The following is a 71,533-nucleotide window of genomic DNA, read 5'->3' as shown; positions in this document are numbered from 1 at the left end:
CAACATAGCGATGCAGACTGCCTCTCCCGAGCTCCTCTTCCGTGCCCACCAGATGAGTCCGACGACGATTCTGCTTTCCTCGGCGCTGTCACCACATCCGACCTTGCTCACCACCAGAGGGCCGACTGCGAACTGCTGCCTCTAATCGAGTACCTCGAAGGAATCGCTCCGTCTCCGCCCAGACTCTTCTCGCGCGGACTTTCGTCGTTTTGCTTAATAGATGGAGTCCTCTACAAGAAAAACTACGGTCCGACCGACACTGCGTATCTCCTCGTTGTCCCAACCGTGCTTCGTAAGGAAGTTCGCGCTGCATGCCACGACGACCTTTCTTCTGGCCACCTCGGTTTTTCCAGAACATTGGGACGCCTCCGCCACAAGTACTACTGGCCACGGCTTGCTGCGGTCGTCCAACGCTGCGTTCGAACCTGCCGTGAGTGTCACCGACGGAAGGTACCACCGACAAAACCGGCCGGCCTTCTGAAGCCAATTGATCCACCGCACATCCCATTCCAACAAGTCGGCATGGACTTGCTGGGCCCATTCCCGGTGTCCTCCATGGGAAACCGGTATATTGTTGTTGCCACGGACTACCTAAGCCGCTGTTGTGAAACCAAGGCTCTTCCCCGTGGCACCGCGGCTGAAATTGCACAGTTCTTTGTTCACCACATCGTGCTTCGCCACGGCGCCCCCGTGGTTGTATTAACTGACCGGGGAACCGCGTTTACGTCGGCTCTTACACACCAGGTCCTCCGTCTTATTGGCACCAGTCATAGACAAACGACTGCTTACCATCCTCAAACGAATGGACTTACTGAGAGGCTGAACAAGACCATCACAGATATGATGTCTATGTATGTCGACGCTGACCATCGCAACTGGGACGAAATACTTCCCTCCATCACGTTTGCGTACAACACCGCCCTCCAAGAAACGACGCGCTTCACCCCCTTCCGTTTGGTGTATGGCCGAGATGCCCTGACCATGCTTGACGCCATGCTGCTCCCGGATTGTACCCCCTCGTCTGTCCCTGGCGCTGACCAATTCGTTCGCGATGCAGAAGCCGCTCGCCACCTTACTCGACAACGCATTCGCCACCACCAGACAACTGACGCCCGGCGTTACAACCTCCGCCACAGGGAGGTGATTTATCAACCCGGCGAGCACGTCTGGGTATGGAGCCCTATACGTGTGCGCGGTCACTCTGAAAAGCTTCTGCGGCGCTACTTCGGTCCCTACGAGGTGTTACGTCAACTCAGCGATGTGAACTATGAAGTGTACCCGCAAGGAGTTGTCCGGTCTTTCGCCCGCCCAAGTCTGAAGTCGTCCACGTGTCCCGCATGAAACCGTATTACGACAGTTAGCCCCTCCCGGAGTTCACATTCAGTGCTGCCACCACACGCCATCGCACTTTCGGTGTCTCCGCACTCTTTATCCCCCTTGCCGGAGGCATCGAGGCGATGTCTCTTGAAAGGAGGGGGGCAATGCCACACTACTCACATTCTGCGAGCGCCGCCATGCGGCCGAGCGGCATTACTGGGCTCGTGTGGGAGCGAAGAAGAGGACGTTCCCGTTCGCACGCGCGCTGCTGGGTTTCTGGCCTTCGGATTAAAAAAAACCTTTTTTTCTTGCCGCCCTACGTTTGTCGGCGACAATATGGTATAGGGTGGGTGTTGCACGGCACCATGGGCAGATGTCCCTGTATTGGTTCGGGAACATTTTGCTAAGGATGTGTAAATTGGGGAAGGTTTCATTTTGCAGCTTCCTCCAGTAACTGCTGCTTGTTGATTTAATTTGTTGTGAGGAGGAGGATAATTTAGTCTCGTCCCTCTGTAATAATTTAGAATGTCGGAGTACGTCGGGATTACCCTCAAGACCTCCGGGTCTTCGTTCAAGAGTGCTCGGTTAGTGCACTCGCAAGCGACTCTATCGACACTTTGGTTGCCTTCTAACTCATTGTGTCCCGGTATCCAGAAAATGGTGTGTCGAATGTGATCTTTGGGTAGGCTTGCGCGAAGGAGCATTTGGAGCGCTTTATGAACTAATCTGACGTTAATGTAGTTTGTGGGGACCTGCCCTGCAGCACCCTGTGTTTGCTTTCCCGTGAGGCACCGTGCAGCCGACCGTCCGATACGGTGGCGCCGACCGCTCAGAAGCTGCTTTGTGCAGTGAGCGGGGTAGGACCGCCCCAAAAAGCTGATGTCTCCTCGCGGCTGCGCGCACATAACCCGTTTTGGGTCTTTGTGGCGGTCACGGTCGTTGTCAGTGGTAGTCATGCCTGAGTCTTTTCGCAGCTGCCTGCACCACGCCAGAAGAGACACGACCACCGGACCGTGGTGTTGAGAGGGGGCACACTTTGCTGCCCGCCCGTTTTTTTTTTGTAACCTCGCACGAACTGAGCAGTCTCGTTCAACTCAAGAAAGGGCTTTGTTCACTCGAATTTTGCGTTTGCACAGCCGCCGACACTTTTTGCTAGCGAGTTAGGCATTGTGCCACGAGGCCCTTGCCGATGCCGTTTCCCTTCCCGTGACCTACGTTAAAGGCACGCCGAGAGCGTTTTGGCAATTTTGCATATCCGGTGGAGCCACCCAGGCTTGCTGTCCGGTGCACACCGTCTCGCCGCCACCTGCTGCGACAGTGCGGCTTGTATCCTGTTCGCCGCATCCATCCGGGACAGCTGTGGCGAGACCAGTCAGCAGTCACCTCCGGCTGCTGCTGCCCTGGCGACTACTGCAGAACCCTGGCCTGCAGTTTTCCCACCGGCCTTCTATTCGTGGGCCTGCGGACACGGTTCTCCGCGGGCCATGCGAGTCGTCAAAGCGTAGTGTTCCTGTATATGCTCCCGCTCCCTGCGGGAGCGCCGCCTGCGGAGCACCGCGGAAGTCTGCGTGGACGCTGCCGGCGTGACTTCCGCTACAAGACGTAACTCAAGGCCATGAAGGCCAGGAGACTCCTCCATAGCGTGTACTTTCAGGCGCGTGGGCCTATTTAAGGGGTATTCACACGGGGGATGGAATCCCTCCCGAACTGACGGCGGCTGCGTACACGTCACGCCTTCGAGAGTGCTCGCGGCGACGCAGTTTCCGGTTTTGGTCCGGCGGCCGCCGCCGACGGGGGAGGGGACCGTTCGCTCGGCCGCTACGTTCAGTCCCCGCGTCCCCGGGAGATTAGGCGGCACTTGGCAGGGCGCGCGTTGGGGTCGCTGTGAGTGGCGCTCCGCTGTCGACGGAGCTGTATTACTTCTTGCCGTGGATTTTGCGCACGTTGGACGAAGAGGAATGCGTGCACTAATAAAAACATTTTTGAAGTCCAATATTTATGAACTGGTTAGAGCAAGATGCGTTTTGTGGCATACGTCGTGTTTGTGTTTGTCTGCATCTTCTCAGAGTTTCTTCTCTTCTATATTTCACGCATCTCTTTTTTTTCGTCTAATTTTTTCCCCCTCGACTGTCGGCATTTTCCCTCCTCAGATCAGCACAGCCCCGCTCATTGAGCATGGTAAACCCAGATGGCGGCTTTTGTTGTAAAAAAAAAAATAATAATCCGGTGTCTGATGCGTTCCAGCATCCACAAGAAAACTTCATGCGGCACACGAAGCAGTTTCTGGTATTCGTCCGGGTCATCTTCACGGAGCGTGTTATACAGACTGTGCTGCACACCAAGGGACTTTTCTTGCATCCATGGCTTCACCCAGCACCGCCGCTTTTTCTTGAAAAGATCGTCGTCATCCTCGGTTTCAAGTAGAGCCGCCAACAACACGTACTTGCGCCTTTTTGCGACGTCCATTTCCTGCTCTGGATCCTCTAGCGCCAGAAAGTTCGACGTGTATTCAGCTCCGGTGCTGGGAACTGTCTGTTTGTTTCCCTGTTTCGGTTTCTTTTCCCACTTATCTCCCTTCAATCTTTATTATTTTTTTTAGCCTTCGCTGTCTTCAAAGAACAGCAAAACCGGCCGTCCGGCCCTTTCTTTAACCCCTCCCACGCCGCCCGGCCGCTTCGCGCATCTAGATCCCCCGCGGCGGCTCCCCGCTGCCCGTGTGAATACTAAATTTGGGAGCGGGGGAGGGGTTTGGCCGGCCGGTGACGTAGCGCGCCTCGTCTCCCCGTCCCTCCGCGCCGAGGTCCCCCGTGTGAATACCGCTTTAAGGTTGGGGGGGATGTGGGGACCTGCCCTGTAGCCCCTCTTCGCTTTCCCGCAAGGCACCGCGCAGCGGCAGTCTCACCTCGAGGATGAGCGCATTCCCTTGTCAGTTACATTAACTGGAAAGAGAGGGCGCCAGCGCCGCTGCGCGGGAGACTGCCAAAGCCCGCGCGCGGGAGAGGATCGTCGGCGCGATCGTCGTGATCGTCGGCGCGAGCGGACGTGTCGCGCGCGGCTCCGCTCTTCGCCGCCGGGGCGAGGAAGCGACGGGGAGACAGGCTCCCGTACTCGTACCGTCCGGCCTTCGGAGTATATATCCCTTGCCCTAGCGCGGGCGAACATTCGCTCGGAACCTTGCTGGTGAGTCGGACGACCTTGATTCATTAGCGTACCTTGTTGCTAGCAGGCGTTATTGTTGCTGTAGCAATAAATGCCTGTTTGTGTCAGCCAATGTGTCGTTCCTTTGTTCCCTCAGAGCAAGGCCCGCCGCGGTCGGCGGTCACGGGGTGGGGTCCGGGCGGCTTTGAACCTTGTCAGCCGCGATTGAGTGTGGAGAATGTATACTTATCTCCCCGAATCAAACCCCACAAGTTACCGCATGCCTCTTTCGAATCTGTGAGGATTGTTAAGGAATTATTCGCGCGATTACCCTCCGAGGCCGCTAGAGCAACAGCCATTTCCTCTCCCTCGGTTACCGTGCAGTCCTGTGCCGACGCCTATTAGTCTGAGCCTATTACTGTCGCGACGACTTTTTGCTCATTTGTTCCCCGTCTCCGGGGGTACATCGCGGCGTCCGTGTAGACCGTGTTCGCCTTGACTGTTAAATATTTTTCTACATATTTCGCTCGGGCGTTTCGCCTAGCTGCGTGTCAATATGGATCCATATTTTTGAGGAGCCAGCCTATTCTGATGGTGCTGCGGAAATTATCAGGCTGACTCGCTGTTCTCTGCTCTGCTCTCAGCGTTGCTTGATGCCCCAGTCTTATGAGGAGCGCTCTGCCAGTGGTTGTCTGCTGGAGCCTGGCTCGATGTGACTCTAGTTGCGCTTCTTTGAGTTCATCCAACGAGTTGTCAAGTCCGAGGGCGAGCAGCTTCTCTGTTGATGGGGTGGCTGGTAGGTGGAGAGCTGTTTTGTAGGCTTTCCTCACGATGGCGTCGGCTTGGTCCCTTTCGGTCTTGTTGGTGTTGTGGTACGAGAGGGAGTACGTGACTCGGCTGATCACGAGGCTTCTGACCAGCTTTATCGTGTCCCCCTCCCTCACCCCGCTTCTTCTTTGTGATACTCGGGTGATCATTCGGGTGACTTGTGTTGTTGCTTGTTTGAGGAGGCCGATTGCGTTTGTGCATCGCTGGTTGCTTTGCACCCATATTCCGAACACCATAATTAGTTCTTTCTCCGTTATTTTTTGCCCTTCGAGAATTACGTTGAGATCTTCCTCCGATCGCCTTCCTCACCTGAATCTCAGAAGCTCAGATTTCGCCGTTGAACTGGCGAGGCCTCTTTTCTTGACGTATTCTTCTACGCACGTTGCTGCTGCTTGTAGGCGTTCTTGTTTTTGGCTGAGCGAGCCTTCGTTGGTCGAGACCGTGATATCGTCGGCATATATGGTGTGTTGAATGCCTTCGATGTTTTCTAATTTGCGGGCTAATCCTATCATTGCTATGTTAAACAAAATGCATAGGTTTGGGTGCTCTGGCCTTCCAGCGTGCGGAACGGAACGCACTAAAAGCAGGTTTCTGCAGTTGGACACCAACTACACCTACATGACAGCGAGATTGAGGTCTCCACTGACCCAGGGAGCCATTCCCCTCCAACAATGAAGCGACCAGAGGGAGCCAGTTGTGCACCTTGCCATTGGTGAAAATAAACGGCTTCAACAACGTTGTCAACACCAATGATCGCCGGCGGCTAACTCGTTTTGTTTGGTTATTTTGGAAAGGAAATGGCGCAGTAACTGTCTCGCATATGTCGGTGGTCACTCGAAACGCGCCGTAAAAGAAGCGATAGGAGGCAGGGAATGAAGACAGGAAGATTGAGGACTGAAAACTAGAATTTGAGCAAAGGCGCAGTGCGGTACAGCGGTGTAACACTTGTGGCTCGGTGCAACTAGTTTTATATGCCCAGTGCACTAGTGACGTTTAACTGAAATGCGCCGCTGGCTAGCCTAATGCAGCTTTCGCTAAAAAACTTTATTTACACACGCGCACTTGAAACATCAACACGATACATGGGCATTCACACTAGGACAGCGGATTAGCATAAAATTCACAGGTACTCTTTGCTGACCTAAATAGCGGATAGACGAAAGCTTTTAGCGCGTTGTTGCTGCTTCTGTGGCTGATGTGTGGTTAAGATGTTAAGTGCACAATTGTTTGTGAATCTTGAATGCTGGAGACACTGGACGGCGTTTGGGAGGCATCCCTCTGATTCCACGCCTTCCCGCACTCTTCAGCGTCCTAGCCAGAGAAAACTAAAGACTCGGAGCTTTGCGGTTTCTGCAATTGCACGACTATACTGTTCAAGAGCAGACCCTGTGGCCTGGGAACTTTTTATCACCCCTGTACGTATAAATGAATAAAGCGAAATGGTTAAATATAGCGTGACTACGAACAGCAAGGTCTGAAGTGCAAGAAGAATTCTTTATTTGCTCTTACTGCTTGTTTCCATTTCAGAGGCACTGTTTCCAGGTGCTGTACTTTCAATGATGGCGTCCATGTCATGATAGCACCGCTTGTTAACTTGTGAAAGCGAACAGAAAAGGCACGCGAATATATCGGCAGAGAACGCTGCTCGTATGCAATGTGCAGCATCAGTTAGATATTGAAAGATAAACGTATTGTCTTCAGGTTAACTGAAATGTGCCAGAAGCTCAAACTTCTCATTTGATTGAAAGCACCCTATGGTTTTCCATGGAGGAGAGGTTCGTTAGGATCCAAACACCTCTTATGCTAACCAGTAACCATCGGCAAGGTACCAATATATATATATACTTTTAAACTCGCACAGATTAAACTTAACGTTTGTAACATAAAGCGATAGTGCATTGTACGCTATGTGCACACATTTAAATCCCCTCTCTTAGAAATATTCGAGCATGTATTTTTTTTATAAAACTGGACACGCGGGCTGAAACTGTTTCAATTCGACAATTGTTATGTTTCCCACGTACACCTCGGTATAAATTGCTCGCTTGTGCCACATAAAAGAAATTCCTGCAATATGCTTATTTTTTTTCCTTCTGCACTTTATCCCTTCAATCACGGCGCGGTTCAGGTGTCCAAAGTTATATGAGACAGATACTGCGCCATTTCCTTTCCCCCCCAAAACCAATTATTATTATTATTATTATTATTTACTTCATTACCAGTTGTAAGAAGTGGGGTATATAAGTTGGTTTAACGCTTCTGAATTCCTTACGATATCTTCATTTTATTCTCAGACAAATCGTATACATTCAACGTCACTGCCTTAAAAACCGGCTGATTTAGAAGACTAACACAAGACTAAATTTTCATGGCTAACACTCTTAGATAAACTTTATCACCCCCATCCATCGCTTCACCATAATTTCTTCCAGTCATTGTCCGCCTTCCTTCGGCGTCCCGACAGCGCACGAAAAAACTTGGCGCAGCGCGTGTCGGTCATTAGAATTTGCGAAATCATTTATACCACGGACAATCATCCACTTAAACAGCACATAGGCGCACATAACCACTGGACCTACTGCATTCAAATTTCATAGATTGATACAGAATAGCGTTGGCATTTAAATATTTTTCAATTTTACTTCAGTTTTTTGTACCTTTACAATAGTTTTGTGTGTGCGTCAGTGCGTGCATGCGTGCATGCGTGTGTGCGTGTGTGTGTGTGTGTGTGCGCGCGCCTGCCTTTCAACGTACTCCTCTATATCCTGTGTATTTTACTGCCTTGCGAAGATGTGTATAATAATGTTCTCATGCGCGTATTTTTATAGCTAGCTTGTTGACTACCTCTCTCTACCTCTTGATGTCCATAGTATTGCCCTGTACAGTACACCTAAATTATATTGGTTTATTCAAAATAAACTAGGATATTCGGGGAATTTCTAATTAAACTAAATTAATAACCATGAGACCAGATACCCAGGCCAAGACGTTAGTTGTAAGGTGCATTTCCTTGAATCAGCTGTATGCTGTTGTGCACATTTAAGGCATCGCCTAATCACAGAAGCTTTTACTTGTGAACCCACATTGTTATGTGAAAACGAGCAAGATACGAGAGGCGGACTTATTCCTGATAATCATGCTCTACATTAAGACTAATCTGCTCTCTTATTGCCTTTTTTGCAGATCTGTAAAAATTTCTCTGCACGTGCATCCTCCTGAAGAAATGTACCCGCCTATAGTGGTCGTCCGTGTATTACGAAAGTTCACTACGATACCTGCAACACAAAAATTTTGCGCGCAGAATTTTAAAAATGTAAAATTAGGCAACTGTAACAAAAACGATTCCTCACTCTCGAACAAGTGGCATCGGTTCCAATTTTGAAGGAGACGGTGCTCTATTCCGGACGAAAAAAAACCGACTTCCAGTTTCTGTGGGGACCGGGATGTTAAGAGGGATGGGTAGAAAAATGTTTGACCTCGCTTATAAGCTATATTTTGGGTCATTATCGCCTAGTCCTTAATGAGATATACGGCTATATGTTCATGGATATCTTGCGTATATCGCTGCGTAATTTCATGTGTGCGGTTGCAGAATTACTGGAATAGCGCGCAAGAAGTTCATCCTCTGAAGCGGGAACTTCTATGCCGTATCACCACGGCTTTGATATAAGAAAAGAACCCGCAGCCACAGGTGAGTGCCTCAGTGCACTCGTGGCTTCCTCACCCCCTATGGACCTCCTGCATGTTTGTAAACAAACGAGGTGGCGCTGCAGTCGCTAGCGAGCTCGTGGTATGCAAAAGGTCGGGGAGTGGCGTCGCGGATATGTGTTGTGCGCGGGTTTTCAAGGCCTGTAGGCGCGTTTCCAGTTTCTGCGAATCACAGCAATGGTCGATGCTTCCAACTTAATAATTTGTCGAAGTACACGAGCTCGCGTTGTCCACGTGCGGCCTATAAAGAGAAATAGTTTGCCACTGTGTATTGTATATATGGTTAGTAGTAAACATGTAGAAAGCGTTCCTGCCGTTTATTTATGCGCTAGGCATTGAATAAAACAAGTTTTGACACTCTGCACTAGCCGGAACGATTTTACTTCGGGACACTAGTGAGGGGAAGTGCTGGCGTTGTTTCGCCGGAGCAGACATGCGCTCATCGTCTGCTGACATACGTACGTGTCGCGCTGCGCGAAAAGTGGGGACAGAGTCGTGTCCCCGATCTCCTGTCTCGCTTAGCGCTGTTTTTAGCCGCATGACCACGCATCAGCCAGGCCGACTTGTCCTCTTGTTAAGCTGGTCGATTTGGTGAAAATTTTTGATTTCTAGAATTATTTCCTTTCCTAGCTCTGAAGTCTAGTTTCGTGTCGAAAAATTATAGCAAAATATTGAGTACAAATTTATAAATTACGCTTTTTAGAAGTGTGGTCGTCAAAAATTGTGAGGTAATTTCTTTGATTTCAGTGCCGCCTTTCTTTGACCAAAGCGAAAGCGAAGATGCCATAAACGAGGGAATAAACTTTAAGGCTCGTTTTCTGACCTCTCACATTTTCTGCGACTGGATCACTCACCTTCGTAATTCGCATGAAAATCAAATGATTCCATTTGTCGCAAACTATTCCTGAGACGTTGAGGAGCGTAATAAATCTCTCGATTTTTTCCCTACACGTGCAGTATTGTGTTAGTTATTTATTGTAAGAAACGTTTTCATGTAACTATGCATGCATAAGTACTGATCATATAGAAAAGCAACTAATCGCGTCATCATACAGAACAGGGCTTTATGCACATGCTGGCATAAAAAAAAAACTGCGCACTATCTACTCAATAAAAGACCTAGCTTGGGGGGACTTGACGACGGTGTTAATTATAATTACCCAGAACTGCGCCAGGTATAGCTATAAATAAAAGGAATGACTGAAACTAGCGTAGGAATTTCATATTTACACCAAGTTTAGTTACAACGAAAACACTTTTCATGCCGCGTCCCCTCTCAATCTCGCCACGTGTCTGTTAGTAGCACGCCTGCGGCTGCTTCTTTCCAAACAAGCTTCGCGATCATGTATTACCTCATGAAACATGACACATGCATGATGCAATGAAAAAGCATATGGCGTTTAGCACACTTAAGGTACGCTATTCTAAGCACACCAACGCGACCGCGCAAGATTGACACAACTTACCAGACTTCTTTCTACTCGAATGAAATAATTACGTCGTCATATCAAGAAACAGTTTCAAATAACTATTAAATGTCACAAAACGCGCCATTTAAACATGGTGTGCTATTAACAAAAAAACGCATTCCTTGGGGGCGAGTGAACCTGTCGGCGCCCCGTGCATTCCGGCTCAAGGTGATAAGTACGTGTGCAGCTACATGTCTTTTTTTTCCTTGAGCAATTATCAGCCTACTATCCTGAAGTTCAGGTGAATGAACGCAGTAACTTTCATGCATTAAGTGCATTGAGTGGCAGTGCCTATCGACTCCCAGACTTCGCGCTTTACTACCGTGGCCCAATGCCTGTTAGCCAGTTTCCAAATGCGGCATTTATGCGCGAGAAACCTATCGAGGCTAATTTAATATTTTTTATGCTACTACGCGGATCCAGCAGTGACGCAGCTGGTCAATATATGCTGCTTCTGCAGTGCACAGGCTTGAAGCAGCCGCCGGTAACTGCGGCAGCTGCGGTAGGCACGGGCAAGCGGAACCTGTTTTGCCTACCATGCGAAAGTCGCTGGTAACATCAGCGCCACCGCATCTTCGTGACGTCGCGGGGTGAAGGAGGTCCATAACGAAAATAAACTGCCTCCTGCTGTGGCGGACGCCAGAAGTGCAGAAATATATTTGTATGATTCACCACAAAGTTTTCGTCTCGGTGGACAGGGAAGTGCATAAGTACATTTAGCAGAGCGCGAGTTGCGCCCCTCAGTACCCACAGGGTGATTGGTCCCGACGCGGCATGCTTGCACGCGGTTGATGGAAACATCGCGCCATGCAGCTTCCTAGGGCGTGTTGCGCGTGCGCAGTAGCGGGGCGCGGTAAGCGAGAGCGCTAGCGCTATGCTAAAGGTATCTAATAAAATCAAGGTGGCTATCTCAAATCCGGAGGAAGCAATCTGCACTTTGCATTTTCAGAGAAATGAAAAAAAGTACACGCTCTAAGGAAACGCCAGTCAGTGGCACTGAACCGACGAATAAGTCCATTCTCCAGCTGAGCATAAGTTGTGGCCACTAGGAGTTGGTTCATGCCACACAATGGATGTGCGCGGCATGATCAAGGGGATGAGGCCGGCATAGAGGACTAGGTGCAGCTGAATGAGGAAGAATGCCAGCACACAGACGACGAATTTAGAGGTGGAAGTTGCACCACGGTCGAGGAGACACATCAAGGGGCGGCCACCTTTCGATAATTATCGAAACTCAAAAGGAACCCGTGTATTGTGCGATGTAAGTACACAGTAAAGATCACCAAAATAATGTAAAGCAATAATATCGCAGCCCTTGCAAGGGGGACTGTTTTTTTTCCAGTTCTGGAGTTGAGAGTCTCACTGAATACGCTGGCTCGGAAAACCCGGAACTCGACAGTCCCATCACTGTCGGGAATTTTAGGGCTGAACTCAACCGCCTAAGAACCAAAACGGCGGCCGGGCTGGACAAAATCATCACATGATGCTCAGGAATCTTGACGGCTGTTCCATTCGGAATCTTACAACCAATATTCAAGAATGCTGGGATGAGGGAGAGATACAGCAATCATGGAAAGCTGCGAACCTGCTCTTCATTTCGAAGCAAGAGAAGAAGCTCAAATTTGAGCATCTTAGACTCATTTCCATCACATCTTGCGTTGTAAAATTGATGGAACATGCAATTCAAACTTGAACGAATAGATACAGGGAAGATCACTATTTTTATCTTGATTCCATGATAGGCTTCAGATCAAACCTATCGGAATGCGATGTCATGCTACAGCTGAAGGAGCAAGTGATCGATAAATAGACTATTCATACTAGGGTGAATGTGGGACTGGACATCTCCAAAGATTTTGATAGTGTCAAACACATGGCCATACTTGAGACCCTTAGCGCGCTAAATGTTGGAGTCAAGGCATATAACTACGTAAGGGACTTACTCTCAAATTGGACTGCCACCATCAAGGTGGACGGAATGTCACTCGGAAACATTAGGCTGGGCAATAGAGGGGCGCCACAAGGGTCCGTTCTCTCTCCGACCGTGTTTAATGTAGCGAAGATTGGGCTTTCAGGGAAGCTGGACGGAACCACAAATCTGCTTCACACCATATATGCGGATGATTTGACGCTGGGGGTGAGCTGGGGCAGCAATGGACAGATTGACAGCACAATTCAGAGAGCCACAGATGTTATAGAGAAGTACCCTTAGCGGTTGGGTTGAAATGCTCGGCACATAAGGCTCTTTTTCTGTCAATTCAAAAAAGAAAAATTTCACCATAACCTCAGTAAACGCGCTCGAGATGCGATTTGTGCGCAACCGAACTCTCGGTCACATCAATCACGTATGGGTTCCGGCTCACGCGGGTAACTCCAGAAACGAGGGGGTCGACCGTGTAGCTCTATTTTTAACCAACCGTGGGATAGGAGACCTCTCGGGAACAGACGCCCCCGCCGAGGCGCCTGGCTCGTACGCGGAGATTACAAACTATTTTGTGAGCTAAGATGCACTATCCCACCCCTCCCCGCGACCTCGACAGGGTGCAAGCCAAAACACTGAGGCGCCTACAAACAAAGGCCATTCTTAGTCCCTACCGATGATTCAATGGCAAACGGTGAATACGACCCTGCATGCCCGCACTATGGTGACGGGACGCATGCCCCGCAACACCATATAATATGTGAATGCGCTATCAAACAAGCTCACCGCGACGACACTCTTGCCAGGTCACTCAGCAGAGGAATGGGAATGGGACAAGGTCTTGCCAGTTCGAGAAAAACAACGCAGTTGGCCCTCATCACGCGAGCTCAACAGGTCGCCCCCGACTGGGGCCACCCTGGACTCGCCCCAGCCCCAACTAATCCCTTTTATTTCGTGGCAACAAAGTTGTAACCACCACAGCCCCCCATCCCCGCTGCGGCGTCTAGGCTGTTGTGACGACTTCTGGAAGAATAGAAAGGAAAGTGCACGGGACTGCCCAGTGGCTCAAGCTGAGCCACAATTGCTGCCACGTGCAGACAGCAGGAGAAATAAAAGAGATGTGAGAGCTCAGAAGAACCAGCGCAATAAAGGACAACGGACAAGAAAGGACGACGACTGGTTGGCGCTGGTTCATCTGAGATCATGGCTGACCAACTAGCTCAACAAGTTTTGCTGATATGTGAGAGGAAATATTGAAAAAAACGACGGGCGTCACAACAACCGCGCCATCTGAAGCGACGATGACGGTTTAGCAACAGATACCCCCGTGGACAAGGAGCCCTTGCCACATGGCGGTAGCTTCCTGGCCTTAAAGGGCTGGGAGTTAGAGGCTCCCGCGGTGCCTACCTGTTGTTGTATTGTGACTGAAGGAAGAATGGAGAGGAAAGTGCACGGGACTGCCCACTGGCACAAGCTGAGCCACAATCGCTGCCACTTGCAGACAGCAGGAGAGTTGAAAGAGATAGGGGAAAAAAAATGGCAGTGGCTTAGCTCGGCTATTACAAGATATATGTAACGAAAGCAAGTGTGAAACTCCCCGGTTGGCCTTGTCCACATATTCCACAACGTATGAAGCACAGGCATAAACATCCAGTATCACCTGGTCCACGTTCGGTTTCAGCACCGTGGCTGTCCAAGAATTTAAGGGGTCGCGTCGCTCTTACGCCTAGTCCCTAGGCTAACGGCACGTTGTTCTTCGGTTTCGTGAGCCCGCCGCTGAAGTCTCTTGGTCGCATTCCACCGTTCATCACGGGCCGTCTTCAGTGAAGCAGGACTGAGGTCTCTCCACCGGCTGCTGTCGCTGCTGCTAGCGGTCGGGACACCGGGCGTTAAACGTGCCTGTCTCGCGGCGGCATATTGACGGCGGCGTTTAGCCAGTCGTTCGGAGCGCTGTTCGGCTGTTTCCTACGCGATTCGTTTCCTCTTCATCTCGTTCCGCTGTCGATTACAGGCCTCCTCCTGCTTAACAGAATTGTCGCCGTCCATACTGTCGCCTCAACTGTGGTTGCGGCGCACGCCAGCTCTCCTTTTCAATCTTTGCCATCTTATCACGCATGCGACGCAGCTGTCGAAGCAAGCGGAGGCGAGCGCAACGACGAGGAACGCGGTGTCACGTCCTACCAAACGGCGGCGGCGGCGAGCGGCGCTGTGTGACGTCATGCCAGAGGCGCGGTGAGCGCGCGAAGCACAGTAACCTTCCGCGGCGAGGCCGCGTGGTGACGTCACGTGTCTCGATGGGGTACCGCCACGGCGAAATCGCTAGTTTGCCGCCAATAAAGCTTTCGCTTTTAAACTTAAAAGACAATACGCTCGTCGCAACAACCGCGTCTTCCAAAACGATAACGACGGTATAAAAAGAGATACACACGGTGACAAGGAGCCCTCGCCTGATTGGTGAGAGCTCCTATAGATCCCGTTCCCCTAGGGCCATGAAGCCACCTCTCCTTCTGTGGTGTTTGTTGTTCAGACTGAAGGAAGACTATAAATGAAAGTGCTGACTTTACGGGCTCTCACACATGTGGTTTGGGGGGGGGGGGTTTAGGCGGTGAGCTCTAGCCTTTAATCAGCAAGAGCGAATTACGTGGTTAGTCACGTGGCGCAACTTGTGAGAGCGAGCGGTCCGAACCGCGGTCAGCGCAGCTGCGGAAAGAGCGGTACCAGTGCGACAAGTCAGGTGTTATGACGTCTCACCCACACGTGCGGCGAGCCAGAACTCAAATCCATGCGTCATTTGACCTCCAGTTTTGCAATCGAGAAGTGGAGCTTTTCGCTCCTAAATGTTCGCTGTGGTTCAATCCGGTTAAACCTAGCAACACGGGCGAAAGCTCAGTTAAGGCAATCACACGTCACACGTTTTTATATAGCAAATGGCGCGTCACGTTATTTCCGGCACTTGGGAGAGTGCTGTCGGCTCCGCAACGCAGCGTCACGTGATTCGATACCTGCGAGGCGAGCGAGTGCCCCCGGCTCAACGCGCAGCTGCGGCAATGCGCGGATAGTCGCGTGGCATAACGTCCCAGAGAAGATTTTAAGGCGAAAGCCTTTCTTGGCTCGAGAGTGGCGTGGACGAAAGTTGTAGACGGAAGTTGTCCGCACGAACTGTCTATCATAAGCTGTGCGGTAATTAAAACAAAAATGTAAAAGTTGATTCAGCCGCTGTTCTTAAGCAAAGTATATGAATGAAATAAACCAGAATTGAAAAATTAAAAACAAAAAGTGAAAACGAAAATAAAAACGGGAGAATGAAAAGAAAATATAAATAAGCAATAGATAAAAATAAAACTGGAAAAAAGATTATAGAATTAACAGAAAATGAAAAATTAAGGTAGACTGAGGACAGGGAAAGCCTTTCTCATTTGCGCTCTTAGGCAGAGTTATTTTTTTTTTTGCGGGAGGGTCACGGACGCCTGAACCAACAAGCGACTGCGTCCTTTTTCAGCGCCTCACGGGAAAATAAGCATTGCTTCATTTTGTTGTGGAAGCATCAATGAGAGCAATGGTGTGCTTTCTTTCGCATGTCAGGATGACAAACAAGCGGTTTATGTTATTTAGCCATCTGAGACGCGATGACCATCCGCGGAGATTTTAGATGCCTTTTCCATGCCGCGTACCGTGCTGTATACAATTACCAGAGTATCGTTAGTCCGCGCGTCGCCAGTGCACATGCGCAGATCGCTTGTAGGGCGCCAGATGGCGCCAGTTAACCTGCAGCTGCGTGCGCGCCTGCCGCCGCATCGGGACCAATCGGGACAAATCAAAGGTGTCCAATAGTTTGCGAGTTCGAGTCTTGCTCGAGCCGCTGCGGAGACGTTGAGTACCCCTATTACGCCGATAACGCGAGGAAGACAAAATGCCCAGGATTTGTCAGTCTAGTTGGTGTTTGCTGATGTGGTTCTTAAAAGGACTTTTTATAGGGCTCACTTTCAGCACAGATACCTGAACAACCAGGCAGCGTAGATCGCAAGGAATGCGTTGGGCGGACCACGAAAGACAGGATTTCCGCTTCTCTCGGCCGCGGTGGAATTTTGGCCAAGAAACCCCGATTGAGCCTCAAAGGTAACTGCGCAATCTCGAGCAATGAAAATTTTCGAACGTGGCTGCAGTCATTCTACGTAAAACTAGCCATCTGTCACAGCAGAAAGTATTAAAGTCGCGCAAGAGCGGCTTTGAGCAAGAACAAAGATTAGGAGCCTTCGCGGCATGCCTCTATTGAAGAGGAATCCATCACATACTCATCAACGAAAAACAGGCGGGAAAACAAATTCGCCACAGATACTTAAGAGTGGTTCTGAGTATGAATTAGAAAACTCTATAGCTCCGCGAGTGAAATGTTTCAGTCCAGTGGGGCCGTGCTGGGGCCAAGGACCTACGTGTCCTAAACTCCCCTGTGTCCATTTAAACTTTTCACAACCAGCACATACCTGAGCCTCCTGTTAATGCCTCTGCTTGATTGCTTCCGCTTCACCTTGCCGCATCTCGACGTTGGCAGCGCGCTTCTTTCGCTTCATGTCCGCTTCTGACTTGCGTACTTAAACGCCTCTTCAACCGGTTGAGACTATCTTCGTCCGCTCTTACCGTAGCGGTGATTATCGATGTTGCAGCCCGCCTGAGCAGCCGTCGTATAGCATTGATCGGCTACCGTGCTTTGGAGCCGGTAGCGTTCCTTTGGGGGCGCCCTCGTCTCCCTGTTCACGTAGACGCGGTCGCCTCGCAGGCCACAGACAATGATGTCGTCGACGTTCCATCACACTGCATCCAGTGTTGCAGGCGTTACCGAAACAATTACTAAATACGTTACTATTTACGCTAAAAAACGGAACGCGTTACTGCCCTATTTTAGCTACAAAAAATGCAACGCCTTACCGTTACCGTTACCCAAAAAAAATACCGCACGTTACTTTTTCGTTACTGCATCGCCATAAATTTTATTCACTGAGTCTTCACTGCAAGGACTAACGATAGCAGTTTTATAAAGGTTATATTTCATATAAAACATAAAAAAACAGCGATTTTACCCGAAATCTTGATTTAACGAGAATATTTTACACAAATGTGCAGGAGCTTAGCTACGCTAGAATGGCCTAAAGTAACCTGCAGAGTTATATGGGATGGCTTCAGACACTGTGGCATATGTAGCAGTCATTTTCTGAACGCGACATTAAACACAAAATGGCACTTAATCACCAATTACAACTTTCCGAAGAAAACATCGCTGAACTCTCAGCAAATTTACATTAATTTTGAACACTGTGATGTTCCAAAATGCCGGGCATGCTTCCACTGTTTAGAGATTTGTGTGTGTACAGTGGTTTGGGAAAGGGAGTTATGTGAAGGCAGTTGTGTGAATGCGTGTTCGTGCACGTGTTTCGTGCTTTATGGTTATTGTGTCTTTTTCCTTCACTTGGGTGAGTCTTCAAGAGCAGCTGTTTCTGGCATGCACGCGAGCCGCAGCAAGGATTGTCGAGAACACCTGTGCATTTTGTTTACCTGCAAGATCACTTTAGGCACTTCGCGCTTTCCCTTTTAAAAAAAAAGGAGGCGGAGGGAGGACAACTGGCATAAAAAAGTAACTAGTAACGTGACCCCTCGAGTTACCGAAAATTGTTAACGTAAGCACGTTAGCCGTTACAGATTCGAAATGGTAACGGGTACGTTACTAAGTTAGCCAAAAAAATAAAGCGTTGCGGTAACGCCGTTACTTGTAACCCGTTAGCGCCAACACTGACTGCAATGCACACACACCGTCGGCATGGGAGTCTGAAGAGACAGTGACGCGCGCAGCCGCGATGCCCTTCGCAAAGACACTTATGACTACTACTGCGTGAGCACTGGCGCGACTAAGTCATGCAGCAAGTGGTCTGATGCTCGCACCTGCTGCCTCCTACGCTGCGCCGCCTTCCGCCATCTGAAGTCCAATTTCGACTGCGACGTTCTCACCAGTAATGCTTCCTCGCTCCGAAGCTGCTCCAGTCGCTTCCCTCTCCTCTTCGTGCAATTTGTATTACATTGCCGTCTTTTTGTTAAACCGCTACAGAAGAAGCGGCTACCTCACCGACACGACGCGCGCCTTTAGCACAAAGCCCGAGAGCTGTCTGATTTCTATCATGCCGATGAACACACTACACACATGGACGCGGCAAGGCAAGGTGCAACCTACGTGGTCCGTGCAACCACACCGCGATCTACCCTTATCTCCACCACCGCGGTGTGCGCCCCCTCCCCCGCCGCAGCAGACGAGACAGCGATAGCGCTGGGCATCGCTGACAGCCGTATGCGCACAGTCCTCAGTGACTCAAAACGAGGAATCTTAAAACTACTCGGCAGGCTGCATCTGCATTCCCACTGCACGCATCCTGCGTGGCAGAACTCCCGACCGCAAAATTAACCTTATCTGGGTACCCGCCCACGAGGGCAACTGTGGTGACGAAATGAAATATATAAAGTTCGGGCAACCTAAAAAGATTGAAAAATAATAAGTCCCTGCCTACACCACTCACGTATAAAAGTAAGGTAAAGAAGGGGCCGGCCGACTTGTCCGAGGATTAACAATCCCGGCGCCCAGCCCCACGGATCCAGGCGCCCTCGCTGAATCCCCCTGACTTTTACCGACATCACCAATGTTCATAAAAAGTCGTGACGCCCTTTCCAGCCTCTCCAACCCGACCTCGACAAAGCATAAGCCACCCTGCTTCGAAGATGGCCGATGCACTCAATGCTTCGCCAATCCAGGCTATCATTGATAACCAATGAGGAATACGACCCCACATGCCCAAATTGAAACCACGGATAGTCCGCACCCGCTGCGGTGACTCAGTGGTTAGGGCGCTTGGCTACTGATCCGGAGTTCCCGGGTTCGAACCCGACCACGGCGGCTGCGTTTTTATGGAGGCAAAACGCTAAAGGCGCCCGTGTGCTGTGCGATGTCAGTGGACGTTAAGATCCCCAGGTGGTCAAAATTACTCCGGAGCCCTCCACTACGGTACCTCTTTCTTTCTTCTTTCACTCCCTCTTTTATCCCTTCCCTTACGGCGCGGCTCAGGTGTCCAACGATAAGTGAGACAGGTACTGCGCCATTTCTTTTCCCCAAAAACCAATTATGTATATAATAGTCCGCCACTCATTTCACATCCTCTGCGGGTGCGAAAAAATCCCTCCCCCACGGGTCCTTCTGCCAGCTCCCTCATCGGAATGCTGGTGCCAACTCCTCACCCAGCCAGATAAGACCACGCAACTTGCACTCATTTTATGGGACTAGTACGTCGCCCCCACCGGGGGACCGCACGGGACCCACCTGCTCTAATTCCCCTCTCCGGTGGCATATAAAGTTCTGTCTGTTTCTTCTCTCCCATTATTTGTGCCTCGACTCCAACTACGTGCTTTGAAGTAAACGCACATATAAAGCTTTCGCCTTTAAGTAAAGTGCAGGAGCACGAACACATGGTTATATTAGCGTTCATAAAATGGCTTTCGACCCCCAACACGCACTACTTTTCTTCGGGTTCGGCGTCGCTCGCATCTTGTCACTCCACCAAGGACAACTTCAGAGTTCCGCTGACATAGCAGCCGAATCATCTTGTACGGCCCGCAGTAGCAGCGAAAACGTTTTCACTGTGTCCACGGACAAATGCATGTCCAAACTCTGACTCGGTCAGCTGGCTTGTATTCTGCGTGGCGCCGACGAAGATTGTAATGTCAACGGTCGGTGCTCTACTCGTCTTGAGTGCGCAACCAGTCATGACGTCGGTGTTCTTCTGCGGACTGCACGATATAAACATAACGGTGCTGAAATGCAGTCTGGTGTCCTCTAGCACACTCCCTTAATAAAAGGGAGTGCTCTAGAGGGCAGCTTCGTCATCATCGTGACTATACCTAGTGCAGGGCAAAGGCCTCTCCCAAGTCTCCCCAATTAATCCTCCCCATTCCCAGCAGCGCCAACCATATGCCTGCAAGCCTCCTAATTTCATCCGCTCACCTAACTTTCTGCCTTCCCCTGCTACTCTTCCCTCCTCTTGGAATCCACTTCTTTACCTTTAATGACCAGCCGTTATCTTGCCTTCGCATTACATGCCCTCCCCATTTCTATCGCCTGATTTCGACAAGGATGTCATTAACCCGCGTTTGTACCCTTACCCAGTTTGCCCGCTTCCGGTCACTTAACGTAACACCTGTCATTTTGCTTTCGATGGCTCGCTGTGTCGTCCTTAACTAAAGCTGTACCATTTACATTACCTTCCACGTTTATGCCCCGTAGGAGAATACCGGTAAATTAAAGCTGTTGCACGCTTTTCTCTTAAGGGACATTGGTATCCTACTCTTCATGATCTGAGAGAACCTGCCATATGCGCTGCACCCCGTTCTTACCCTTCTAGTTATTTCCCTCTCTTGATCCGGATCTGCTGCAACTACCTGCCCTAAGTAGATGAATTCTTTTACCACTTCGGGCACCTCGCTGCCGGTTGTGAACTGCTGTTCCCTTGCTAGACTGTTGACCATTACTTTGGTTTTCTGCATGTTAATTTTAGACCCACCGTTCTGATCTGTCTAACTCATTGACTTTGATTTGCAGTTCATCTCCTCTGTGACTGAGCAAGGCAATGTCTTAAGCCAATCGAAGATTATTTAGTTATTCTCCATTCACTCTTATCCCCAACTGTTCCCAATTCAGGCATCGGAATACCTCCTGTAAACAGGGGTGAATAGCTTTGCCAAGATTGTGTCTTCTCGCCTGACGCCTTCCTTATGGGATTTTTATTCCTGACTTTATGGAGGGCTACGGCAGTTGTACAGTTCATATATACGTCTTCCGGAATTTTGACATAAGGCTCATCTACACTGATTACGCAGTACCTGTATGACAACTGAGGTTTCCACTTGTCAAATGCTTTCTCATAACCAATGAAGGTTATATAATGGGGTTGTTTATATTCTGTACATTTCTCTGTCCCCTTATTTATAGTGTGAATATTATCTATTGTTGAATATCCTTTACGAAAGCCTGCCAGATCATTTGGTTGATTTAAGTCTAAGGTTGCCCTGACTCATACACGGTGGCTAGGTTTGTAACAGAGTCTGCCCTCCATCTTTCAACAGATCTGCGGTTACCTGAACCTCACCGGCTACTTTTTCCCTTTGCACTGTTCCTAATGGTTTCTTTACTTCCTCTTTCGTTACTGGCGGGATGCCGCAATGTTGTGTGCTACTGTCTCTATCATTAACGTTCTGATTACATTGGATACTATATAAATTTGTGTAGAACTATTTGTCTATATTAACAATCCTATCCATATTGCTAATGTCATTGCCCTCCTTATCCCTCAACGCACACATCTGGTTTTTCCTATGCCTACTTTCCTACCAAGCCTACTCTCATTCCTACCCTCATATAGGCATATACGTGCTTACACTGGAGTGCAGCTAGGCGGCGACGTCGAGGTTGTCCTCATCGGCGACATCCTGCAACATGGCGTCGAGCGTTGTCATGTGGCCTCACTGCCGTTTACGAGGTAATGGTTCCACGGGGTTGCCTCCTTAAGTTTGGTTTGTAGGCGAAGGGAACGTGGAGCAAGATCGCGTCCAATGATATGTGTTGTGAAAGTAGTCGGAGGGTACTTACATGCAGCTCTTCTCCACTTTACCCCCTACACGGTGTCATTGAGATATCTACAGCAACCGAGAGGTACAGCCGTCTAATTTGGTTTAATGGAGTCAGCGTAAGTTCTCTCACAAAGCGGATTGCAAGCGGAGTTAGTTACAACTAGTAAGCAGCATTAAGAAAACAAACGAAATACATTTACGCCCTTGAACTGCCATGAAATATGACCGATATTAATCTTTCTTGATTTTAGAAGACATCAAGGCGCTGACTAACAACGCATTACCCATTAAAGCAAAAGTGTTATTGGTCCCGTTCGGCGGAAAACCCCGCATTGGCGCCACTGGTAAATTCGGAATCGAGGAATGTGTGTATTGACGTAGAAAAACAGGTTCGCTGCAAAGAAAAAAAAATGGGTCGGCTTAGCTCAGCTAACCCTAGCTATGCAAGCGAAATCGCGGATCAAATGTGAGGTCTCTTTCTAAGGTTCTTGGGGCCGAAGCACAGTCTGACAGACAGACGGACCACGTGGGTCGTTGCGGGTTCCGCGCTTCGAGAACTCACTTCCAGCGGCTCGCCAGTCTCCGCCGCGGCTACTTAAAAGGCTCTTCGCTGTCTTCATTCGGTATCTTTCGCTCGCCGTCGAGCCAGGCGAAGCTCCCGCCCACAGTTGATTTCTGCTGGCCGTTTAGCGCGTTTACGCTCCCTATCGATTGCTAAATCCCTCGCACAGTTGGCCATGTCGACCGGGTGATCAGACTGGGCCCGTCCTCTCTGAGTACCCACTCTCGAGGACGTCGGCTCCGGCTGACCTGCTTCGTCCATAGCAAGAGGGCGGCTAAGCAGCACGCAGTCACCACGACGACGGCGGAGCGCGTGACTGCAGCTGCTGCGAGTCACGTGGTACGTCACGTGGTTACTTACGCAGCTCCGCTCCTCCTATTCAAGCTCATTCGTACAGACGCACTGAAATGAGAGCCGCGTGGATAGTAAAGCCACGGCCGCTCAATGACACCAAGTGCGTTGCAACTGAGTGGCCGTGGTAATGCTTTCGCTTTAAAAGGTTCTCAAGCGGAAGTGAAATGGAGTCCCTTTGGTCGGGAGCCGGGCACTACTTCTTCACCAATGAGGATGTTCGCTCAGGAAGATAAACAGAGGATTTGTACAAGCACGTCACGCAGCAGTGTGCGCAAGTGACATTAAAGTAATAATAATAATTGGTGTTTTGGGGAAAGGAAATGGCGCAATATCTCTCTCATATATCGTTGGACACCTGAACCGCGCCGTAAGGAAATGGGTAAAGGAGGGAGTGAAAGAAGAAAGGAAGAGAGAGGTGCCGTAGTGGAGGGCTCCGGAATAATTTCGACCACCTGGGGATCTTTAACGTGCACTGACATCGCACAGCACACGGGCGCCTTAGCGTTTTTCCTCCATAAAAACGCAGCCGCCGCGGTCAGGTTCGACCCCGGGAACTCCGGATAAGTAGTCGAGCGCCCTAACCACTGAGCCACCGCGGCGGGCTGTCATTAAAGGAAAACTTAGTTTTAAGGGCCACTAATTAAAGGCAATGATTATGCGTGACGACGTGTATTACAGCAGGATGTGATGTCACGTGAAAAGCTCCCGATATCTGGGCACTGGTGCTCCAAGAAATCCCAAGCGACCGCAAGGACACCTTAAAACTATAGCGTCATATTTGCAAGGTGAACTTCAAGAATGAAGTTTGTGAAGGCGGGCTGGCTAGCTGTAGTTATGTACACTTATTAAATACAATACAGGGAAGTTTGACCGCCAGACCAGCAATCAATGTCTACAATCAAGGGTACATGGGAGCAAATATTAGAGACTTTTATTATGGCGTATGAGCGCTTGCGTACGCTATACGCAAGCATTTAGCGTGAGGTAACAGAGGAGGTCGCACGACCACTTTTAGTTTATCGTATGCCAACCTGAACTCAACGATAGCGTAGTTTGCAGTGGCGCCCTCTGGTGTTAAGTTGTGAAAATATGTTGCGACAAAGTTTTTTCTATTTAGCCAAGGCATGGCCAAGGTAATCCAAGCCGCACCACCAAGATAGCCGGTTCCGTGGCCAAATGGTTCGTGCTCTGCACAGTGGAGGTAGGGCCCGGCTTTTTTTAGGTAACCGAACCGAGCCAGGTTCTTAATAACGTTATGGTGCGTACTAGCATCCTTTCGGACCCCTACTGCCTAGCGTTTTTAAGCTGGGACGACACCGAAGCCGTGATGATGCGCGAGCGTGAGCAGCAACGCAGACTTTATGCATCCAGGCGCGGCCTGCTGAATCTGGACACCATGCCCGACAGCACGTTCCGAAGTCACTTTAGGATCGAGAAAGCAGACTTTCGGACGCTTGTGAACGCTTTAGATGTGCCCGAATACATAACAAGCGCTCAGGGAGTGCGAGTGTCTGGGCGAGAAGCCCTGTGCATCTGTTTGCGGCAACTGGCCTACCCGAACAGACTGTGCGATCTGTAGGAATTCTTTCGCCGCCACTAATAAGTGATATCGAGCATTTCAAACAAAACAATGCTGCACTTCGAGTAAGAGATATGGATCACTGTTTGACAACCTGCTGTGTCACAAGTGGGTGAGCACGTCTTATTTGAAGGAAATGAGCAACGTAAGTTTTTCATTTTGCTCTTTTATTCTTCATGTCGCATGACATTCACAGCAGAAAGAAAAAAGAAGGAATTTACATAGCACTGTGAATAGAAGTCTTAGTATGTAATGAATGAGTTGCAGAAATCTAGACGCCAGATTCGTTGCTGTGAAAAGTGCTTGATTGTTGTGGCGTCAAGTACACTCAGCCTGAAACTGCGCAGGTCTCCCTTTTTGCTGTGCTATTTCCTTAAGAGATGACCCTGCGGAAGCATGGTGAGTGCTCTCATTATGTGTGTCATTTTCGTTGCATTATGTAAAACTAGATGCCTGTGTGCTGCGCGATGTCAGGGCATGGTAAAGAAATCCAGGTGCTCGAAATTAATTGGAGCCCTCCGCTACGGAGTCTCTCATAACCTGAGTCGCTTTGAGACGTTAAACCCCCATAAAACCAAAACCAAATGAGTCATGTAAGAGACACAATATGCAGAGTTGTCCATGTGAAGTCTTAAGATGTGGTTGTGTGTCAACACTTGAGCAGTTCCGATATCTCAGTTGCGTCTCATGTGATGTGGTTGATGAAAAGGGCAAGAAAAATTCTCAGACGATGGGAGCGCTCGCCAAGCAGTGTGTGATATCACTGCATGCCACTTGACTAAATCACGTCTTACTTGCAGTACTTGCAGTTTTTCTTTCCATATTCTATCACCATAATATTTTGTACACTGGTTACCACGGCTTAAACTATAACATGTGACTCCTTGAAGTCTGTAAACGTGAGATTAAGCTTAATCACATCTCATTGTTTCTCATTTCAGGCAGTTCACTTAAAAGGCGCCCCCCTGGACAACTGCTGGGCATTTATTGATGGAACGGCACGTCCCATATGTCGCCCATCAGAAGGTCAAAAAGTGTACTTCCCTGGGCACAAGAGAGTCCACGCACTGAAGTATCAAGACCTCATGTGCCCCAATGGGCTCATCTGTCAGATTGACGGGCCAGATCCAGGCAGCAGGCATGATGCTGGTAAGTTTCATTATGGTAACAGAATAACTGTCGGCATTATCTGTTGTATTTCAGTTTTGCACTTGTCTGTTGTGTCATTATTTCCTATTCTTCTTTCTTTCCTTTCTCTGCCTTTGTTCCCATTCCTGCGTGTCTGGTTGCATACTGGGCATCACCAAGTTAACCTGCCTGCCTTCCTGTTTTTCTCTCTCTGTATGGTACCCTATCACACATAAATCATAAAGAAAGCACGGAGTGTGTATAACGCAATATTAATTTTGCTGTGATTTAATACGCAATGATATTATTATATATAGAGTGTTCTATTCAGTGTCTGCTTACCAGATGTGCTGCTGTGAGCATTGTTCCGGTAATATTACAGAACATGGTATGCACCGAATTTTTTTCTCATTTCAGGAATCCTCAGAGAAAGCAAACTTTATCAGACACTTGAGGGGCTGGTACCTGGAAATGATGCAGTGAAATATGGGGACCCTGCATATCCCCTGCGGCCGCTTCTCATGAAACCATGTGGAGGTGAACGGCTCAAAACTGCTCAAGAAAACTTCAATGCTGCCATGAGTACAGTAAGGCAGGCTGTAGAATGGGGATTCGGGAGAGTAATTTCCCAGTTTGCTTTTCTTGATTTCGAAAAAAATCAAAGGCTGCTTTTGCAGGCTGTGCCTAGAATGTACAGGGTAGCCGTCATTCTCACCAACTGCCATGCTTGCATGTATGGTAACCTAGTCTTTAACTACTTTGACCTGGAGCCACCATGCCTCTTTGATTACCTCCACCCAAACCAGGAGCCACCATGCCTCTTTGATTACCTCCACCCAAACCAGTCATAGACAAAAATGCTCAGGATTGGTTCAGTGTTTATTATTTGAACTTTTATCGTGCGCAGTACTTGCTTCACTTTAAAACCTTCTTCGTCTTACATGAACTAAATGAGCTGTCCTAGTATTAATAATGCGTTTCATATTGTTTGTGGGGTGCAACTTCTCGAAGCCGCTTGAGCTTTGAGGGACGCTGAAGTGGTAAATTCAGTTTCTACGGGGTTCCTTAACATTCGTGGGCATTGTACAATACAGTGCTTGCATTCTAGGAATCAGCCACTGAGCTCTATTACCAATAAGCAGCCACTGTGGGCCACCATAATATGAAAGCAGCAGCTTTGGCTGGTGTTGGCGGCAGAAAGTGCTGTGAGCTTGCAGTGAAAGAATTTTTTGCATTTAGTTTGTAAAAATCCGTTATAATGGAGGCAATTAAAAGCACATAGTTCTGTCAGATAATAATTTTATTCTCTTGTCAATTTTGTCTTTGCATAATTTCCGTGCAAACGCATTCAACATATTTACTAGTGCTTGCTGGCTTGCGCTGTTCGCCTCATTTTGTTGCCTTCTTGCTTGTACTTCGTTGGCACGAGCCTCCAATTCCAGCTCACGCAGCTTGAATTCATTTTCCATTTTTATGGACTTCATCTGCTGTCTTTTTTTCCAGCGCCTCTGTTTCATCTCGATGCGCACCTTTTCAAGTGCGGCACGCTCCATCTCGAGCTGCACGTCTTTCTCCTTCATTTCCCTTTCATGGCTCCACCTTTTTTCCAAAAATTCGTGATTTTCATCGCCCGCTGTTTTTGGTTTCCTTTTACGGGCAAAAGTATGTTTTCCAAATCGAATTAATCCATGACAATGCACCAAAAGAACAAAATCAAGACAGGAGAGCAAGACAGATCCACATTTGCCTGTTGGCAAAAAAATTTAGCACGTCTGTGTCGCACAAACTGATTGACTAATGAAACAGTTTGAATATGCAACTTGGTATGATACAGCTCAAATGAAAAGTTGCTTACTTCGCTTCATTTCAGCTGTAGGTGGGGCTCATGTTCTTCAGTTTCTTCTTGTACGTCTGTTGTAACCTTTGAGCTAGGCGTTTGCTGCGCACTCTGAAAGTTTTCAGCGTCAGTCGTGAAATAATCATCGTCGACATCTCTGTCGTCGCACATCTGCTGCAGCACACAAGATGCTGTTTCGGGAGTGTCGGCGGCAGTCCCAGACGATGTTGGGTCTGAAAAATAAGGAGAAAATGTGGACATTCTGTTACAACACCTAATGGGTGATTTCCAATAATAATAATAATAATATTAATTGGTTTTGGGGTAAAGGAAATGGCGCAGTATCTGTCTCATATATCGTTGGACACCTGAACCACGCCGTAAGAGAAGGAACAAAGGAGGGAGTGAAAGAAGAAAGGAAGAGAGAGGTGCCGTAGTGGAGGGCTCCGGAATAATTTCGACCACCTGGGGATCTTTAACCTGCCCTGACATCGCACAGCACACGGGCGCCTTAGCGTTTTTCCTCCATAAAAACGCAGCCGCCGCGGTCGGGTTCGAACCCGGGAACTCCGGATCAGTAGTCGAGCGCCCTAACCACTGAGCCACCACGGCGGGGCAACGGCAGCAATACCGCCCTGAAGGCTTTCGCCTCACCGCGCTTTAGGTCAACAAAGTGCCCCCCTGAATTTTTTTTTCTCTTTGTGAAACGGCAAAGATTGTTCTTCCAGCAGGAGTGCAAATGGATACAACAAACAGAGAATAAAAAAAGGTTTATTCAAAAAGTCCAACGTTAAAATTTAAAATCGCATTACAGCCGTGGCAGAGGTGAGAACTGATTCACTGCAATCGCATTTGGAGTCCTATCGCGGCCTTGGCAGTAACGGCACAGGCATTTTCAAAAATATTATCTGTACATGTGCTCCAATGACAATTTACAGTGCATGTCAGCAAGAAAAAAATGCCTTAAAGATTGAATGAAAATAAAAGCTCTCTAAATCTTGTGTTGTGCAAATAAAACATCGGTTACAATAACAAAAGCAGAAAAAGAAAAAATCTGGAACTGCTCAAGCACTAATTACGTGCAGCCGTTCCCGTGTGGGCCTTTTCAATGGGACACGCTGTCCGATTCAGCTCAACCTTCGTTTTTCTCCGACTCATGTCTCCGGTCGGTTGAGTCCTGGGCGGTGCCGAGAGCCTCCACGTGAGGCAGGCAGGTGGGGAGGAAGCAGCCCGGGAAGGAGAGGGCGAAAAGCATTCAGGGGCTGTGGGGATATATCAATGCCATAAACTAGTCTGGGTGATTACCGCTTCTGGAAAAAAGATGTCGAGGACCTGTCGCGATACGCAAGTTGCTGCTCGTACTCAAAGAAGAGAACGATGTAAACAATAGGTACGAGTGTAAAAAAATCAAGGAAGCTTGGCAATGTGTGCGCTTGTAGAACAGTCTTCCACGCGAACCAATAGCTGATGATTCTCAACAATGAGAGTTCTGTTCCACAGGGCCAAGTGCAAAGAAGTTGTACACATGCATGAAAGGCCACATCGATGCATAACGAGTCGTAGTAGAATTCACGGAAATGTTTCTGATATGCAGCTCAGCTGGCCCCATTCTAAACTCTTTAAAATCAGCCTGTATCAGGAATCCATGTTGAACACACTGTAAAGGCCGCATCGCAAGATACCAGTAACGGCGCTGCACGTCTTACAAATAGTAACATTCAATATATGCAGGCCGGCTGCACTGAGCCTTAGTTATGTAATGAACGTTAACCCGTGCAGAAGCCGTTTTTTGATGTTGCCACTCAGAATGCATTTCGCTTTTTCGATTCCGATGGTTACAGGCATACGTTCTGCCTTCGTTGACTTTATTAGTTCTCTGTGCCGCTAATATTCACAGCAGTTTTACCCAACGTGACTATATCACAGACATAGAATAACGACTCAAAGATTTTTTGCGAAGATTTTATTCTTGCAAGTAGCCATAACATTTTGTTCCGTGAATAAAAATTTCTGCAGAAGCCTGCAACAAACTTTCATGGGAGGCATTTTCATATCAACAGTATTTTATCTATTATGAGTGACTTCCCTGTCGTCGCGACCGACCTCGTTTCTGCTAGGAGGAAAAGGAAAAGCTACGAGAATATTTAATACATTCGAAGCAGTGCGAAAGAACAATTCGTGCTGCGTGGAAGAGGAAGAAGAGCAGGCAGTGCCGAGAGACGGAGAGCTCGCCCTAGGCCAGCTGGGAACAGACAAGGCAACTGGGAACGGACGATTTTGCTCGTGGTTGGCACCCGTCGGATTAGTGCTTACGCACGAAAAGAGAAATTTGTAGCTCTGACAATGGCGCGTATGAAGACGCAATGTTTCGTTTCGACACGAACTAGTGCAGTCAGCAAAATAATTTCGTGTCCTTGCGAATTCGCTAACACAAAAGTAAATAATGATCGGTGCGTAAAGTTACGCTTAGACGTAGTGTCAGGTGCCCGAGGCATAAGCACGCGCAAGCCTCCGCACGTACACAGAAACAAGAAAGCCGGGGAAGAATTCAGTTTACTCATTAAACCAGTGCCCACAAAAAAGCGACTCATTGGCGCTGATTCATCAGATGCGCTATAGCCGCATACAACATAAGACAGAAGTGGCAAATGACCCTCAAAAGAGTCCCATTCCAGCCGATAGTGTCGGCCGATTCTCCACCTTGACCGACTATCCCCCTCTGGCCCTTGACCCATCCCTATGGACCTCCTATAGTCGAATACAAGTCAACAGAAAAGCGGCTTTTAAACGTCAAAGGACCCTCATCCAACCAGTAGAGTAGGTCGATTGCCATCACCCTTTATGCAAGACAATGCAGGGAGCGGCGCCACAATGCAGAGGCGACTATCCCTGACCATGGAGCTGTAGGGACTGGACTATCCTCTTTCTTCTGCCACTGACTCCACAGATTGTTGCACCAGCAGGGTGATTGGAATCGGCTGACACCAACTAGTACGCTGGGTTTTCCTTCGAACAGCACCCTTGATGCTGTCGCGTTAAAAAGATTTTGAACTCCTAACCGACCATTGAGAAGAAGGACACGACAAAGCTAAAGGCCTCTTCACCAAGTGTAGGAAACTTCATTTGCTTTCAGTTTCAACTACTACAGCGCACCTGGTGACTGAAGGAGACGTGATGTAAAAAACAGAGCAAATCGTGGACATGCACGCAGCATGGCAAGTTAATGTCCGCGGCTGAATTGTCTGAGCCATCGTGGAACGAAGCTGCTTTCTTATCGCCATCGCAGGTTCGAGTCGTTCTCGAGGATAAAGTTATTTCAGCTGCATTCCGTTGCCATGACAACACTATGACGCTCCAGTTGGATTTCCGCCGCCCGCTAAAGGCGTAATTGGCGCTGACGTCAGCATTGCCTGGACTATGGTATGTAGAGCAAGTTTCTTGCCCCAGAATCAGCCCTCCTTCGCAATTCTACAAGAACCAGCTGCACGAACGCATTTATCTCGGAGCCTTTTTCTTCTTAGGAAGTGCTGCTTTGCTGCTCCTCTGCCTCCACTGCCATGTGATTGCGCTCTGTCACGTGACTCGACGCACCAACCACATAGCAGCGGAAACTGTCCACACGCTCTGAGTGCTGCGCAGTTGACACCCCTCCAAAACCACTGTTCTCCGTGTCCGAATTCATGCCTCACTCTCATTGGTTGACTATGGTCTGACGTCAGGACCTGTGCTGAACAGTAACAAATTATATGCAGCGACGAGCACAGCTTTTTCTCCGAACGTGAGATATAACGCTCTTGCGCTCAAAAGAAAAGTAAACCATGATTGAAGCAGTACAGCACCCAGTCACAGAGCTTCAGAGTTGCAAGATGAAACCTACCTCTTATCATGAACTCGTGGTGCATGATGGCTCCGATGCTCGGCCGCGTTGCGGGTTCCGGTTCTAGAATCCACCGGATGAGGGCGGCCGCTTCGGGGGACACAGTCGGGGGAATCTCGAATTTGTTCCTCTTGATTCTGGTTAAAGTCTCTGCCTTCGTCGTTGATTTGAAGGGGGCACGTCCAACTAGCAGCTTGTACCTGCGGAAAGCAGTTTGCGGCCTTTCAGTGTCCGCGGTAATCCGCACACTATCTGGTGGCCGACATCTCAGCCCTGCACAGCTTGAAGGAGTGCGGGCACAGCAATGCTACGACACCCCTACCGGCCAATCACCACGAAATGGTAACGTAATTACGGGCAAACGACGCTCGTGATGCAGGGAAGTGCCCGGTTTTGAACGTGAAGAAGATGATCTGATTTTTTTAAGATGAAGACGAATCTTATAGCGATTTTTGTGGATAATATTTTCTCTGCAGCAATTGTTTCTTCCTTGCTGGAAGATACGTATACCCTGTTGCGCACCTGAGAATCACGCCAACAGGTTTTCAACCGTACTTTCTCGGCAAGTGAATTAACTGAACTTCCCTTCTGGTGGCCGGCGTCGGCGAATTCCAACATAAGAGGCGTGTCAGTGGAAGGACTTTGCAGACGACTGCCAGCCAGGTCGGTGGCAATGAGGGTTTCAAAGAATAGTTTGGGCTAGTGGCGTAATTAGATCGTTGTGAGAAAGAGCCTGAACTGGATGAGACAGGGAAGAAGAAAGAAACACATTTGCCGTCTTTTTTAATTCCTTGTCTCGTCAAGTCTGCGCTGTTTTATGGAACAATTATAATGGCCGCCAAATTTACTGATTCTTAGGTTTTCTCATAACCGAAAATTAAAGCACTATGAAGGTTCAAAAACAGTAAAGAATAAGGGTCATGTTATCTATCACAAATATCCGCAAGTGCTTTGTCTTTATAAAAGCGCGCCTGTCAAAATAGTGGAATGGGCAAGCACAATTCATCCCTGCGGGGTACAGTGACTAGTTGAAATACGAAAAATTATGGGGCGTGCAATTTGCATTAACTAAATTAACCACTTGTACATGACGCCTTGTTCATTCGTAAAATTCACATCTATTTGAGTCGACGTAACCTGACTGCGAGCAGAACTACGATGTTTGAACACAACCCATCACCACCGTCAGCTCTGGCCCGACTTGCTTCACCAGCTCAAAATACGAATAAATGCCACGTCCATGATTTCTTCCGTCGTTATTATCACCAAAAGGCAAGATAGGTAAGGTTTTGCCAGTTTTTATATCCACATTTCAAAAAGTAGACTCTTCCTTTAATAGTTTAACGGGCGAATATACCTATACGATACGTATGTCGAACTGTCGTTGCAATCATTAACGTGTAACCAGTTGCAAACAGTTCTGCGCAGTCATCAGGTGAGACTCACATGATGCACCCGACGGCCCAGGTGTCCGCTGCGTAGCTGTAGCCCTTCAGGGTCAGCATCTCGGGGGCCATGTAGTTGGTGGTGCCGCAGATGGACGTCATGAGTTTCCCCGGGTAGAGGACGCGGGTGGCGAGTCCGATGTCGGCCACCTTGAGTTGCGAGCCTTTGGTCAGGAGCAGGTTTCCGAGCTTCAGGTCTCGGTGGATGACCTGCTCCTGCACCAGATACTCGCAGGCGAGCAGCAGCTGGCGCAGCATGTGCCGCACCTCTGGCTCCGTCAGCGTCTCACGGTACTTGTGCAGCTCCTCAAGAGGCTGCGGAATAAATGCGCTAATGAAGCCTGGGGAAGACCGTTGAAGGCTAGGCGCGCTTAAGAACATGATAAAGAAAATGGGGTCCCTCAGGATTTAGCTAGGCTCATGCAGCAACAAATGAGAAGGGTCGGGGGCCTGTACTCTACAGAATGCAAACATTTTAAAGCCAAACTCAAACACCCCTTTCTGTGTCCCTTTAAGCACCATTAAACGAAATGAAAACGAACCTTGATGACATTAGCCACATTTTCGAATGTACGCAAGGAAATTAGTGGAAATATATACCACCGGAAGGAGGAATGTTAACACACCTGTCTTGTGCATAGCTCCAAGATGATGTACACGTTCTGGGCGTCCTCAAAGTGGCTGTGGAAGCGAACGACGTTCTTGTGGCACAGGGTTCGGTGGATGTTGATTTCGTCTTCGAGCTATGGACACCAAATTAATGAGTAACCTCGGAAAAGGTTGAACTAAGCATGAAGAAAAGAAAGTAAAGTGGTGGACTAAGAAGCTGGTACTTATGATTAATAAAGATGTACGCTGAAATGACAACAGCCATAATCATGGCAAATGTAATCGGTCACTAGAGTTGAATCTTGACATATATCATATGGGACCGGATCTCACCGTATAATGGCCTATAGTTTGTTGTGCTTAACTCTGACGCTTGAAAGCCGCAGAGCATGACTAAAGAACAGTGACCTGCATGCAAGAGGACTAAGCGGGTTCGATATCTAAAGTGGATTGTGTAGCATAATAGAATACGGCCGCAGGGCCCAAATCCACGAAACGCGTGTGTTTGGAACCGGCAGGCTTTAACGTCTCGTTATTTTAATGTATGCGTGGGTAGGGAGAACATTCTAGGTGTACGAGGGGGAGACAACAGTCGATCCGCGATCACACAATCTTTCTTTTGAATTCGATAGAGGGCGCTACTCATTTTGAACTTGCGCGCGAATCCTATGCCGTAGCTCAACCTTCATTACTTTCGTTTTCATGATTCGGTAGGTCTGCCCGCCTCGCTGCGCCGGCGTCGCCAGAAAAAGTGGCTGGGGTTCAACGTGGTGTCAAAAAAAGAGTCAGGGTCAAGGTGAGGTACCCAATGGCCATGCTCTTATGATCGCGTGGTCATACTACCATAGTTTGGGTCATACCACGGCGGAGTTAAGTGCGGTTTGACCTTGTGAGACAGTGAAAATCATTGCCTGATGCACATAGAAATCGGAAGTTGTACTGCCTGGAGCAGAGCTCTTACTCTAAAATCCACAAAAGCAATTTTGTCCTCAGTGTCCAATTAAGAAAATTTCATCAAATAGAGAAGAGACAGAGTGATATAGGAACTCACATATTGTTGATGCATCTCCGATTTAAGGTGGCTCTTGGAGACGATTTTGCCTGCGTACACTACATTCGCATTTTTGTCCACGAACCGGTAGCACTGCGCAAATCAGCCCTGAAAAAGAAATGCCAGTCTTGTTGCATGGACATCCATATGACGGGCGAATGCTGTCGCACTGTGTGACTGAAACCCTCAGGCAGTGGATTCCTTCACTCGAATGCGAAATCGGCTTGATGCCTAAGTGGTAGAATAGACCACAGCACAAAATTCAAAACGGCTGGGACTAATACAAGCTTAACGAGGTATGTTTCAAAGGTATGATTCAGTTCACAAAGCAAAGCAGACAGGAATAATTTGGAGGCAGCCCTTACAAATTCATTGGAAAAGTGCAGAAATAAAGTTTTTCAGTGGAATTCTCCAGTAGTTGTTCACAATAGGTTTCCTGAAGCGTTAAGAAGCCTTTTATTGGCACAGTAATGCCTGTATAGTAGAGGGCGTCAGAGAACAGGAGAATCACATTAACTAATAAAGTGAGCAATGGGAATTTCAAATGATAACTCTTCACAAAGTCACAATATCTGTAACCGAGCTCCCCGGTTTTCCACAGTCGTGGTCATCCGGTCCACATGACGAGCTGCCCTCCCTCCGCCTCCCAAAGGAGGAACCAGCCGAGCTGGCTCAGTGCATGGTTATAGCGCCATGCTGCTACGGTGGAGTTCGCGAGTTCGAATCCGGCTGCGGCAGCCGCGTTTCAATCGAGGCGAAACGCAAACAGCGAACGTGTCCTGAGCGACGTCGGTGGCTGTTAAAGATCCCCACGTTGACTAATTCATTATTCGGTAGTGTAAATTTCTGGGGCACTCTTCAATGGCACCTCTTTATCTTTTCCTTCCTTCACTCCTGCCGTCTCTTATTGCGCGGTCGAGGTGTCCACCGGGATGTCAGAGCAATCTTCCTCGTTTTGGATATCCAATCTTCCCAAACGAGGAGGGGGAAGGCCCAGTAGAGGGTACAGACGTCTGCGTGCCCACACAACAGCTCTTAAGAGGCGGCTCTCCGCTCCTGTGCTGTGTAGTGTTCTTCTATATGCTATATAGAGACACTAACCTCGAGTACAACTCGAAGAAGAAGAAGCGTATTTCTCTCACAGGAGGCCCTACAGCGGCGAACACTCCGCCACTTCGCTTTCTTTCGAGCAACAAATATACACAAGCAGGATTATATATGGGTTAGCCACTTGGGCAGAAAGACTTGGGGCAATCTTGGGGCAGAATCCTTAACCCCCTTGTGTTCAAAAAAAGGGTGATTCAGAATAAGGCGAACCTACCCCCTAACCGATGCGGCTCCCATGTGGTCGAAATTATTCCGGTGCCCTTTTACACCCTCTCCCTCACGGCACGGTTGAGGCGAGCCGGTTTCTTAGCAGAAAACGCTCCTTGGCATTAAGATGCACTGTCAAGCTGTTTAATGATCGTTCGATTGAAGAGTCGCACTAAAGAATTTCTTGATGACAGCCACCCGTAGTCACGACTCCTAACGGAAAAGCAACCGTATTCTGACCACTACAAGAGCCGTCTGTGCCAAAAAGCAATTAAACAACCGGATTTCATTCTCAGCTGTAGAGTGGAGACATTACTGTACCACTAAAGTCTACAACGTCTGGAAAGGTCAGCCTAAAGCAGGGACACATGTCCGGCGTGGCGCTCCGGTCGCTGCTTGCGAACTGCCGCCCCACTTCAAGCCGGGACACGCGCAATAGCGAGCGCCGGCGCGCCGCTTGTCTCAAACTCCGCCCAGAGCCGGTGTCAGCTTGCCATCGCACGGCGGTGCCTCGGTGTATACGCTTCACGTCCCCCCAAGAAAGACAAAACAGCCCGGCTATCAGAAAGTATGCTATGTTCGAGCAGCGACAAATCTTGCCTGCGCAAGTAGCGAGGTCTCGGCAAAGGCGCCGCCCGCGGAGCCGTCGGGCAACAAACGGCACTGCGGCCGGTTTGCCCTGGTCGTCTCTAGGCCTATAGCCTAATTCACGTCGAAGCCGCACCGGACGGCGCTTCGGGAGTCGCCTGTGCTACATTAAACGGCTTACTCGTGACATCGCTTTAGCTCCTCGCAGCATTACCTCATAATAAAATTAAAATATGGTCGGTATGAGTCTCGGAACTAGAGAATTCTAGATAAGCCGCACCGCAATACGGGCAGCGGCAGCTGCAAAGCTTTTGTGGCACCAAAATTGCTTCAATCGTAGTCATGGCGGAAGGAAAGAAAGTACTCGCAATGACTGACAGCTATGTTCTAGCAACAGCAGCATGCCCTGCACAAGAGCCGAGCTTTTGGCGAAGACCCTTCTCGCGGGCGACAAACTTGTCTGCTGCCTGGTCGTCGCTAAGCCTAGCCAGTTTCGCATCGATGCCGCCGCTGAAGGTGTTTCGGAAATGGCCATCGCTGTGTTATAAAGGTATAACTATCATCACCGCTTTGTTTTGAACACGCTCCAATAATTAAATAACGATAGGCTCATTTTCCGCGCCGCCTTCAGCAGAGGAGGTAGCAGTAGGCCTGGCGAGCCGCAACAGCAAAGCGGCTACAGGAAGAAATTTGCTTGTATCGCTTTCATCACTTCCACCAGCCTCGGCATTAACCAATGATTGTCAAAATTAACTTATTTTTGACATTCCTCTCTCCCAGGGCGTGTTATGAACGTGAACAAACAATACTAGCGCATTCTTTCACGCGCCGGCGGCCGGCATTGCACGCAGGCAGGACGGTGCCGAGAAGAGCACCCCTACGTCATCATGACGTCGGCGCTGTCCGCGGTGGCATTGGCTGCCGCTTGCAGCCGGAGCGGGCACGCCGGACGGGGTGGATATATCTAAACGGTTTGATGCATCCGGTGCTCGCCGGACATGTGACCCCGCCTTGAGGGTTGCCGTCACCATAGACGTACACGGTGTTCGACCTACAACTTCGCAAAATCTTTAAAAGTATGCATTTTGAGTTAGAAGACCGCTTTTTGAGGCATTTTTAGGAAACCGTTTTTTAATGGTTTACTACATCTGATTACAGCTGAGAGGTGCAAACAGGCAGGCTGGTTAACTTTTTACCAATTATCGTAAAACTTTAATTTCGAGTGCCGTGTAGCCTACCGTAAATAATATTCTTATCAGTTTTTATAATTTCAATAATGCCTTTACCGCCGTGCTCAGCAAATTTCGGCTATTTCGATGAGTTACGTGAACTCGAGGAGTTGCTTTGCCGGCAAGTTTTTCGGAAATGTTTTTGTTTAGGCACGATGTATCCAAAATTTGTTCGGCCGGAGCGCAGAAGGTAACCGCGTTTTCGAAATTCTAAAAACTACTACGGATATTGCTAACCGTGGGCTACACGTCTCTCAATAATTATACAACCGTATAGCGATAGCTAAAAAGTAGACTCTTAGGTATTGGTTAACCCGCCTACTAATTCGCACATTTTAGCTGTATTCTGGCGTACTCCGGCGTTCGCAATGCTATGGCGCAAAAGCGGTCTTCTAAATGAAAAAGCCTATCTTAAACAATTGTCTGAAATCTTAGAACACCCTGTATATAGAGCTTATGGGGCGCCATTCTTGCTGCGCACTTATAACTTCCGTGGCATGGTTACGTTTGCCAAAAACTGTACATTAACCTACTCGCACAGCGTAGGGGCCCTCAAGCCTTATTTGCATTTTACCCAACGCACGAAGCGACAGCAGCAATTAATATTCCGGTTTCTTTCACGGGTTGCTGTTATAATCAGGCTATGCCAAACGGGTAACTGCACGTTCTGCGGTGTAGAAAGTACCATGCAGTTGTCATAAGGCGACATACCTTGCCGAGGAACTTGCCGCGGGTGTATTCCGTCTGGGAATTCGTTTCGATGACGACGTGGGGAAATTCGTCGTCGGTCGTCGCAGTGCTAGTCAAAATCTCTCCACCGGCGGCCATCATCAAGAAGATAAAACGCGATCTCGATTCCACACTTTTCACAGCTGCAATGCACACTACCGCACAAGCAGCAGCGACTGAGCTCGACACTGCCGTTCCTGACCGGTGCGGGACGGTTTTGGAAAGGTAGGTTCATAGCACCACGTGCATGAGAGGAAGGCACGCTACTGGGTGGTGCCACTGGTTGCGGAGATGCATGCAGTGGCCGCACCTAGGCCGGGCGTGGCCCTCCTATTGTAGATGCCCTTTTGTAGTCTATTGCAGACGCCCTAGAAATCCCTTCCCTTATCTTGCTTGGGGAGTAAGCTTTCTGGATGCCTCGGGGCATCCAGGCTGCTGGGTTTTCCTGGGAATCGAGCTCTTTTGGTTGATCTCATCACACGTGATTATCTACAACGCGGTGCAGCTGCGAAGGCTGACACGTCATGGGGTTCGTGATAAGCTAGAATTGGTACCATGAACAGCCTGTACTATCTCCGCCAAGGTTAGGATTCGTCCGGCTAACTCGGAGGACTCGGAGTCCTAGTCCATGAATCACGCTTTCCTCCTGCAGAGTTACAACTGAAAATTGCATGTCCAAATATTAGTTAATCGTTTTCCAGGCGAGAGTCGGCGCTTGAAGATGACAAGGTTTATTTATTATTAATTTCGTTTCGGCAAGTTGGTTCACAGTATGAAAAGTGCATTCTTGCGTCGAGTGTGTTTCGTCCTTTGCCTTACTGCGCATGAAATTACTTTTGAAAGTTTTGGAACAAGTGGAGAGGCGGGCTTGGGCAGACAGGCCGTCCGAAAAAGAATGTATCAATGCTTGAGCAGGTATAAAGGCCCATCCCTACCACGGACGGTTGGTCAGCGGCGCCCGCATTACGTGTTCAGACGTGACTAGAAACTGTTCTGCCGTCCGATGTTGGCAAGCGGACACGGCGGACGAAAAATGCAGACGACGCACTGAGCGAACGAAAGTTGCTAAACTTCTTTGAAGTGATTGGCAAAGTTGGGAAGCAGGAAAGATAAGCAGACGAGATTTTGTCCAAACCTCACAGACCCGGCGTCTCGGCACTCCTAGCCCTAAGAATGAACGAACTGAATTCGCATACCACAAACATAGAATCGGAAAATACACTTTGAAAAGAGGCCCTCCAGCCGATGGTGCCTACTGAGTTTCCCCCTTGACTCATTCTCACCCTCTCCCCGCTAACCGGTCACATTAGTCTGGCTAGTATTAAATCCCAGGGGGTTGCAGTAGGATTGGGAGCAAATGGTGACTTAATCGGATTAACCGCGGTGTCATATAAATCGGTCACAATGAGTGAAATATTTACAGCAGCCGAAATTATTCTAGCAACCATACCGCAACGTTGCGAAGAGTGGTCTGATTGCCAGACCGAGCGCGCAAGCTTCGCGCGACGCCGCGGAATCAAAATAGGACAAGCCTACTTGACATTTCTCGCTTTGCGGTCCGCCATAGAGAGCCGACATGCACAGCTTTGCTTAATGATGGGGACATCCTCTGACGTACCACTTGCCGACGCCCGCTAAATTTGAGTGTTGCCATTTCTGGGGTTTTCGTGGAAATCGCGAATCCACGGAGCTGTGCTGACGTGTCTCGCATGGGCTCCCGCCTCGAAGCCACTTTTCGGCAGAAAGAGTCAGCCTTCGGGCTCGAATATTTTGGACGACATCCGGGCCATTGTCCAGTGCCTGCTGCAGCCGGATTTTGCCAATCTACGGACACCTAGGCATATTGCCGGCTGACTGCCGGCCTAGCCATCGAGCTCGACCTAGCTCGTCACCTCTCCGCCGGGAACTGAGCGCCCAGGGACCCGCACAGATGGAGTACGCCGTGGAAGGTGAGAAAATATCACCGTCGGAGCTCGAGGCCGGAAAATGGGAAACCATTCTTCGTTACCGCGACCGACAACGAGGCCTGAAGAATAAAGGGCCCGCATCAACCGACGACGAGCCTGCGCAGGGGCACGGCCAAGGCAAGTCTAATTCCAATTTTCCATCGCGAAAGAACGGGAAGAAGCTACTTGCACTCAGCAAGAAAGCCCTTCTCCCGCGCTTACCGACCGACGACTACAAAATCGTCTGCCGACCACAAGGTTGGAATCTGAGGGACTTTGCGCCCGGACTACTACTCTTCTGCGCCTGCGAGGTGGCCAGGCTGCCGTATGATACGGTGAAGAATGAAGACATTATCAGAGTCAATACGGCCAACAACACCTTTACGCTATGCACGCCCGATCGTCAACGGGCGACTGCATACGCCAATATTGAAAAACTGAACCTCCAAGATCAAACCTACAACGTAACGTCGTACGTGGCGGCGCCCGAAGACTCGGTAAAAGGGGTCATTTACAACGCCTACGCGGGAGACTCGCCCGAAGCGGTTCGCCAAGGCTTCGGAAACCGAAACGAAGGAATAGAAGTTGTGGATGCCCGAAGGATCGGGAAATCCAGAACAATACAAATCACCTTTTTTGGAAAGAAGCTACCCAGCCAAGTAATCTATCAGTGCGGCGTCTTTCGGGTCCACCCCTTCAGGGAGCAACATGAGGTATGCTACAACTGCAGGAGAGTAGGACACCGGGCCGATGTCTGCTACAAACCTACAACGAACCTTTGCCGCCGCTGCGGAGAAAATCACTCGCCTCCACCTGAGGGAGAACAGCCAACCTGCCAACCCGTATGCATCGTCTGCAACGGGGGCCACAACACAGGCAGCCGGAACTGCAAATTCCGGCTGATCAACAAGAACAAACAAGGAACGCCCCATGGCAACCAGACACCCAAGCAAGGGGACAACGACTCATCACTACACGGACACCAGTCTAGGCCCAGGAAGAAGGAACACGGTGCTACCGGAAAAGGAGGAAGCCACAGCCGGAACAACTCCAGCTCCTTCCCGCCCCTGGGGAACCCTGCAGGGAAAGACAAGAGGAGCTCAAGCCGCGGACGCAGCGATAGCCGCTCCAATAAAAAGGTGAGCTGGCCAGCAGAGGCCTCCCAATCTATTGACGCTCGAGAGAAGGAGTTTCAGATCCAACTACAATCCCGAGACAGAGAAATTGCCAGCCTTAAAAAAGAGTTGGCTGACATTAAACGCCTGTTACAAGCGCATCAGGTACAGAATGCCACTGCGGCTAGAATGCCCCCCACCGCGTCCCAGGATTCGACCAATAATGCGATGGAAACAGACGCTATTTGCCACACTCCCTCCAACGCGTCCCAGTCTTCAGCCCATAACGCGACGGACACAGACGCCAGAATAGCAACTAAAAGACCGCATCCTACAAAAGAAGGCGAGGAATCCAAAAGAAAGGCCGAGGCTTCGGAAGCCGACACCCCGCAGCCGTCGAAAGCGCCTACCAAACTCAGGGCAGACATCAATACTCTGTCAGAGAGAACTAGCGCTATATCAACAGAACAAGCTACCTTCCAAGGCCTCGTTACTACCAAATTTGCAGAGATAGATATTCGCTTTGCAACACTAGAGGGACAGGTATCCCAAATAGCCACCTGCATGCAGCAAATAATGGATAGGCTTACAACTATCGAGGCCCGCCTACCCCCCACCGTGGATCTGTCCACGACGCCACAACCATCTATAACCCAACATGGCACCACGCCAAAAATTTGAAATTTGGCAATGGAACTGCAGAGGCTTCCGCCGCAAGCGGGCCCACTTGCAGCTCCACATCCAACAAGCACCGTCTGTTCCAACCCCAGACGTGATTGCATTGCAAGAAGCTAGCGGCAGGGCTACACTGCCAGGCTACAAAGCATATCTGCCACCTCATTATGATACTAGTAACGCAGCCGGCTCCTTCACAGCCACTCTGGTGCATAGAAATATCACCGCAATTCAACATTTTATAAATGATTCGGAAGAAGATTACACCCTACTTGAAATAGTACCAAGGCAAAAAGGAGGCTCAAATCTCTTCATCCTTAATGTATACAACCCTCCCAGAAACAAAGGCAATGGACTCCCACACTTGTTGATAAACACAGTAAAGCTGGCTGCTAGGGCTCAACTATTAATTGTGGGAGACTTCAACGCTCAACACCCAGCATGGGGATATACCAAAGCAACTCCGAAAGGGAACGTGCTCTGGCAAATCATACAGTCACTAGGGCTCACAACGCTAAACAACCCGAGCGACCACACACGCATGGGTAACAGTGTATGTGTAGACACATCTCCAGACTTATCCCTCTCTAAAAACGTCAAGGACGCAAAGTGGGTCAACACCGGGCAAAACCTTGGCAGTGATCACTTCATCCTTAGCATCACGTTCCCCACGACAAAACTTAAAAACAAAGCAAAAGAAATACGAACCACGGATTGGGACAAGTTCAGGCAACTTCGCGACAAAACAGCTCCAAAGGAGATCTCTAACCTTAGGGACTGGGTTATCTCCCTGAATGAGGATGTCAGCTCCACTAGCGTTGTGGTGCCAGTTGAGAAGGAGGAGCAGATTGCAGACTCAAAACTGTTACACCTGTGGCAGGCACAAAAAGGCCTCCAAAAACGCTGGAAGCAGCAAAAACACAACAAGCGACTACGCAAAAAGATTGCTGAAATCGAGAGGCGAATCGAGGAACATACACTTACTCTCCAAACCCAACAATGGAACCAAATATGTGAAAGCGTCAATGGACAGCTCGGAAATAAGAAGACATGGCATCTTCTAAGACACCTGCTCGATCCAGAACAAACACGTCCCGTGCAACAAAGTCAACTGTACAGACTCATACATAAATATGAGGGTACAACTGAAGACCTAATCAAAGAGCTAGCAGAACGTTATCTAAACACGGATGATAGTACCACACAACCAGACTACCGGGGGACTCCTAAACCAAATTTAGAAGCAGACATCACAGACGCAGAGGTCTGGTACGCAATTGGAAAACTGCGGACAACATCTGCGGCAGGACCAGACAAAGTTACAAATAAGACTCTCAGGAACTTAGACGCAACGTCGATCGCGGCGGTTACAGACCTTATGAACAAATACTGGCATGCAGGCAACATACCACCAGAGTGGAAACACGCGAAAATCACTTTTATTCCTAAAGCGGGTAAGAAACTCAGCACTGAGAATCTACGGCCAATTTCATTAACTTCATGCCTAGGCAAACTCATGGAGCATGTCATCCTCAATAGGCTCCAAAACTATGCGGAGGACATGAACCTCCTACCTGAAACAATGTTAGGATTCAGGGCCCAACTATCTACCCAGGACATTCTCTTGCAGCTTAACAAGGACATAATTGAAGCTGACGAGGGAACAGGAACGAAAGCAATATTGGGTTTAGACCTTGTTAAAGCTTTCGACAACGTCACCCACAAAGCCATCTTGACAAACTTGTCAGAAATCAACCCCGGAGAAAGGACGTACAACTACATCCGATCCTTCCTCACTAACAGAACAGCAGTGATAACGGTCGGAACAATAGAGTCTGCCCCAATCAAACTAGGAAGTAAAGGAACGCCACAGGGCTCCGTCCTGTCCCCTTTCCTTTTTAACCTCTCCCTCATCAAAATTCCCCCCAAACTGGCACAAATACCAGACCTACATCACACGTTCTATGCAGATGACATCACACTTTGGGTAACCAAAGGATGCGAAGGCTACATAGAAGACACACTCCAAGCAGCAGTGGACATCATCGAGGCATGCGCATGGGATTCCGGCCTCACTTGTTCTGAGCAAAAATCTGAACTCTTCGTGATCCGTCGTAAACAAAGAGGTAGGCGTACCACGACATCCCCCCCGCAAATAAACGTCTATGTTAATGGACGATCTGTCAAAGAGGTACAGACCATGAGAATACTGGGGTTGTATTTACAAACAAATGGAAAAAATACTGACACACTCACTAAGCTAAAACGCACGGTAGAAGCGACGGCGCGATTACTCCGCCGCATAGCTAACCGCAGACAAGGGGTGAGGGAAAGAGATTTATGCCGCCTAGTGCAGGCCTTTGCGCTGAGCAGGATACTCTATGCCACCCCTTATCTGAAATTTTCGAAAGCAGAAAAGGACAAATTGGATAGCATGATACGGCAGGCCTATAAGGCTGCGTTAGGACTCCCACTAAACGCCTCAACCGAAAGGCTTATGAGGTTAGGAATACATAACACCTACAATGAACTGAAAGAAGCCCATTTAATGGCTCAAACAGCGCGATTAGCCAATTCCAGAACTGGCAGGAGTATTCTAACCAGGCTCGGAATTAACTTTCAACCTACGAATAACGATGCTAAAGTAGACTTACCCCGCGCCTATAGGACGGCCCTACTAATCAAACCACTCCCCAAAAACATGCACCCCTTACACCATGAGGGTAGAAGACAAGCACGAGCCAAAGCCTTATATAAGAAATACAGACAGTGTGCTGCAACACTTTATGTAGATGCGGCAGAATACAAAAATACCAATGCCTTTGCAGTTGTGGTTGTGAACGAGAATGGTGACCACATCGTCTCGGCGACAATCAAAACGAAATCCTCTGAAACGGCAGAAGAGGCGGCTATAGCCCTCGCCCTAGCACATACCCAAGGGAGCTTCATCCTCAGCGATTCCAAAATGGGTATCAATAATTTCGCTAAAGGGCGAATTACGAACACCTCCCTTAGAATCCTTAACGCAACCAAATTCTCACCAAATTATTCCGAATTGATATGGGTCCCGGCCCATTCGGGGAATCCGGGGAACGAGGCAGCCCACAATAAAGCCCGAGGTTTCGTCGACCGGGCAGTGGATGAGTCTGGCTCCCTGAATTTCACGAAGGACTCAATGATCACATATCATGATCTCACCAATCATTTTAAACTAGAGAGGAGAATTTTTCCCCCTCCAGACAAAAGACTTACTAAAGAACAAGAGGTTACGTGGCGTCGTCTACAGACGAGATCGATACGCACCCCATCACTCCTCGCGCACATTTATCCAGATCTTTACAACCCAAACTGCAAACACTGTGGCCAACGTGCTACCTACGATCACATCCTGTGGGACTGCAAAATAGAGCCACCTCCGGGTGATCTAGTTACAGCTCCTTCTCTCGAGCGGTGGGAGACCGTGCTGGCTAGCTCTGACCCCAGAACGCAAGTTTTGGCGGTGGAGTGGGCTGACAAAGTCGTCGAGGGCTATGTACTCTCGACCACTTAACGCGACTTCTTGCCAAGCTCTTCCCGGCGAATAAAATGTTTTACAATCAATCAATCGTGGAAATCGCTCCATTTTTCTTCCCGCCTCCCCCCCCCCACCCCTCCTTAACTGCAATAGCGCAGTGGGCTGCTTTTGTACAGGGAGCCTGCAGGTGCTTCAACTTTCGCGTGTCACGGGGATGAGGGACAGAAGAAAGAGGGGCTCATCACTGATCAGCTGCCACTAGCTTATGATATCGCGTGCTGCTGTGCGGCTGTTAGAAAGGGCACAATGCCCCTTTGCAAGAACCTCTAGCTGCAGCAGCCATTTCTTCCAAATTCGGGCGCCTCTGACAAAAGCGCTGGGGGACAGGGAGGTAAGATAGGTGCCAATGCTCCCCTCAACCCTGCCCTATGGTTTTTTTTTCTTCTGAGAACAGAGTCATCCACACAATGCTCCCAAGCCCATGCCTGAAGTTCCCTTTGTGCTGAGCAAGGCGGAAATTTGGGCGAGTAGGTAAGTGTAAGTGCAAAAAAAAAGAATCCCCTTGTGCTCCCGTTTTCCAGCCTTACCTACCCTGCCTATACAATAGCAGAAATCATCGCCTACTATGTCTGACAGCCATTTTAGGCTGTTTAAATCAACCTTGTACCGAAATGTCCCCACCCTAACCAAGGTGTACATGGAGGCTCCCTGTTGGAAGCATGAACGGGCGGACTGACGGGTGGATGGACGGACGGATGGATGGATGAACAAGGCTGAACCCTTTAAATCAAGAGGTGTTTTACTCTTGCTTTGATTTTAGTCACCAATCAGATAACCTCCGCTTGGTTACTTGTACCCCTTTAAAATTTATTTTTCCTTCACTGTCCTTAAACCCCAATGCCTTGGATAAATCAGCCCCGCTGCTTTCCACTGTAGGGTGAAGTCCTTTACAGAAAAGTATCAAGTGTTCCGCCGTTTCCTCCTCTCCGCACGCAACGCACAAGGCGTCTATCTCGTAGTACCTGACTCTATATGTCTTAGTCCGCGAAACTCCCGCCCTGGCCTCAAACAACAAAGAGCATCCCCTACAATTATCATAGATATTTTCTTGGGCAATTTCCAGCTTAAAGGTCCTGTATGTTCCCAGAGCCAATTTCGTCAGCATTACTGTTTTCCACAGAGCTCTCTCTGTTTCTTTAACCTTTTTCTTAACCGATAATTGCTGATTTGCCCCCCTACTGCTACCCAGATATCTGCTTGTCAATTTTTCAGTTCGCTTTCTCACTTTCATATCAACATTCCTGATATACATGTATCGGAAAACCTTCCTGGCCCACTGCTTTCCTAGCCCACAAGTGGCGGCATCTGCCTGATGGATTTAGAACTACTATTGCGATTTACAGCCACCTTCACTATATCCGGTATATTTCCTCGTTATATCAGCTAATAGTTTATTAACAACTACTTATCACAGCACGACGAATCGTTTCATACCAACCGGTACCCCCTGCGACCAACGCTTAGGCTGCAGGGATACGAACCGCCCCCCCCCCCACCCACCATCTGAAGGGGCGAATCCCACACTTATTTTGGGATTCATCGCAATTAGTAATTTTTATCCTCATGAACATGCCAAGCCATTCTAAACCAGTTCGAACATTCTGCAACAAGCGGGTGGCCCCTAAATTTTGCATAAATTAAGATTCAGAGAGAGAGGTAAATGAATTACAGGTATCAACTCAGGTGCTACGCACCCACTCTTGCTATGTGATACAGTGTAGTCGCGTCATAACTCTTTTGGCCAATTTTATCTTCATAGCAGACTGACGTTCCCCGACAAATGGAACTATTAACTTAAAGCTATCATAATTATCATAAAAACGTAACTTAAAAATTACCATAAAGGAAGTGAAAACATGGTCAAGAGAAAAAAACATCGAAAAAAGACGCAGGACCAGGGGAAGACACACACAGACTGTCGCCGAAAAACATGGGGACGAGTCCAGAGAAAGCATGAAAGGAAATGGGGGGAGGGGTGGAAATGATTGCGGAAGACGTGTTCCTGAGAAGGCGTGGCAAGAGAAGCAGGACACAAGCTAAAGTTAAAATTGATCAAAGAAGAGGGAAAAAATTGATTCAGGGGGTAAGGGATGGGTCGGGGCGGAAGTCTAGGGTTGGAAGAAACAATTCATCGAAGGTGTGAGGAGCTGGTGAATTCCCTGGCCATGCGCAAGACCTGCCTAAAGAATTACGGCAAGGCCGAAATGTACCTGAGAGATTCGCAGTTTCCTCTGGATATGTTGATTCCAGCTGGTTGTAAGGTTTTAAATTCATTAGGAATGCTTCTTTGCGTGTCCTGTCCTTTGCAGGTTTGAAACCTGATTGAAGAAAGAACAATTTAAGTTCATCGAAGTTGTGACCGCGTTGAATAAAATGTTCCGCCACCACCGTCTAAAGGTTCACTGCTGTGTCAGCTCGATGACCATTTAGTCTGGTGTTCATTGATTGCCAGGTTTTTCCGATATATTGTTCCTGACAGTAGGAGCATTGAACTATAAGATAATATCAGACGACGCGCAGTGAAAGCTAGTCTTTATACCGAAGCAGAAGTCACTTGTCGGGCTTCTACAATTATTTCCGCCTTGTAAGTGCTTGCATGCGTTGCCTATAGGTCGAGAGCATGCAGTTACTGTCCTTATCAAGCCAGACGGTACTATGTCTTTCAGGTTTGTGATGCGTCGGGAATTATTTTTGGTGAGACGATCGTTGCCAGTTATAATAGAATGGCATTCTGGCAGAATGTTGTTTATGTTCAGAAGGGTGTTCGAACATTTTGTTAAAAGTGCAGGAGGCCGCTCACTGTTAGTTTTTGTTCGTTTTCTTAGGCACCTCGACTCGTTTTAAAGTCATCGCTCGTTGGAAAGCATTAACAAAAGGAGTTCTGAGTATAGTTTCTACCAATTAGGGTGCTATTTAGTCACAGAAGGGGTTTAAAGTGGTCGTCGTCAGTGCACATTCTTCTCAGGCGCCTTGGCTGTCCTACAAATATGCCTTGCTTACAATGTCTACGATGATGGCCAGTGAAATCCAAGTAATGCTGTCGGGCTGTAGAGTGTGGCTTTCAGCTGGCTATTTTATAAATGGACGGTAGTGTCGGGAAAATTGAATAGCGTTGTACAATATTGGACGGCAAATTTAACGCTTGAGTGGAACGAATTAATGTGCGAGACGGATGCGTTTTAGGGTCTCAGATCCGTGTTCCTATATTTAAAAAAAATTTCGTCTACGTAACGAAGGTATATGAGCGGTTTTCTTGAAGATGAATTTAGATGTTTAGACTCCAGTAGCTCAATAGAAATATTGGCATAATTCGGTGCGAAGAAAGTGCCCATACTTGTTTCAAATACTTAAAGGTAATAACAAGAATCGAACTGAAAATAGTTGAGCGTGAGTAGCAATTGAAGCAGCGAGATATACACTTCAGTTTAATGTGGGTGTATTTTTTAGGTTAGAGCGTAGAGGAGCGCATTGATCCCTTCATTTAAGGAAATATTTATGCAATATTGGCCTTTCTTCTTTGGTCAATTTTATCTTTAGCTCGTTCCCTGATTGTTTCGCCCCCATTTCTCAGGAACAATTCTTCGCATTCCTTTCCACCCCTCACACACTTCCCGTCATGCCTTCTCTGAACTCGCCCGCATGTTTTCTCTGTTTCTTTTATTATTTGCTTTTTCGGTATTTCGTTCTACCATGCTGACTAATCCTTCATCTGAGTTTTTCAGGTCAACACAGCCAGTCATACCAAGCCACCCGTCACAGCTGGACACACAACCTTTCAAGGCCACGCTGGCCATCTCTCCACGCTCCACACCCTCGGAATCCTTTCTGCTGAGTTGCCTTTCTCCTTTCACAGTTCTAGAGGTCAACCGGTTAATCAACTTTAGCAGCCATCATGCCTGGTCAACATTCACCCCCTCCATCCTAACACCATTCCCACTTCACACCCTCCTCACCGTATTCGGGCCTTCATCCCCGGAAGGATGACCCTTTTTAAACCCCGCCAATGATTAATGCTTTGCGCAGACGAAGGAAGTCCTGTCCTCTTGTCGGAACGTTGGCAACAACTCTGAGGGTTTCGCTCCTTTGTTCACTTTGACAGCACATATGCAGGAAGAAACGAGGGAGAAATAAAGAACTTTAAACGGCTCTTAAAAAACCTTGATAGTAAAAACCGGATCAATTCAGTGGTAAAAAGAATAATGTAGAACTGTATGCAAGCTGTAGAAACCACATCTTTAAGGAATATATTTCTGATATCTCAAGAGTCAGTGCCCTACACTTTACAGCTAGTTCGGGCTGTCTTAGAACGCGAAGATACAAAAGTAAATTTAACCAACAAGATGACACGTGAGCAATGATCGGTACATACAGAAAGAATTGAACATCTTATACAAGAATGTGGCGCTCTCTGAGGGATGTCGATGAAGACACAGTCACTCTTTCAGAGGCCCTAGGGTTTAGAGGCCACCTTGGCTATGTGAATGAATCTGCGCAAAGAAGATAGAAAAAGCTATTCTAATCTTGGAAGAAGAGCGGGATTAAGATTTGTATTTGAAGAAAATGGTGAATTTACAGACCAGTTTATTACACCTTTAAAAAATTACCAAGCAAAAAAAAAAGCCGAGCATGGTGGCAACTGCTACCACCCCGTTTCAAACGGGACACTGATATCCTCCATCCATCCACATTGGGCAAGACGGCGAATCAGTGGAGGTCCACGCATAGCTTGTTCCTCTATATTCTCGTTCCTATCACATTTTTTTAATGAACACGATTTCGCGGGTTAAATTCAAGGTGTGCAGGCCGAGCTTCAACAAGACGAAAAGCAAAAGCTCCGGTTAATTGCGTAGGATCTGTTAAAAGGTTCGAAGTGGCCTAAAAACATTTTGTTCTTCCTTAACGTTTTGCACTGCGTACATATGTGTTTTTAGAAGATGTCAACACAGCATAAAAAGCGATCTTGGAGCAGACAGCCACCGATTGAAAAATCGAATGAGCGTCCTTCTTCATTGATTTCTTTGACTCCAATGTCCAGTCGCGATGGTAAATGTAAAATGAGCAAATGTGAAGCGCCTTTCGACAGGACCAACCGCCTGTCTTCGCTAACAGCTGAAAAAGCCCGCTCCAGCTGTGATAAGTTCTTAGTGGGCGACCGCAGTTACGCAAATTGCTCGCGCGTGTGTAGCGTTAGAACATTCTACTAAGGACGCCAGAGTAGCGCAGCCCCTGCCGGACTTAAGGACAAAACAACGTACACTAGAATTACGTGCTACAGACTTCCTGCAAAATTCGCAGTCAGTGGAGGACTGCGTTCCAAAATCCCATGCGATGTTTCCTTCACATTGAGGTCCTCTATTAGAGTATCCTCCTAACAGTGTTATAGTATTGAGGTCCGGCTAGTATTTGTGCAACCGTCGATATACTTCAGGATCACATTCGTTCTTCCCGGACAGAATCATCTCGACATCGTCTCTCAACTATTCCATGCCTTCGTCGAGACATTTTACGAGATCGTTTTCTTGCCTGCAATAGTCCACCGTCGATAAATAAGCTACCGATAGCCATTGCCTTTTATCGCCGATAGCTCCCGTTACCCAGGCACGTTCCTTGCAATTTTATTTTATACCTTGTTTTTTTGTTTTTCGACGTAACAACTTACCAGTGCCTCACCCCTTCACTCCGCTGTTTACCTTTTGCACTACTCTAAATTGTATAGCCATCGATAAACACTGGGTAGTCTACATCCCTGAATTTCAAATAGAGCGAATACACCTATTTCACTTTCCTTTAAATCCTGATCTATTTCTGACCGTATCGCTCTTTCTCTGCCCTTACACATGTTTGCGCGCCTGATCCTGTGCTAAATTTATTTTATATATTTACTTCCTGATGCTCCTAGTGGCCATTTTGTTGTCCCGGCCTTCACTATTGCATTATACGCTTCGCTGATACTTAATCTGAAGCCTGGAGTTCTCGTCGACCCCATAAATAAAGCTACTGCATGGCCTACCTGGCCCCTGTCGGTCCCTGCGCCCCACCTGCACTAAAATGGATGTCATTTCTTTCAAATCGCCGGAAAACGCCTACTCCATGCACTAACCTGTCAAGTAGGCTTTTCCCAGCGGGATCCAGCAGCGGGCCGCGAAGCTGTGCGCACTGGGTCTGGTAACTGGGTGTAGGAAAAAATGTGCCCGGATGATTCGCTCCCGGAAAATACATCCCCCGAAAACATGTCCCCTGAGGAAGCACCCACTTTGAGAAAAAGTACCCAAGCAAAATTTCACCCGAACAATGAATTCTTCAGGCAGCCCACTTGAGAAAAAAAATTGTCCTCTTTATTGGACTCTTTCTTGACTGAGATTAGATGTCAGCATGAAGTATTTGGAGCACTATATCACACTATGGTTGTGTAGTGCAGGTCAAGCCAACGTTTCTCTTCCCAATGTTTTGAAAGCGTGGCTAGTGCTTTTATTGTCTCTTTCATTTTGACCGATTTCCATCAAGCCCCGGTTAATAAGATTAAGTTCTAGTTACTCCCCCTTCTACTTCTTCTCCCTGCGATTTCACGATAGTGAGCCAAAGGTGACCGATCAGGGGGAGAGGGAGAGAATCGGTCAAAGGAGAGAATAAGAACGCCATCCGCTGGAGGGCCTCATTTGAGGTGGTGTTTGCTGATTTATTCTTGCGTTGTATGTGACTGTAGTTAGTTCATTGTTCGGGATAGACATGCAGAGATGTGGAGGGGAGATATCGGAGAGATGGGGTTGGTAGGGTGCGGAAAAAAGCTCGTCTTCGTAACTTTCCTGCTTCCCAGCGTTGAAGAAACTTTCGTTGACCACTGCGTCGTCTGTTTTTCTGCTCCGCCGTGTCTGCTTGCCAGCATCGGACTGCAGATCAGTTTGTAGAGACGTTTGAACACGTGATGCGCGAGCCGCCGACCAACCGGCCGTCGTGTGAATAGGTCTTTATACCACCTGACGCCTTATAACATTCTCTTTCACTCGGCCGGTCAGCTCATGTTCGGCTCTCCACTGGTTGAAATAAAACCATCACCTTCTTCAGCACATGCGCAAACGACAGATGACAACAGCTGTCAAGCAAGCACGCAGCACTTCGAAGGCAGAGTACGGATCTCGTGGAACTGGGTCCCGCCCGCGTCACGAACATGCGTTTGCTTTGAACGAATTTTCTAGGCAGCAGAAGAGTCTCCCCTCATTTCTCCAAGCGCACGTCATCTTGGTAAAAGAGGGGATTTTCGTCTCTGGTATCACCGCCTTCACTGTCCTCTCGGGGAGAACCCCGGCTGCCACTCACCTATCTCCCTTACCCCCTCCACTTTAGTTGAGGCGCTGTGTCTCTGGTTTGAGTCACCGGCGATAAGCATGTGTGTACTCTCTCCCTCTCTCCGACTTTCGTCTATCCTCTACCTGTTACCACCGCCATTATGGCTTTGTCCCTTCGCACACTTTTGGCTCTGCCCTCATCTCTCGGCTTTTCATCGTTAATCTCCTAGGTATCACTCCCTTCCCTATGAGTCACTTTTTCAGAGTTGCTCTTGATTCATACTTCCTGACCTATTTTCTCTAAGTTGTCCAAGCTACAAAACCAATTGACCACTCCGTGCTCATGTTCTGCGCTGTCATGTCCGCCATGCTCATTTACTATGTCTTTAGCGGCCACGCTTTCCTCCATTTCTGTCCACCTTTCCCTCAGTATTCGGCTCTCCCCAATCTCCCTATTCCAGCTACCGTTCCAGGGCATCCACGTACGAGGCTTGTGTGTGGTTTCCACTGTGTATCCTCATAAAGTGAGCACACAACACCTGCACAAGAATACTTCATCGTTTAGCACCATGTAATTATTGCTACCAGAAAAATCAGTAGAATATGTACAGGCTCAGACACCGCGTGAAAGCTCGTTGTCATACAAACTTTCAAAAGTTCGCTCATGCGCAATAAGCCAAAGCACAAAGCACATACGACGCTAGAATGTAGTTTTCAAACTATGAACAAACTTGCCCGAATGAAATTAATAACAGATATATTTTGTCATGCAAAAACGCCGACTCCCGCCTGGAAAACGATTAACTACTATTTGGTCACGCATGTTTCCGTTGTATCTACACAGCAGGAAAGCGTAATTAAAGAGCTAGGAGGAAGCCTGAGAGTGGCGGAGATAGTACTGGTTGTCCATGGTACCCTTTCTAGCTTACAACGAACCCCAAGACGAGTCAGTCTCAGCAGCTGCAAGGCGTTTTAGTCAAGGTGTAATGAGATAACCCAAAACAGCTCAATTCTCCGGAAAGCCCAGCAGCCTGCATGACCTGAGGCATCCAGAAGGCTTACTCCAGAAGCAAGATAAGGGAAGAGGGGCGTCTACAATAGAAGGGCCACGCCCGACCAGGTGCGGCCACTGCCTGCAGCTCCGCGACGAATGGTGCCAACCAATAGCGTGCCTTCTTTTCGGGCACATGATGCTACGAACCTACGTTTTGAAAACCGTCGCGCACCGGTCAGGAACGCGATGTGATGTCAACGTGATGTCAAACGTTCATGGCCTGGCTGGCAAAATAGTCTTGCTTCTGAACTGGTTTCGCTTAGTAAAGAGTTCTCCGACCGTCTCTATTCTCCAAATTATATACGCCTCGGTGTGCGCCACACATAGTCGCACCTCCTGAACTAAGCTGACAACAGTCACATACTGCAATCGGGTAAACGCTCGGAAGGGGAGATATATAAATACAGATATAAAATGTATAATACATAAAGTTATATAATACGTAAAACCTATAAAAACATAGTAAAGCAGGGCGCATAATGAGACTTTCTCGGAAACCATTGTAGTTATGGAATTTTCGCTTTCAAACCCGTGACGCCATGAGAATTAAGGTGTACTGCCATTTTTATGAACAGAAAGAGCACACGTGGTCGGCGTGGTAGGCGTATATCTCTTCTTCTATTAAACTGCAATTTGCATTATTCTTAACATAAACCACTAATAGGAAATTTATCCAGAACAGTTGGAAGTCGCTTGTGCAATGGCGAAATTTTCATTCAAAGTCACCACGAATAGCAACAGGATGATCTCAATGCTTTTACAAAGCACACATCTAACCCTTTTACCGAAGTCTGATTTGCTCCATTGTGAAATTATAGTCAGTGAAGGAGACATGAACCGAAGTATTTCAGCAGTAATTTAGTTACTGAAGTGGCTACCACCGATGAATAAAGTGAAAGAATTCGGCGACGCCGATAGCAACAAACGTGCTCGGTGGTAATCGAGGAGGCACCTTCAAGATAAGGCGCTAAAAAAAATCTGAAACAACCCAGAATAATGTCGAAATAGTTGCGCCTGGCTGCAGTCCTTCCAGATAACGCTGATTGCATCTCGGGTAATAAAGTGGTATACGCGGGCGCCAACGGTTTCGAACACGAACGAGCAAGTAGTACAACACTTACGCGGCATTACTTCTCTCAAAAAGCATCAGCCTGATGTTTAAACAAAAAGTAAGATCAACAGCAGCAAAGAAAATGCAAAATAAACACTGACAGCGCAAACAATGATGGCTCAAGAAGATTTTCACTGAGGCCGCGTCCTCGAATCGGCGTCCACACTCGTACACGGTCACCAGGCTTGTATTGCGAGTGGCGACGAAGTCATACGCGGAATACGGAATAGCCGGCTGAAGTGCGGAAGGGAAGGTGTTCCCAGGGTGTGCCAAAAGATGACTCACGCTTGTCTGTTTTGGCTAAGCGAAACCAACACTGCTTCTAACTACAGGCTGTATACCCCACCCTACCATTGTAAATAAATTATCGCAGAAAAAATGCGAGGGAGATTAGGGGGACCCGAAAACGGGAAGGGTACGTTTCTATATGGCAGCTGGGTAGTGGATCACTGGCAAAAGGTCCATTCTCTGACTGCCACTCCTTGAGACGGAGTATTCTTTCGTTCTTCTGTCTCCCAGCTTTGACAGGATGTAGACCTCCTCCACCCCGCGACGTAACCAAGATGCGGTGGTGCTGATGTCAGCAGCGACTTTCGCCTGGCAGGCAAAACAGGTTGCGCCTGCCCGTGCCTACCGCAGCTGTGGCAACTATCGGCGGCTGTATCATGCCTGTGCACTGCAGAATAAGCATGTGATGACCTGCATCGTCACTGATGGATCCGCTTAGTAGCATAAAACGAAATTTAAATTAGCCTCGATAGGTTTCTCGCACATAAATATAGCATTTAGAAACTGGCTAACAGGCGATGGGCCACGGTAGTAGAGCGTGAAGTCTGTTATTCGACTGGCACTGCCACTCAGTGCATTTAATAGCATGCAAGTTACTGTGTTCATTCACCTGAACATCAGGATAGTAGGCTGATTATTGCACAAGGAAAAAACACACATATGTAGCTGCACACGTATTTATCACCTTGAGCCGGTGGGCACGGGGCGCCCGCAGGTTCACGCGCCCCCAAGGAATGCGTTCTTTTGTTAATAGCACATCATGCTTTAATGGCGCGTTTTATGGCATTTAATAGTTATTTTAAACTGTTTCTTAATATGACCGACGGAATTATTTGATTCCAGTAGAAAGAAGTCTGGTAGGTTCACGCGCCCCCAAGGAATGCTTTCTTTTGTTAATAGTACAGCATGCTTTAATGGCGCGTTTCATGGCATTTAATATTTATATTAAATTGTTTCTTAATATGACCGACGGAATTATTTGATTCCAGTAGAAAGAGGTCTGGTAAGTTTTGTCAATCTTACGCGGTCGCGTTGGCCTGCTTAGAATCGCGTACCTAAAGTGTGCTAAACGCCACAAGCTTTTTCATTGCATCATGCATGTGTCGTGTTTCGTGAGGCAGTACATGATCGCGAAGCTTGTTTGGAAAGAAGCAGCCCCAGACAAGTTAATAGTAGACACGTACGTGGCGAGATTGAGAGGGGACGCGGCAATGAAAAGTGTTTTCAATATTTATGCATGCGATATGTAACTAAACTTGGTGCAAATATGAAATATCTACGCTAGTTTAAGTAATGCCTTTTATTTTTAGCCATACCTGGTGCAGTTCTGGGTAATTATAATTAACAACCTCGTCAAGTCACCCCAAAGTCTTAAATAATTGAGTAGAAGGCGCGCAAATTATTTTATGCCAGCATGTACACAAAACCCTGTTCTGTATGATGACGTGATTAGTTCTTTTTACATGATCAGTACTTATGCGTGCATAGTTACATGAAAATGTTTCTTACAAAAATAACATAGTCCTGCACGTATAGAGAAAAATCGAGATATTTATCATGCTCCTCAACGTCTGAGGAATAGTTTTCCACAAAAGAATCATTTTATTTTCATGCGTTACGGAATTACGAAGGTGTGAGTGAGGCGAGTCGCAAGAAATGTGCGAGGTCAGAAAACGAACCTTAAAGTTTAATCCATCGTTTATGGCCTCTCCGCTTTCGCTTTGGTCAAAAAATGCGGCACTGAAATCAAAGAAGTTACCTCACGATTTTCGACGACCACACAGCTAAAAAGCGGACCAAATAGATTCGATAAGGATAATGGGTCCTTACAGAATACGGCCCCTGTGGGTTGTTTTTGCTGGCGTTTTCTAATGCTTATCTAACCTCCCTTTTCGTCGGAAGTAACACCGTTGACACGGTAATGTATCGAGACCGGCAAACTTCAGTCTTTCCTTGTGCTTTTAATGCCACCATAAATTTTCCTGTAACCCTTTATCTGCAGAAGATGATCTCAAGCAGGGGACAAAATTTTTACTCCATTGTGGTAAGACAAATACAAGTAGAGCCGTGTATTGCAATATATACCGCTCTAGTGACCGATTACCTTTATCATCGTTATGGCTTCTTTCTTTTTAGCGTAACGCTTTATTAATAAAAATTAGCAGCATCGTAGTCCACCGCAATTCTTTCTTTTACTTACGCTTAATACAAGCTTTGGCGATGTTAATAATTAATTTGTTGTCTACAGCTCGAAGAGGAAATCAACATCCACCGAGCCCTGTGCCAAAAGCACGTCGTTCGCTTCCACAGCCACTTTGAGGACGTCAAGAACGTGTGCATCATCTCGGAGCTGTGCACAAGACAGGTGTGTTAACATTCCTGCTTTCGGTGGTATATATTTCCACTTAATTTCTTTGCCTTAATTCAAAAATGTGGATGTGGTTATCAAGGTTCGTTTTCATTTCGTTTAATGGTGCTTAACGTGCCAAAACAACTCTTGCTGTGAGGAACGCTGTATCGGAGGCCTGCGGAATAATTTCGACCACCTCAATTTTCTAACGGTTACTGACTTCGCGCAGTACATTGGCCTCTTGCATTTCGCCTCCGAGAAAGAGCGACCACCGCGGCTTTGATGGAACTTGTTTCTTTCGGGTCAGCAGCCGAGCCCCATAGCCACTGAGCTTATACCACGGTGCTCAGGGTTGCATCCATGCAGTAATTAGACTGCAAGATCACATTTAGAACAGCGCGGACTGGACACCAACAGAGTAGCCATGCAGCCTAGTTTGTGTGTATTAAACTTAAAGAAACCAGAGACAAAAAAATCGGCACAAACTTAAAACTGCTTACGAGTAGGAATGCGAAAGCATTACTTCTTCTGGGTGCTACTGCCACCCAGACACACCACCCACACACGCACGCGCGTACGACACCACCCTGAACGCTGTACCTGCTGGCTACTCCGCGGTTGCGAAGGGTCAAGCGGTCGCCGACGACATAGGGGTAATGCATGCATGATGCTCCCGCGTTAAAAGCGGAAGACAGAAAGAGAAAATATACAGAACAGCACAGGATGGAACTAGAGGAGCAAGGCAGCACAAGCGCATTTCGAAGACGGCTCTTCTTGATAGACCGAGCTTGCGGTGCCTGCTCCTCGTCTCCCATCCATCGCGCCCTCTTCAGTATGAAGACCCACCGACAAGTGAAATTTTGCGCTGTCGGCACGAAACCTTTTTTAGAATTAATTTCGCTTCTATGCGTAGCGCCCTGCACTTTAATCCTCTTGGTCGTTTAGATGGCCCCTTCACTTCTCTTTGCAAGTAGATTAGCCACATTGAGCCTTATCCGTTAACCTTCGGGCCTTCCTTCTTGCTATGTCGCTTTCACTCCGACGATTAGATCTGGCAAGCTCTGCTTTATCATCGAGTCGCTTGCGTTGTCACTATGGGCGACGCCCAATGCGCAGGCAGCAATTCACCATCCATGGCACAAATACCTTCTTATCGTGAAGCCGCACCTTGACAGGCACCTTTCTCCCCAAGTGTTAAACTGCCAGCCTCTCGAGTACGCTTTCAAAGCGAAAGCTTTACTGGCCGAGAAGTTGGATTTCCCCGTGGCGGTGCTCCGAGGAGGCACATGACGTCACAACGTGCGCCTCGCCGCGGATATTTCTCTCTCTCTCGCTCCCTACTCACTACGGCGCATGCGCCACTTGTAGCACCGATCCACAGGTGTTCCGCCGCACCTTTCCTCCAAATCGATTTTTCAGTTTTCTCTTTCTACTTTCCCTCCTTCCTTTATCCCTTTCTTTACGGCGTGGTTCGGGTGTCCACCGAGATATGTGACACGGTTACTGTGCCATTTCCTTTCCTCAAAAACAAAACAAAACGAGTGAGCCGACGGCGCTCATAGACTTCATTGTCGTTCACAACTTTGCACAACCATTCGTTTTCAAGTAAAGGTGCACAACTATCTCCGTGGGTCAGTGGGAACCCCAATCTCGCTTTCGTGTACGTGGCTTTGGTGTCCAACTGCAAAAGCCTGCTTTGATTGCATTCCGCGCACTGGCTAGGCAGTGCGCCCTCCCTGCCACCTTCGGAGGTGGCATGCAATTAATGGTTGATCACAAGAGATTGATCACCAAATTATCGCTGCTGCCTAGCTATTGTTGTAGTGCTGCATGTCAGTCACAACGCGTTCAGCGCTCGTGCATTCAGGCCACATCTTTCTCTCACCACCGCCACATGTATCAAAGCTCGAGTGAGACATCCGCATATCCAGGGAGCCAGTTATGCGCCCTTCCGTTCCGCAAAGCCATCGCCGTCTAGAACATTGTCAACGCCAACGCCAATGAACACAGTGATCGCCGACATCTTTCGCTTTGTAAATCCTATATTAGCTGAGCTAATCCACATTAATTTTTGCTATCGCAGTCGCCATTATTATTCATGCGCGAGCGAGACAGCCCGAACGCAAGAGTACGTGCAAACCAAGTCGGAACGCGCGGCCGGATTGATGGCGTGTTTCAGTTCTCTCCATAGCGGTCGTATTTCATTTTGCACAACACCGAATTTTCCCTGCCGAAGATCATCTAGTGTCCGCTTTATGAAAGCCTATGCTATACAAGACTTTCTATAGCTTTAGGCGGTACGCGTTCTCAGGGACAAAATACACTCCATTATGTCGTAAAAAACGCTCTTGACTCGGCCGCGGTTTTCGTCTGGAAAGAACGCAACACGCAAGAGTGAAGACAAGAAATCGCTGCGGATTGGCTCGTCTTCGCTCTTGTTACTTGGGCTGTTTCAAGACAACATGCTCAATCAACGAAGCCGTTTGCGCTTTCATTCTTCCGAGCGATGCTCAGACGACGCTCCTGGCAAGAGCACACTCATTCGTTTTGTTCGTTCGTTCATTCATTCATTCATTCATTCATTCATTCATTCATTCATTCATTTAATCTTTATTAATGAAAGAGAATCGCTGAGTGCGTGACCCCGGCGGAAGGTGTGGTCTTGCAAACTGTAGTGCCAAAAAAAAAATCCTTGTACAAAGCGAACAGAAATGTCCCAAAGAACATTACAGCAGAAATGTGGCGTCATTTTTTTCTTACTTTTTGTCCCCTACACAACTGACGATGCTTAATTACTTTTGAAGGCTTGATGATATTTAGGGTTGTCTATCATCCAAACCGCTGCTATAAAATTAGGTTGTTCCAGGGTCTATTTGGGCCTTCATTTCTTGCGGTAATTTCTGCGAGAATTCTGCGTTCTTGAATCGTAGTTTAGCGCGCAGCCAAAAGCTGAAAACTTCCTTCGTTGCTTCGAAAACAGCCCTGCAATATTCTGGTGCCCTCCAGTGAGCGCTGTGTTTTCTATCACGAAAAGCAATTACTTCAATCAAGCTTTCTCATGACTTGCGTGATTTGAGCAAGTGCGCTAAATGTGCCTAGTCAATTCCTAAGGGACCCCATTTTCTTTGTCATGTTCTTAAGCGCGTCTATCCTTCAAGGGTCTTCCCCAGGTTTCATTGCCGCATTTATTGTGCAGTCTCTTGAGGAGGTGCGCAAGTGCCGTGAGACGCTGACCGAGCCAGAGGTTCGGTACTTCTTGCGCCAGCGGCTCCTCGCCTGTGAGTACCTGGTGCAGGAACAGGTCATCCACCGAGACCTGAAGCTAGGAAACCTGCTCATCGCCAAAGGCTCGCAACTCAAGGAGGCCGACTTCGGACTCACCAACCGCGTACACTACGAGGGGCAACTCATGAGGTCCATCTGCGGCACCACCAATTACATGGACCCCGAGATGCTGACCATCAAGGGCTACAGCTACGAAGCGGACATCTGGTCCATCGGGTGCATCATGTGAGTGTGACCTGATTCAGCACAAATGTTTGCAACCGGTTACAAGATTGATGCTTGCGGATATCTGTAATAGGTATCATAACACTTAGGTGCTTGAATTTATAGTTCCAAGAAAACCTATGCACCAGTGAATGGGGCGCTCATTATCGTAATTGTGTCAACCAGCGCAGACTAGACGAGACACAAACTAACGCAGAAGAAGACACCGCATGCGATTCTTCCTTTTTTGCTATCTCATCCGCCAGTTCAAGGTGTTTCTCTTAATCATCAAATTACGCCACGAGCCCGAACTCTGATTTGCAACCCTCATTGCCACTGACTTGGCGTGCAGTCGTCTACAAAGTCCTTTCGCTGTGGCGCCTCTGATGTTGGGATTCGCAGACACCGGTCACCAGACCGGAAGTGGCCTTAATTTGTAGAGAAACTATGTTTTAAAACCTATTGGCATGATTGCCAGGTACCCAACCGAGTATGGGTATCTTCCTGCCAGTAACTTACCACTGCCGCAATGGAAATATTGTTCATAATAACCGCTATTAGGCCACTTTTCATGTTAAGATAATGATATATCTCGCTCTTCACCTTCAATACCGGGCACTTTCGTGCACCACGAGCGTTCTTTACCCGCACTTATACGTCGCCATTTCGCGGTGATTGCTCGGTAGGGGTGTCATATCATGGCTGTGCCCGCACTCCTTCAAGCTGTGTCGTGCTGAGATGTTGGCACCACAGAGTGTCGGGATTCCCGCGGACACTGACAGGCCGCAAACTCCTTTCCTCAAGTATAATCTACTTGTGGGGTATCCCCCCTTCAACATCCCCAGGATTCTGGACCATGCGCCTCGAAAAACCGGTCGCGCCATCTCGCGACAGCCGGCAGCGCGGCGGCGCGTAACTCAATGGCGACGAAAAATAAAAATTGATATTTCGTCGCGCATAACAGTTAGAAATTAGCTCTCTCGCCTAGATGTTAAATGCATCTTAAAGTTTCATTTAGTCGAGTTTCATCGATGTAGCTTACATATTGCGTTTGCCATGAGCAATGATCTATGACAGCATGGAGCCTATGGCAAGGTCCTGAAAAATAACCCACTTGACTTCAATTTATCGCTCACTACAGCCCTATTTTAAAATATATCGACAAGCTCTAGCAGGTTCACGCAGGGTAATGTCCTACCTTTAAGGAAGTATAAGGTATTTTACATTTCAATGGCGTAAAAGTCTTCCTGCGCTATTTCACTATTGATCATGCATCATCAGCTTTTTCATGAAACGTGTGGCGCCCTCTCTCGGTGCGTTGGAAAGGCACACGTCCCTGCTCGCGGCCGGGCTCGAGTAGCGGAGGCGGCTCGATTCCGGCCGTGCCCTGCTACAGTGTCCCTGCTTTGGTAGGTTGCTTTGGGAGGTTGAGCCTGCCGTACGAATGCGCAGTTTTATCAAAAGTGCCCCCATCGGAGGGAGGCTATGGCCATGGGCTGCTACATAAAATGCTACAAGAAAGCGTGTGCCTTCTATGAGGTATATAGAGGAAATTATAAGAAGACTCTTTTGCTTGACAGGTACATTTTTCATTAAGCGCGTACAGTGACCACACCGGCATAGGTGATAGTGGAATTGCGTACGCAATAACAGTGCAAAGCAATGAAGCTTCTAGGTACTTTCGTTCAAGCAGTGAAATTTGTAATTCCCGGACGCTCATACTTAGAGCTCACTCACCGATACTTGTATATGGTTCTTGCACTGTGCATTCAAAATTGTAAAATCGTGTCTTAATGTCTACATTTCAACACTCATGTTATTAGCCTCAATAGCAGAAAGCTCTTCCAATCTTTTGTCGATGTGGTGCAAGTGCAGCAAGGATGCGTTGAAGTGAATGTTGCATGTGTTGCACATAAGAGGCGGCAAACCTGATGCTGCGTTTTATGCCAGTAGGTTATTTGTCCAATGTAACAATTAGTAGTGTGGTAGTTCACATTTTTGTCTAGGTTGGTAAAGTGCTTCTCACGATTCGATCGTTCGCCGTCGAGAAGGGGTTTACCATTGCTGTAATCGATGCTAGTTTCGGCAATTCTGTCAAAGATGTACGTGAAGGATGAACCGCTAACGAAGACTTCATAGAGTGGCATGCTGGGAACTATTCTGAAGAGTGTGCCATCAGTTCGGCAAGCCAGTAACTACGCCGTTACCCAGAGCAGCAATCAAGAGTCAAACTCTAGTTAAATGTTCTTGATTATAATTTAAATCTGCTAAGAAATGAACAGAAAAATGTATTGTCGGATAACACGATGTTTAAAAGATTACTGTTTTTGTCCAATACGATGACTCGGCGCTCCACCCAACCCGTTTGTGCAATGCGCCGCTAGCGCGATTCATTAGCGACAGGACGCTACATGCTTGCGGCCCTGAATATGCAGTGAATTTACCGTGTTGCGAATATGTGCAACAATACCCATAAGCACTTTCGCACGAGTGGCGCGAACATATTTTTTTTTTGCATAAGTTCCAACCTACCCTCGTTTTTTTTTCTGCCGCTCTCCTATCTACTTTTCGCTATCCTCTCTCTTTGCTTTTAATTCCACCGGTTGCAGTTCCAGTGCTTTAGGAATTAGATAGCAATCGCTGGGCCGGCAACATATTTAGCTTCCATTTTGTATTCTCGTCAGTTGTTGTTGCCTCTGAATCTGTTGGCAAACTACTACTTCTTGGATGTGTGACTCCCGGGGAGTTAGCGCGGCTTTTTAAGCGCACAAACCGCGGGAGTCAGAAGAGGGAGCCGTTTCCACGGAACGATCCAGCGACTTTTAAATGTGCCATGCATCTCCATGTTCCTGGTGCTGGCTCCCTTCCCCTGTCGAGCGGACGGAGAGAATTTCAAGCCGTGGAGAGAAGGGGTTGGGGGGCGATGAAAGAACAACTTAAACCGCGAAGAAAAGTTCGGGGAACCTGAAATAGCTTCAAGCCATGAAGAAAAGAGCCACCGAGAGCCCGGCGATCCTTCCATTGTTATAAACCGGACCCCCCTTCCAACGCGTACACGAGCGCCCGCGCGCTGATGCCGACATCTAGCACGGACGCCTCACCTAGGCTTGCTGGCGTCTCCTGCAGTGCGCATGCGCAGACCGGTTTCGGCTTACGCTAAGAGCGCGGACGCTGAGCGCGTACGCCCAGGAAGGGCCATTCGAGTTGGCGCCTCTAGGCCTTTTTTGGGGTGGGATGACTGTCTTTGAAGTGGCACAGGAGGCCTCCGATAATGATGTCCGGCTTGTGTGTAATTTGCATCCCTTCCTTTCTGAGAACACTGGCCAAGGTTTCGCAGACACCCTTTACGTACTAACTGCATACGCGTTTTTGCCACCAGCGTGTCCTTAGCATAAGCATATCGAGTTGTTTTCGTTGCATCCTTTTCAGTTTTAGATGATACATCGAGTGAAGAATCTTAGGTATCCATTGCCTAGAAATGTTTTCTTTTGCTGATGATTAGTTTTAATGGCGCACTGGCAACCTCGCACCAAGCGCAATGGGTTGAAGTGTTTTCTTCAACACAATGTTAGGTGGAAGACCATTTTCCGAGCACTTCAACTCAAAGAAACCAAGCGCCAGGCTTCGAGAAAACTTCTACGCATTGGAAATCAGTGGGTACACGGCGACACTGCGGAACGAATCACACACCGTCCTCGAGCCGCATGCTCAAAGCGATGTGTCATTGCTGTTGTCGCTGATTTTAAAACAAATATGCAAGAATTGGGAATCGTCTTAACCAAAACTTGCTTGAATTCCACCCTACCCTTAGGGCACAATTTTCAGCACTGTTCCTCCCAAAAAGGCTACGGGAACAATATGCACAACACGCAGCATCAAACGGATGAAGAACGTGGAGAGGCGGTAACGGAAAGGGCCAAGGGTGATTTGAGCAGGTGCATAGGTACGGAGAAATTCTTTTTCAAGAGCTACACGGGCAGCCGGTAGCAGGGTGGTAAGAGGGAGGAAGAAAAGGACAGTGGGGAGGGGTCTCCTGCTGTGCCTTTGCCTGTCTTTCTTGTTTTTTCTCCTTTTACTTTTCCTCGAATCGTGGAGCGCAGTCCATGGTTGCTTTTTGGATGCTCTATGTTTCTGTTCCCTATGGTGCGAAGCACGAGCTGCACGACATAGTCGGCGCCTCTGCGAAAACGGCCCGGAAAGGTCATGGACGCACTCTTGCCTCCAGGCTGTCACAAAAAAAAACTTACAACCGCTAATGTGTCAGTCCTGGCAAAGGGTTTCTCCACACGCCGACAAAAATATCCCAAAAAAGAGATCAGAATTTCTGCAGAAGATTCTTTACTGCCATCAATTTCGGACGAGTTAGCGTGGTTACGCCAGTTGCAACTAGGAGTGCTAGCACTTCGGTTTTCAGTGCTGTTTCAGTGTTCGGTTCCGTTGCGCATAGATGCAGCTGATGAAGACGACGATATCCAAAATACAGCGCAAGAGACTGGTATTTTATGACGCAGAATGTTCGGCTGCGGCGGTGTGGCAGTCGACGGCGGCAAAAAAGCGCTCCGCTGCCGCCGACGCCGGCGAATCGCCCGGAAAAACGCTCCATGCGGGCCACGCTTAACGCAGTAACCAGCAAAACGTATGCGTTCTCGCCGCCTCGGGTTCGAAACTCACTCGCGGCCGTAAAACTTTTTCGATTATTTTATTTCAGGTCAAGTAAATTTCAGACATACAAAGAGGCCACGTCGAAATCCAAAATTGAAGCCTCAGTGCTGCAATGAAAAATGCGACCCCGTTAGCCCGCTGTTCTACCAGCTTGTGGAGGCAACGGTTGGTACCAATGCGGCCACTCGATGGAACCGCATCACCGAGTGGCCGTCGCTCTCATCTGCTCACTCACTGAAAAAGGCAGCGCGTTGGAAATGTTTTCCTTAAGCCCCAACTCGATGGGCACATCCTAGGCATACGGCAGAGCGCCTGCGCGCCCAGCCCCGCGCCGCGACGAGGCAACACAAAGCGGACGTCCGACAAATGAACCGTGACCGCAGCGCTGCGGCCGAACACTGCGAGGCATGCGACCACCGAATGGACGTTGACGGCACTAATGTACTGGAAACCGAAGCTAACCCGCACAGGAGGCTTCTACTTGAGTCGTGGCACATCCAACAGACAGGGAAGAATGTTAATCGCTCCCTGGGGACATTTCCCGCTTCTTACATCCATGGCTTGCAGCCACTGACCCGGATGTCTTACACACGAGGGCTTAAAAAGCCGAGGTTCGAACCATCCGAGGGTTTGTCGACAGCCCGGCGCCGAGATGCGGCGATTTCCCTGTTAATCCTCGTCAGCAGGAAGCGTGCATGGCGAGGCAAGCGGGCGTAGACCGGCGAAGGCAAAGACCGAGCCAGAGGAAAGGAGCCAAGACGTTTTCCCGAAACCGCCCGCCCCCCTTCGCCCGTCTAAGGAAACCACCGCAGTGATAGCGTAGCATAGCGCATGGTCAGCGCGGACGCGGCAAGCAGACGCCGCGTCTAAGCCGCGACGGCGTCGAAGTCAGAGGATGGGGCATACCAACGGGTCCCGAGAAGCGGGCCTGCTTAACGAAATGCTGAAGCGTGTTCAGAGGCAGCAACGACAGGCTGGCGCCTCTTTCCAGATTTTGCGGGGACGCCTGTCAACAGTCGTCCCGAAGACGAGTAGTCTACTACTCGCAGCGGTAGCGATCGGTTGAATATCGGTAATTGGCGTAAAGCTGGGAGCCGCATGGGAATGTTTTGATGTATTTTCATATGTTTCTCTTTTTACTTTTTAAGGGAGAGAGTTTGAGTAATACTGTGGAAGAATGGGGCGTGGCACGTAAACCTGTTGGCCCAAGCATTTCGAGGGTTCATTCCCGGAATTACATTTTCTTATAGCAATTTAGATGTGCTGTGTATTTCAGGAGAGGGTTTGAACCTTGCCGAAATTGGAGGGCGTGCCATGAAGTTTGTAAACCAATGATGGGTTAGTTTGCTGTTGATTGGGCGATGCAAGATGTGGGCCGGGTTTCTAGGTCTTTAAAACCAGGGTCCGGAGCCATGGGAGGTCGTTCTGAGCTAGATTTAGATCCCTTGCATCTTCGGCGGTGCCAATGAAGGAAGATTTTCCCTTAGCCAGTTCCATGTAACCGCCATCACCCCCCATACACCTTGCCCTCGTCTCCCGCATCCTTTAAGCTCCTCAGGACCTGGCTGTCTCGCTACTGGCTGTCATCAGCTGCATCTGGTTAGCCAGTTCCCTGCGTCCATTGACTTTCTTCTGCTGAAGTTTTGATGTACCACCTGGTCGAGAGAGTCATTGCCAAAACGGTAAGTAACAACCTTCCCAAGCCATTCCTTTAAGCACCTCGGTCCATGTTACGTTTTGTGCTTGTTTGCATGTCCTGATTACACAATTCAGGGCGGTCTGTAGAGCTTGTTGGTAACTTTTTTTTAATTCCTACAGCATGACAAGCGTAGAGCTTATATGCGTGTGCAATCACTGTGGATTTGGTTTGTGTGGAAGGATTGTCACGGAAATTCAGTGTGGGGTCATCGTTTCGATTAAAGAAGATAAGAGGCTTAGGCAGAATTCGACACAACCACTAGGTTTCGAACCAAACGCGCTCGAGGCCACAAGCACGCTTTGGTGTTTTGGGGAAAGGAAATGGCGCAGTATCTGTCTAGCATATCGGCGGACACCTGAACCGCGCCGTAACGGAAGGAGTAAAGGGGGGAGTGAAAGAAGAAAGGAAGAAAGAGGTGCCGTAGTGGAGGGCTCCGGAATAATTTCGACCACCCGGGGATCTTTAACGTGCGCTGACATCGCACAGCACACGGGCGCCTTAGCGTTTTTCCTCCATAAAAACGCAGCCGCCGCGGTCGGGTTCGAACCCGGGAACTCCGGATCAGTAGTCGAGCGCTCTAACCACTGAGCCACCGCGGCGGGTAATGATCTGGGAACAAGAACAAACAAAGGACGCGTCTTCGTTTGGAGCTATCCACGAGGGCCACGATTAAACATTAATTCTTTCGCATTCCATGATTTCACAAGCAGTCTTCAGTGTCCTCAAAATTTCTTCGTTTTTTTTCTGACATATAACTGCGAATTTGTAAAGATAATACTTGTACATAGTTCCTGACCACTCTCCCTCCTATAGTTTATGGCTATAGTTATTTCATTTCTCTAATCTGCCTGATATCCCTTTATTTGCGCTGCCCCAGCTCAGGTGCTCGCAGCAGGAAAAATCTTTCCCTTCTTTTCTTTTTATTATTTGGATAAAATCACCGCTACTACTACGACATAGAATTGCCACCCATCACAGTTAGCATTCAACATTGCCCATGCGACACGTGACACGCCGCCGCGGTGGCTGAGTGGTTATGGCGCTCGGCTGCTGGCCCGAAAGATGCGGGTTCGATCCCGGCCTCGGCGGTCGAATTTCGATGCAGGTGAAATTCGAGAGCCCCGTGTACTATGCGTTGTCGATGCATGTTAAAGAACCCCAGGTGGTCGAAATTTCCCAAGCCCTTCACTACGGCGTCTTTCATGGCCTGAGTCGGTTTGGGGCGTTAAACCCTCATAAAACAACGACCATAAAAAATGTACACAACGACCGGTCGTTCATGTTTATAGCATGCAAACAGCTTAAGGCCCTTGCTTACATGGTGCTAATTGCGGTTTACGTAGTGCTCTCATAATTTATTAGGTAAAATTACAACATTTGGCCAGAAAAAAACAGTACAGGGAGACGTCGGAGCAAATGTATTATTATTCCAAAGGATATGCAAGGCACTGCAGATAATTTAGCGAAGCTTAAAGAGATAACATGCAAAGGTCCGAATAATGCAGAAATACAGCAGGCGCCTTCTGCTGGACATAATATTTCTGAAGTACGTAATTAACAAGTAGCGCTATCTCTCTTGTTATTCATAACTTTAGCTCAACATTTTCAACATAAATGTAGACCAAGTGAGGACTTTATTTACTAATGTACGCATGCCAGTGGTACCGGATACGTTGTCATTCACAAGTAGACATCATGCAAAGCATGCAAGGCGAGCGAATTAAAGAGGAATCACTCGTGGGCGATGTAAAACGGTATAGCATAGCTACTGACAGAGGAGTGAAGCGGCAAGATTTGACACATAAAAAAAAAACCTGCAGCTGGTTCGCTTTCCTATCTCGAGGAATAAAAATAAGCGCACAACAATATGTTTGGATAGAACAGATGACAACCTAAACCTTGCAAGTGCAGAATATTTGCAGCGCGCGCATTTGTTTCTTCAAGCTTTCCTTAGCATTAGCTGAGCGACTCTGAATACCAGGTGTTACCTGGAAGACGTTTCAAAAATATGCGTTTTGGCTTTAAAATATGGCTTTTACGGCACAGTATTACCAGTGTGAATTGTTTCCGGTGAATCGTTTTAACTATTCAGCTGGTTAACTAGATTTTAATAATTAACTTTTAACAATTGCAGTTAGGCGCTTAGTCGTAATTTTAGATTTGTAGCCGGTAGTTAGTAATAGCCATATAAGTTTTTAGAATTTCCAAAACATGGTTACCTTTGGCCATATGGATCGACAAAATTTGGCTGTTTCGACTAGTTACGCGCACTGGAAAGGTTTCTTTGCTTGCATGCTTTCGAAAGCGCATGTATTTTGGCGCTAACTGGTTCTTGAAAATTGGCTTTTGAGGAGAGGAAATGACACAGTAACTGTCCCGCCTATCTCGGCGGGCACCCGAATTACACCGTAAGGGAAGAGATGAAGGAGGGAGTTAAAGAAGAAAGGAACAAATAGGTGCCGTTGTGGAGGGCTCCAGAATAATTTCGACCAACTAGGGATCTTCAAAGTGCAGTGATATTGCACAGCGCATGGGTGCCTTTTGCGTTTCGCCTCCATAGAAGCGCAGCCGCTGCGGTTGAGTGCCAACCCGGGTACTCCGGCTCAGCAGATGAGCACCTTAACCACTGAGCCATCGCATGATGTACCAAATTTTGTCGAGCCACTGCGATGAGGGTAATCGCGTTTTCAAAATTCTAAAAACTGATACGGATATTAGTAACCTACCTCTAACTGCAACTAGGCGCCTAACTAATAGTTAAAAGTTAATATCAGAATTAGTAAACCAGCTTCCTCCCGGTTTACTGCCTGTTAACTACTGGGTAACTACCGGTTAGCTACAGTTTGCGGGCACTGGTATACTATGCCGCAGAATGCATATTTTAAAAGCGAAAGCCTTTCCTGCTCTCGTCGGAGCGATTTCGCCGTCACCTCACGTTTGATCTTGAACGTCCTTGCTGCGCCGCTGCCATAGCAACCCAGCAAGTGACTTCGCCGCGCCGCCAAGCCTAGTCTTCGCCGTCTCTGCGCAGGGGCTCCACAGCCGTGCAGCGGCTGCTGCCTGACCACGTTATCTAGCCGAGTATCAGCTCGATAAAAAAATATTAGCTGTTGCTCAACTACTGCTGAACCTTGTTAGAGAGCGAGAGCTGTGATGTATCGTGCAAGCAGACGCGGCTTAGCGTCTGTAGCGTTGAGTGCGTTCCGCACACTGGATGAGCAGTGCGCCCAACCTGCCGCCCTGGCAGGTGGCATTTGAATTAATGGCTGATCGCGAGAGGTTGGTCAGGCTGCGGCCTATTGCTGCAGTGCCGCGTGTCTGCCACAACGTTGTCAGCGCTAATGCATGCAGCCCACATCTTTCTCTCACCACCATCACGTACCTCAAAGCGCTATTGAGGCGCCCACTTACACAGGTGGCCAGTTATATGCGCCCTTCCTTTCCACAAAATCACCAAGAAAGTTGTCAACGCCAACACCAGTGAACACAATGAACGCCGACGACTTTGGCTTTGTTAGCTGAGCTAATCCGAGAAAGCTTAATTTTGATGACGACTTAGTCTTCTCTGTAACACCTGGTATGTGTTACTGCTGTTATCTGTATAAGAAAGCCCAGAAAAATTCAAACCTTTTTCTTTTGCATTTGTTTATTGATGTTTGAAAAATGTGTTAGCTTGCATATAAATGAGCTGCGAGGAATATAAACTTAAGAGGTGTCTTGATCACGTTTTCTTTAGGTTTTTAGGTTTTCATTGACTAAAATGTGTTAGAGAAATTGGTAAAATTGCACAGTTGGAGGCCCCAAAGCGCGGCAGTCAGGGAGACTTCCTATAACAAAATGTCTCCGCAATTGGTATACCGCCAGTTTTCACTCGGACTCACAAAAGGGACGACGAAAGGCGCGAGTGGACTACCTGCGGCTCACACACCGACAGGCACGAAATGCTGTAT

General features: G+C 48.2%; 2 protein-coding genes, 1 non-coding gene and 1 pseudogene across 3 annotated transcripts; 2 read left to right on the top strand and 2 right to left on the bottom strand.

Annotated features, from left to right (window-relative positions):
- The first annotated feature begins 24,206 nt into the window (after positions 1-24,206).
- Positions 24,207-26,509, top strand: LOC144109734 (uncharacterized; annotated as a pseudogene).
- A 1,010-nt stretch (positions 26,510-27,519) lies between these two features.
- Positions 27,520-38,436, bottom strand: LOC144109733 (serine/threonine-protein kinase PLK1-like). The gene is made up of 5 exons (XM_077642529.1): positions 38,320-38,436; positions 33,444-33,560; positions 32,819-33,132; positions 31,373-31,572; positions 27,520-27,728 (listed from the first exon to the last, which is right to left on the bottom strand). The coding sequence occupies exons 1-5, from the start codon at positions 38,434-38,436 to the stop codon at positions 27,520-27,522; spliced, it is 957 nt and encodes a 318-aa protein (XP_077498655.1).
- Positions 38,437-47,737: 9,301 nt separating this feature from the next.
- LOC144109731 (serine/threonine-protein kinase PLK1-like) lies at positions 47,738-61,247 on the top strand. The gene is made up of 3 exons (XM_077642528.1): positions 47,738-47,908; positions 57,632-57,748; positions 60,930-61,247. Exons 1-3 carry the CDS (start codon positions 47,738-47,740, stop codon positions 61,245-61,247), a joined length of 606 nt encoding a protein of 201 aa, XP_077498654.1.
- Positions 61,248-68,110: 6,863 nt separating this feature from the next.
- TRNAS-ACU (transfer RNA serine (anticodon ACU)) lies at positions 68,111-68,182 on the bottom strand. The gene has a single exon. It is a non-coding gene; the product is annotated as a tRNA-Ser (tRNA).
- Between the last annotated feature and the right edge of the window lie 3,351 nt (positions 68,183-71,533).

This window comes from Amblyomma americanum, chromosome 11 (genome assembly GCF_052857255.1).
Source record: "Amblyomma americanum isolate KBUSLIRL-KWMA chromosome 11, ASM5285725v1, whole genome shotgun sequence".
NCBI classification, from domain to species: Eukaryota; Metazoa; Arthropoda; class Arachnida; order Ixodida; family Ixodidae; genus Amblyomma; species Amblyomma americanum.
The sequence above is the reverse complement of the archived record's forward strand: the minus strand, read 5'-3'. Positions and strand labels throughout refer to the sequence as shown.

Excerpts from the sequence above, each read along its gene's own strand:
- LOC144109733 (XM_077642529.1), bottom strand. The coding sequence starts at position 38,436 with ATGGCCGCCGGTGGAGAGATTTTGACTAGCACTGCGACGACCGACGAC. Across the intron at positions 31,573-32,818 it reads TGGGCCGTCGGGTGCATCAT|GTACAAGCTGCTAGTTGGAC; the intron begins GTGAGTCTCACC and ends TGCTTTCCGCAG. Across the intron at positions 27,729-31,372 it reads CCACGAGTTCATGATAAGAG|ACCCAACATCGTCTGGGACT; the intron begins GTAGGTTTCATC and ends CTTATTTTTCAG.
- LOC144109731 (XM_077642528.1), top strand. The coding sequence starts at position 47,738 with ATGGGTCGGGGCGGAAGTCTAGGGTTGGAAGAAACAATTCATCGAAGG. Across the intron at positions 47,909-57,631 it reads TGATTCCAGCTGGTTGTAAG|CTCGAAGAGGAAATCAACAT; the intron begins GTTTTAAATTCA and ends TGTTGTCTACAG. Across the intron at positions 57,749-60,929 it reads CGGAGCTGTGCACAAGACAG|TCTCTTGAGGAGGTGCGCAA; the intron begins GTGTGTTAACAT and ends TTTATTGTGCAG.